Source organism: Durio zibethinus, chromosome 4 (assembly GCF_047325235.1).
Source record: "Durio zibethinus cultivar Kanyao isolate XHJ-2024 chromosome 4, ASM4732523v1, whole genome shotgun sequence".
NCBI lineage: Eukaryota > Viridiplantae > Streptophyta > Magnoliopsida > Malvales > Malvaceae > Durio > Durio zibethinus.
This window is the reverse complement of record NC_143165.1, coordinates 17,000,045-17,072,133: the sequence shown is the minus strand read 5'-3', so window position 1 is coordinate 17,072,133 and position 72,089 is coordinate 17,000,045. Positions and strand designations below refer to the sequence as shown.

Genomic DNA, 72,089 nt, shown 5'->3' with positions numbered 1-72,089 from the left:
AAGAAATTACTATTTAGACTTCTTTAAAATCTCATCATTAGAGATTTTCATTACCACTACTACTACTACTACTATTATTATTATTATTATTATTATTATTATTTGGCATGAAATTATTATGCGTAGAATATAAATTGAATTAAAAAAATGATTTACAATATGAAAAATTAAATTGCATGAAGTTAAATTAAACATAAAAAATTTAAATAACAAAAATTATAATTAATGAAATTTAAGCTGAAATTGAATTTAAATAACATGAAAAGCATGGATATATAATATGAAAGACAAATATACTAATTATTCATTAACTTATATATGGCCTAAGACAAGAAATATGAGAGGTGGGGCTAGAAGTGATGGCTTAGTTTTTAGGCTCTTACCCACCATAAATAATCACTTGGGACCTTGTAGTAATAATAGGCATGAAATAGGCATATGAGAGGTAGGACAAGAAATAAGCATGAAAGCTGTAGCTTTCTCTGGGTATTTATGGTGGGATCTTGTAATAATAATAATAATAACCTAGTTTAATTTTTATTCCTAATAAACAACCATCATGTAGAAGAAATAGGCATGAAAGCTTTAAGCTTTCATCTCGGTATTCATGATGGGACCTTGTAATAATAATAGCGTAGTTTTAAAATTTCTTTTATTCCTCATACACAGCCACCATGCAAAAGAAGGAATAGGCGTGAAAGCTTTCTTCCACCCACTTTTAGTGAAGTTTTGGTTCCCTTTTACATATGCTATTTTCTCTCTGCCATTTACATGCCGGCAAGCATGGAAAACAGATCATCAAAATGGTAAGACATTTTCCCCATTAAAAGTTGACATAATCCTAACCCATGCATTAGAGGATCACGTCTCAAGCACAGGATACCAAGAAAATATGAACAATCAGGCATGAAGATTAGGAAACTATGACCAACCCACTGTGAAGACACCTCTATTATTAATTAATTAAAAATTATTTTTTTAGTGGCCATAGTCGCCATTGCTTTTCCTCAAGATACTGCTCCTTTATAAGAAACCATGAAAAATACAAACTAAAGATACACCAACCATAACACTTATAGCATCAGTACAAAGAAACAAATTTGGAACTGGATTAGCAGCTACATCCACACGTACAAAGCATCAAACCGAAAGTGGACATGGCAGTAAAAATAAAATGGAAACCAATTCAACTAACCTAAGACATTTACATCAAAAGTTGGGTTCAATCTCAACGAAAGTGATTTCCGATTCCCATGAACAAACATACCCGTATGCAGCAAAGGTAAAGCCAACAAACATGTAAAGGAGGAAGCTTTCATAAGCAACAGCTCCCAACAGCCTAGTTCAGAGAAGAAAAATCAGCAACAGGAATGGGAGGATAAAAAAAATAAGATCTAGCTACAGACCATGCGTAGGAAAGAAAAAAGAAAACCAACAAAACAAGCGAAAACAAACCTAGAGTTACTTCATTTTCTTCACATTGTTCCTAAAATCCCTATTTGCTCCGTCTTCAAAGGAACTTTAGTTTTTTCTTTTTAAAAAAGAAACAAAAACACACGGACCACTATTTTTAGCAACTTCATGTTTCTAATATTCCTTTTGCATCGTAAGTTATTCATGCCTATCAACCGTACATGGAAAAACATCAAAACCCCTTTTCTTTTTTCTTTTATGAACCCTATAAAGAAGACATAGAGATTATCTTTCGCGAAAATCGAAGGAACTACCTTTTTTTTGGTTCTATCGACAGTCTTGGCCTTTTCCCTTTTGGCGAGGTCACCACCTTTCCTGGTAGAAAACTCTCCTTTCTCTCTCTCTCTCTCTCTCTCTCTCTCTTTTTTTTTTTTACTTGCAGACCTCCCAAACCAAAAAAAACCTCCTCCGCTTTTGAAAACTTTTCTCTTTTATAGCGAATGGAAGCTTTTTTCCTCAAGGCTTGTCATTTCTCTTCTTCTTCTACTACTCTGCAACTGATTTGTCCAGCCACTAACACTAACCTGGTTGTTTTTGTCTGCTGTAGGTGCCATCCGTTCCTCCTCCTTGCCGCAAAGCAGTTTATTCTTACCTAGTTGTTTCCTGGCGCACACGGGCTTCAGGCTTCACGTGAAGGGAGATAGGATCCTCTCATGCCAAGCTCTCTTATGTTTTCAAGTACCCGTTCACGTGGGCTTTCATGGATACGAGCCATCTCCATTTTCTTTTCTTTTGCTCTAGTCTTCGGGCTTCGTTTTCCTTCTCCTTTTCTTTTCGACTTCGAGCTTCCTGTTTTCATGCAATTAAAATCCATATAGAGACTTTGTTTTGTTTTATTTTTTTTCCCCTTGCAAAGAAAGATAGTTGGACCTTTTAGGTCAAATTTATGGCCTCTGTCTTTAACTTTTTTTTTTTCTTGTTTCGGCCATTATCCATGATCCATTCAGATTCATTTTTTTAGCTTGTAATTAAGGGGTCGCATTATAGGCTCTATTTGGGCTTTCAAATGGGCCATGAATTAGGCTTGTAATTAAGTCTCTAATTGGACTAATTTATGGGCTTGAAATGGGTCCAATTTGGGTTGATTTGGGCTTCACTTTGGAGCTTCATAAAAAGTCTTTAAAAAGGTTATATTATGGGCAACACATTGGGTTTTAAAAGAACTCTTAAATTGGGTTACCTATTGGTCTTTAAATGGGCCTTTAAGATGAATCATATGGACTTAAAAATAGTGATTTAAGCTCACGTGCAAAAGACGAGCTCAAATTAATAGTATTAGATTATTTCAAATAAAATTAGATATTTACAGCTACCTCTCTTTGCATATTTCTAACAATAAAAAATAATGTAAAGACTAAGACAACAATTTTATCTGGATGATGTTTTTGAGAGAAAGAAAACCCTTTTTTTTTTGTTTTATTTTTGTTTTTGTTTTTAATTTTTGTTGTTTTTCTTTTATTTTGGTTTGTTTTACTTATTTTGTATATATATATATATATATATATATTAAGAATTGAAAGGATTTGACTATTTGAAAACAACTTTACAAAAAAATTCCTTTAAACCTAGACTTGATAACTTTTGAAAATACAATGTGAGATCATACCTAGAGGTTTTACAAATCTCAAGATCTTTTAATGCTCCTCTAATTAGAGGCAGCGAAACTTCAAAAATTTAAAATATCTTGTTTAAAAGTCTTTAGAGATTATGCTTGGAGGTCTTACAAATTATAAAATATATGAAAGCTCCTTTAATTAGAGGCTTTGAAACTTTTGAATATTTAAAATTTTTACCTAGAGGTCTTTAAAGATTATACCCGAAAGTTTTACAAATCTTAACACATATGAAAGCTTCTCTAATTAGAGGCCTTAAAACTTTAAAATCTTGTCTGAAAATGGTTCCCCATAAATAGAGGCTTTGGAACTTTAAAATTCTTATTTAAAAATTGCTTCCCCTAAACAGAGGCTTTGAAACTTAAAAAAATCTTGTTTAAAAATTACTCTCCCTAAACAGAGGTTTTGGAACTTTAAAAATCTTATCTGAATGCACTCCTTCAACAAAGGCTTTGGAACTTAAAAAAAATATATTGTAAAATGCTTTGTGACATTATAACAGGAGGGTCTCATGAGTTATGCCTCTTTTGAAATCATTTCCCATACTTTGGTCTTTTCTTTGAAAAGTTTAACCTTAAAAATCCAAAGTTCAAAATTTTTTCTTTGAAAAATATATAGAATGTAATTCATGAATACAATTAATGCAATACATGCGATTTGGGTATTATTAGAAATTAATATGATGTATCCAAATTGTGGTAATAAGATTCTCTAAGTCAATCCTTTCTATTTTTTCATTTTCCATTTGGAAACAACCAATCTCAACCTGGTTTGCATATTCTAGGAACTGATTTCTTGTGAATTGTGATAATGATTTGCCAATATTGATATCTGACACCAATTTTAATGAGTTTTTATCTTGGCTTAATGATTTTGAACGTAAGCACTTTTTCAAATTTTCTCCTTTTTCTTAATCTTTATTTTACCCTTTTCATCCTTGACTTTTGCAAAGTAATGTAAGTCTTTTTACATACGTTATCAATCAATTATCATAATTCAAATTTTCATGGCCAGTGTGATGAATTAACATTTCCTTTATTTATGAGAATAAAAAGTATCAAAAAGTAAGATAACCTAGAAAAATATGAATATTCATTATAGGAAGGTACAAAAATGTGTCAAGTTAAGAATTTCGACAAGTGACACCTTCAAAAGGTTAATGGCACTAAAAATTAAATAAGGGAATCATATTTAGATAGTGAATATTCAAAAAATCATGAACAACATTTCAAAATTCTTTCTTTTAGGACCTATTTTGTCGAGGCGTTTAATATTTTCAAGTTCATTGTACTGGACATTACCCTTTGTACTTAGAAATTGATACTCCTTCCTATCTAAGCCGCCTTTTCAGGTTTTCAACTTAGATCCTTCTTTTGACTCAAATTGTCCTTTTTGAGTTTTTAATTATGACTCTTTCTTCATTTTTATTTTTTTATTTATTTTTTTTTTTCTTTTCTTTCACCCTTTTTTGCCTTCTTTTCAAGCAAAGTATTTTTTCATAGCATCAAATTTATCGAGTTTAGTAAGTCATTTCTATCCATCTCTACCAAGATCAATGTTTCACATGAAAAGTTTTTTTGACTATATATGGACCCTCTCAATTTGACATCCATTTTTTTCGATCATCATGTTGATTCAAAAAAATTTTCTTTAAAACTAATTCTCCTTCACGAAAATGCCTAAATCAAACTTTTTTTCATGTGCTTGCATAATTCTTTTGTGATACAATTGACTATGAAAAAGAGTTGTGAGCCTCTTCTCTTAAATAAGGTTCAATTATTCGTAATAATTTTAGACCCATTTCGCTTCTTCTAAATCCATTTCCATCAAGACTCTCAATGAGAGAATTTCTACCTCGATTGGTAGGACGAACTCCACCCCATATACGAACGAAAAAAAAAGTTACCTTAGTAGATATGCATACTAAAATCTTATAAGTATACAGTGCAAAAGGTAACTTTTTATGCCAATCTTCATAAGTATCAGTTATTTTTTCTATTATCCTCTTGATATTTTTATTGGCATCTTTAACCACCTCATTCATCTTTGAGCAATATAGGGCCAAGTTATGGTGTTTCACTTTAAACTGAGCACATACTTATGCTAATATTTCGTTATTCAGATTGTGAGCATTATTAAATATGATCTTTTCTAAAAGGCCATAATGACATATTATCTCTTTTTTTATAAATTTGCATACCATTGGCCTTGTCATATTAGCATAAGAAGCTGCTTTTACCCATTTTGTGAAGTAGTCAATTACTATAAAGATAAATTGATGCCCATTTGAAACTTTTAGAATAATGGGTTTGATCACATCCATCACCCACATGAAGAACGACTATGGAAGTGTGAAAACATGTAAACGAATCGAAAGAGCATGAATCTTATCTACATAAATCTGGCATTTATGACATTTTCTAGCATAGTTACTGCAACTACTCTCCTTTGTTAACCAATAATAGCTTGCCTTTATAATTTGTCTAGCCATCATGTGACCATTTGCATGTGCTCCATAACTTTCTTCAAGCATTCCTTTAAGTATCTTTTTTGCTTTAGCAATATTCATGTATCTTAATAACATTTGATCCCGACTTCTCTTATATAAAATTTTTTCATTGAAAAAATCTCATAACAAGTCTTCTAATAATTCATTTGTTATTTTTTGAAGCGTGTTCTAGGCATTGTTGGTGTTTGACATATTGCATGATATCATAGTACCAAGGCAGGCCATCAATCTCCTTTTCAACACTTGTACATTCAATCGGATAGGTTGGATCTCAATTTTATCACTCACTTTAAACATTATAGTCAATGTAGCCAGAGCATTAGTCATTTGATTATCTTCTCAAGGTATATGCTAGAATTAAACTTTCTTGAATCGTTTGATCAAATATACTACATACTTTAGTTATCATACCAACTTTAAATCTCTTGTTTCTCATTCACCTCATAATTGATAAATTGCTAAGTTCGAGTCCCTATATGCTTTTAACACTCTAATCTTTTTCTTAATTGCCATTTGCAAGCCCATTAGGCATGCTTCATATTTTGCCACACTGTTGGTTCAATTAAAATCCAACCTCACAGTGCGTGGATAGTAATTTCCATTAGAAGATATCAAAACTGCTCCAATCCTATGCCTTAAAGCATTTGAAGCTCCATCAAAGAGCATTTTCCATGGCTTTTCTATTATTTCACTTTCTTCAATTAAGGAGACAGTCATCAAATCTTTGTCAGAAAAGTTAAACTTCATAAGCTCAAATTCATCAGTTGCATGCTTTGCAAGGAATTCAACTATCACACTTCATTTGCTCGCCTTTTGTGCAACATATATAATATGGTATTCAGAGAGCATGACTTGTCATTTTGCTAACCTCCTTGGCAATGATAGTTTTTCAATGATATACTTGAGAAGGTTTAACCTTGCTATCAGCCACGTAATATGATATAGCATATACTACCTGAGCTTATGGCCTGTTCATGCCAATGCACAACACATTTTCTCCAATTAAAAATACTTGAACTCATATTCGATGAACTTTTTACTAAAGTAATAAACAACTTGTTCTTTCTTATTTGTTTCATCTTGTTGTCCCAAGACACATCCTATGAAATGATCGTGCATAGTGAGATACAAAATTAGTGGTTTCCTTATAACAAGTGGTGCCAATACTGGCAAATTTGACAGGTACTCCTTAATCATTTCAAATGCATGCTAATAGTCTTCATCCCATTTATCGGGGTCATGTTTTTGAAGCATCTTGAAAATTGAGTCACATTTGGAAGTGAGTTGAGAAATAAAATGAAAAATGTAATTCAACCTTAGAAAATCCTTTATTATTATTATTATTATTTATTATTATCTTTTTATGTTTTTAGGGGACATAGGTTCTGGATGGTGAGTATTTTATCCAGATCAATTTCAATACCCATCTCATTAACCACATATCCCACATTTTTCTTGACTTGGTACTAAACGTGCATTTAGCTGGGTTTAGCTTTAGGTGGTACTTTCGTAATCTTTCAAACAATTTCTTGAAATTGTAATGTGATCCTCTCCCTTACAAGATTTTACAATGATGTCATCTATATACACTTTTATTTCATTATACATCATGTCATGAAAAAGGGTTACCATTTCTCTTTGATAAGTAGCTCTTATATTTTTCAATTTGAAAGGCATAGCTTTATAGAAGAACATGTCTTACATGGTAAGAAATGTGGTTTTTTCCATATCAGTAGGGGACATTATAATTTGGTTATAACCTGAAAAATCATACAAAAATAAGAATATGGAGTGCCTAGCAATGTTGTCCATGAAGTGTCAATATAGGGCAAAGAAAAATTATCTTTCGAGTTGGCCCTATTCAGATCTCTATATTCCACACATATTTAAAGTTTTTCATCTTTTTTAGAAATTAAGACTATGTTAGCTATCTATTTAAGGCATTTGACTAATTTTAAACAGCTTGTATCAAATTACTTTTTTACTTCTTCTTAATTTTTAATAGCATGTTCAGCTTCGTACATCTCAACTTCTATTACACTGGCTTGCATTTTGGCTTTAAAGGCAATCGGTGTTTTACAATATCTAAATTAAGTCTTAGCATATCTTGATACGACCATGCAAACACGTCAACAAACTCATGAAGTAATTGCTTTATTTTTCTCTTTCTGTGGGCAAAAGGGATGTGCTCACCTTAACTTGCTTTTTATTTTTCTTATCACCTAAATTGACTACATTTGTAGCTTTCTCATAAGGTTTAATTTGTTTCCTTTTGTATTCCATTAGTTTTAATAAATTAGGGGATAAATTGTGCTTATCCGAACCCTCTTCATTATCAAATTCATCAATATGAATAGGTTTTTCAAAGTCAAATCCTGGATTATCATCATGATTATCCTTGTATTCATTATTTAAAACTTGAAAATAGGTGAAATTGAAAGGATATAGGTATATGTGTAGGAAAAGAAAGGAAAAAGAATTGTAACTTTGAATGAATGAAATAATAGAGGAAATGAAAGTACAAAACATTAATCATTTTATTTAAATGATAAAAGAAAGATAAACCCATACACAAAAGTCCTCCAAATGCTCTTAGGCAGAAGCATTGGAGAAATTAATTCATTATATTACTTTTTGAAAGATTTAAGGATAACTAGTAACTTCATTATTTTTCAATTGTTCAGCTCTTCTCTCAAGGGACATAGATAAACAAGGGGTTTTTTTTTCTTGAATTATTGTCGTTTCATCAACCACAATATGCATATGGAGTTCAGAGAAGGCTTTTTTCATCTTCAGCATAAATTCTTTTTGTGTAACCCCAAATGAATCAAGGTGAATACATTCGCCTGAACGAAATGTATCATAAAGGTAAAGGATAATCATTGTCTTATACTTCGATTCATGTCCTTTAAGATAGGCTAACCTCTATTTTTTTTTTTACAGCTATAGCTTTCATTCTTTCTGCCATAGTGACCTTGAATCCCAATCTAAATCTTTCCCTGTTTTTAAATACCTTTAGTGGTTCCTTGATTCTTTGTAAATTTTTTTTTAGGCTTTATTTAGCACCTCATTCTTTACCAACTATTTGTTTGACAACCATCCTTATTGCACTTAATAAGTGCGCAGTGGGTACCTTTGATCCTTTCCCTACATAAGTTACAATTATATATTCAAAAGATCTAAAAGAGCACTCCAATGACTTTTTCGTAGCTTCAACATATGAAGTAGTCATAGGTTTGGTCACCAACAAGTCTTCTTCCTTAAAAATACAAATTTGTTGATCTTTTTACTATAAATTTTATTTTTTGATGCAAAGATAATAGAATAGGGCTTGCCATATAAATCTATAATCACTCTAACAAACAACTATAAAATGACAGAATGTCCGTGACTTGAATTTTTACAGAAAAGTGCATGACCCTATTTACATTGGTATTTTGATGTCCCCTAATACCTCCATTCAAGACCTATCGAAAGCCCTCATTATCATATGACTAGTCTTCATATATGACATCGTAAGCATGACATTGATTGAAGAGCCATTGTCAATAAAAACTTTATCTAGGATATGGCCTTTGCACATAGTTATGGTATGAAGAGCCTTGGTATTACCTGACCTTTTAGTGGAATGTCATCATCATTGAAAGTTATAAAATTTGAAGCCATAATATTTCCCATAATATAGTCGACATTCTTGATAAAAATGTTATAGTCTACATGCACTTGATTCAACATATTCAGTAAGGCATTCTAATGTGATTCGTACAACAACAATGACAACAAAGAAATTTGAGTGGGCATCTTATTCAACTATTCCACCATGTTATATTTGCTATGTTTAACTAACTTTAGAAACTCATAAGCTTCCTTCTTAATGACAAGTTTTTTGTAATGCTTGTCTCAAGCCACTAAAAGGTAATCTTTTCTCTTTCTTTTAACACCTCTTCTCAATCTTTACTTTTTCTTTTTCGAGCATTTTCTAATAATTCTAGAGTATAACATCTCCTATTATGTGTCATTTCACCCACTTCAATTATATTTGTAGTGCTAGTGGCATTTGGGTTACTTGTAGCTTGACAGTCATTTTCGTAACACTACTTTATCACTTTAGTAAGGGAATGAGCTAAGGACTCGAATTGTTATAAGTCTCACGGGTAAATAAATAAGCTACTTTTTTGCTAAGCTTGGCTTTTCGTTACAAAAAATAGTCATCGATTTTGGCATAAATTTTGGAAACATTTTCCCTGAAGATCCTCATTCTATTGCATTCATCATGGAAAGAAAAATGGTTGCTCTTTTGCCACACTTGATTTTTCATTGAACAAACTTGTCACTAGGTTAGGCACAAACTTAGAGAACATACTCCATGAAAATCTTCCTTCTGTTGTATTCATTAAGTTCTGATAATCTGTTTCATAGAACTCTACTAAGGATAAATCCATCATTGCCTATAGCACTTGACAAAACATGCCGTAATTTTGGATAGAGTGTCCTACTACATTCATGGGAAATACACAAGTTTGAGTTGGATCATAATCTTTATGATAGATCTCTTGGTCTAAAGAAATTAGATGAAGCATGTCAACTTTGACCAAGCTTTCAAACATTTAGCCTATTAAAGTTTTAACCTCATCGATGCTTTTTTTAACACTCCTAACATACCATCATCTAATGCGTTGATTGTTAGCCTGATGTGATTTGGTAAAAAATTTTCATTGACATTCAGTTTTTCATTGGTATCAAAATTTACGTATCACTTCTCAATCAAATTTTGTTCTTTGTACTTAAAAGCTATGCAATTTTTTATAGAATGACCCATAATCCTATCATGATAATTACACTTAGCAATTGGATCATACCACCTAGGGTATGAAAGTTTCAATGGCTCTAAAAGTGCAAACGCAATGAAGTGATTTGCTATTAGCTGAGTGAGTAAATCAGTGTAAGACATGAGAATGGGGTCAATCAGAGTTTTCTCTTGAATGGCTTATGGCCCTTTAGGATTGCTTGTTGAACTATTTAGTTGAATGAGAGGATAAATTACAAGTGCATAAGTGTGAGTAAGCAGGCGAAAGCGAAAGCTTTATTGGATTCTCAGTTATGATACCGATTGATATGGGTATGGATATTAGAAAACGTTATTTATGGTAGGATAATAGGTGGGTAGGTTAGATAGAGTGATATGCGATAAAATTTTTGAGTGGTTGATTCCCATAGGCCACAACATGTGCCTTTCCATATTTTTTCTTAGGTGGCATTACTTTTTTAGAGCTAAAGGTATCACTTGTCTCGATCTTGCCACTCTTGAAAGCATTTTCTATCATTTCATCGAAAATCACCATATTAGCAAAATTATTTGTTGCATTACTAATAAGCTTGTTATAATACGATGCCTTAATAGTACTAACAAAAAGTACTATTATCTCATTTTCAGTTAAAGATGATTGTTTTTATTTAAGCAACAAGATCCTTCTATCTATGGGTGTATTTTTTGAAAGTTTCATTGGCTCTTTTTTCAATATTTTATAGTGATAACCTATCAGAAACCGTGTTCATTGCATGCTTATATTGGCTTAGAAAAGATCTAGCAAGATCTTTTTAAGAATGTATGCAACTTTTATTTTATTGTACATACCATCTAGTCGTAACCCCAGTAAAGCTATCTTGGAAACAGTGAATCAAAAGCTTATCATTTGTTCGTGCAGCCTACCATCTTACAATAAAATATTGTGAGATGAGCTAATAGGCACTTAGTTCTGTCATACTTATTAAAAGAAGTTTTAAACTTTAGCAGAATTAGTATATCAAGGATTAAATTAAGTTTCTTTACATCGATGCTTCTATAGGTATCTTTTTTTTTCACAACTTTTAATCTCTCTTCTAGTAAGTCATATTTATGCTGAATTTCTTTTTTTCCTGACTTTAGTCTACCTTTTAATTTCTCTTACTATCTAGGATTATCTAGATTGGGAACAAAGACTCGATCAATCAGATTACATCTAGGTTTTGCTCAAATTGCCTTTGGTTTTGTTGTTGGTTAGTCAGTAAATTCACATTCACAAAAGGGTAAAGTTGCCCACCTATAGGCAGTGGATACATCATTTGAAGTGCTCGAGCATAGGGCAGTGTAAACCTGAGTGGGTAAAATGGTTTTTCGTTATCATTATTGCTTTCTTAGGGTCAATTTTTCTTTTTTGCAGTAGAGGTTTCAGCGACACCTTTTCTTTGGCCATGCCTCTCATAAACTCTCTTAACACTGTCATTTGCCTTTTCATCTCTTCTTACATTTAAGTCATTCATTCTCGCATATCTTCTTGAGCTTTTTTCATTATTTCTATCCTGGCTGCTTACTCATTTTCCATAATTCTGATTTATGATCGTGTATTGTATAGGTGGTGAACAAATTAGTTTTGAACTTTCAATGATTGAGCTATCCTTAAACTTTTATTACCACAATTTAAAAATTAGAATGTCATATTATTTTTGTGAAAGAAATATCTTTATTTTAATTTTTTAAAAAAACATCATTTTAACGAGATGAAGTATTTAGAAAAAAAAATACATAACTGGATGCATGAATGCATTAAGAGGTATTTACTTCAAGACACATCTTAAACATTAAAACTTTTTATTAATTTTGAATAACTTTTGATTATAGAGAGTCTGTCATTCTAGAAATTTGTAACCATAGAAACATATAATTTACTTTTAATGATCTTTAGCTTTAACCAAAAAGTCTAAAAAACATTGCCTATAACTTCTAGTTGGGTTGATTTTTTGCATCAAAGCATCTGCTCTCTTAGCCATTTCCTTTGTTTTTCTCACTGTCTTACAAATTTGGCTAACCAGATGCTCTATGTATTGTTACCTTTCAAGTTCTCCATTTTCCACGTTATGCCAGCATCCACTTTAATATCTCAAAGGTATCTCCAATCTTCTTCCCTATTGTGCCATTCTTTAATAATTATGGAAATATGGTCTTTAATGGTCTTGTAATTGCTATTCCATCTCTTAAATTACTTGGCATAATGATTCATTCTCTTTTTGTATTTCATAGTACTTTCTCTTTCCATCTTTTATCTGGGCTTTTAATCTTGCATTTTTTTTTTGGCATTTTATCAACCTTACTGAAGCTGTCAAATACAAACCATCCCAATTTTACTGTTATTGAAAAATTTTAATGCCTTTTTTTTTAATTTCCTTAGCTTTGTTCTTCCGAAATTACATCTCTTCTTAAAGTTCAATCATCTCCCTATGCAATCTAGCACCAAGTCGGACACATTTTCCCTTATTCAGTTGGATTCGCATCTTTTTTTTTTTCTTAATGCAAATCCTTCATATCATTTTTAGACATATTTTGATTTTGTATTACCTTTTTTAGTCTACTTTTTCAGGCTTTTACTTCATATTTCAATTGTCCTATCTCTTATCGAAGTCTTAAATTCTCTTTTTTCAATTTCTCTTATTCTGCTTTAAGTTCTTACCTAACAATTTTAGCTTCTGACAATGGTTATTTTACCCATAGGTCAACCTTGTTGAAATGAAAAATTATCTAAAGGGAGCACAATATCTATAGAATGCTTTGCCTTTTAAATCGAGTAATCAGAAGTGACTTTGTCAAGGATAAGTCCTAATCTTACCCTTCAAGTCTTTTTCCATACCTGAATTGACTATTCCACTTGATGAGCCGGCTTCTCTATAAGCAAATTCTATTTAGGCGAGTCCATTGGTTGCAAGACAAATTACTTCGTACCAAATTGCCTTAACACCATTAGTGGAGCATAACTTACCATTCCTTACAATCCCAAGCGTAATAGCCATGGCTTATCTCCACCTCAATATAACATAGGCATATGAGGCATCCATGGTGCTATCTATTTGACTTGATCACTAGTAAACCTTCGAAAGAATGCTACCCACTTTTCTTTGGATTGTAGTGTTAGCCACTGACTCTAATAAAACTATTTGATCGAGGCTTTATTTCAAATATAAGATTTAGAAAAAGCATTTTTTGGCATCTAAAAGGACTTTTTATCCAAACAAATAATAGTTGTGTACTCTCTATAAAACGTCCCCCGTTTGGGTGACAAAAATTTAATGACCTAATAGTCTTGGCTAAGATTGTTGAAATGGGATTAATCATCTAACTTTCAATTTGTTTGAACAAATCAACCACTGCCAGTTCAACCTGAAGTTTTTGGAAAGATCACTATACCGTAAATTGCTAGGACGAATACTACTATGCCTTGATGATCTTCCAAGTGTCTCAAAATGAAACCTTGAAAAAAATGCCAAGGTGAGCCGACACCTTTACCTTTTTCCTTTGTTAATGCATCCATAGCTTCTATTTCATTCCTATCAATTTAGCTATCTTCTTACGGTACCTTAACTTTGATTTTTTTACATACACTTTATCAGGGTGTTGCAATTCTAATCCTAATAAAATCAAATATTCCTTGATGGTTGGTGTCAAATTCTCTTCATTAAATGTGAAACATCTAGCTATTCTAATCAAATGCTCCTTAATCATTACTAAGATAAAAGATGCAATTTGCCTTTACTTTTCACGAAACCTTTCTTTTCTTGCTTCACTTATCTAATTCCATATTGTAGCCAAATCTTCTAAATTATTATGTGTAAGATTTAGATGTATTTTTTTTACAATCCCAACACATAATCGATAGTTAGGTAATCCTCTTCCTTTGATTAGGTTTTCTTAGACCATTCATGCACCTCATTGTATAACTAACGTATGGCAGTTATAGAAGAAAAACATATCTGTAACACTATAGGATCCTTCAAAAGAAATTTTGGTGAAAGATGTCTTAGAACAAATACCTCACTATGTTATTATAGTATGCCAATGTAATTTATTCAAAAGAAATACATAAAGAGAAAAAAATGATAAGTTAGTATATGGAAAAAAAAAGAGAAATGGAAATAATAAATAGTAATAACAGCTTGGAAAATGAAAGAAACAAAGTAAAAGTTTTCTCTTTATATTATTTTTAGAAAAAAGAAAAGAAAACGAGACAGATTTTATTTTATTGTTTTTAAGAAATCAAAACAAATATGAATGCATACATTTATGATTTTCTTTAGAAAAGTATTACAATACAAATGTTCCCTTACTTGCCCTAATTTTTAAGGATAATCTACAAAAGGGTAGGCATGGCTTTATTTAGGATCAACCCTTATGGCTTACTATATGCTTGGTTTGAATTTATTTGCATTTAAAAGTTTCCTAAATTGTTTATCACTAGCATCCACTCGGGATGAGTAAGGCACCCAGATCCTCACCCATTATAAGTCACGAACAAAAGGGTTCAATTTGAGTGAAAATATTTCAACTGCCATTGTGAAAGTTATCACCTCACGAGAGCATAGGTATTTTATTTCTTCCGAAAATGGTTGGAGTTCGAGTATAGAGCTCATGCATGATTTGTATGTCATGTGTAAATGAGAGAATAGAGTATTATAATCCTTATTCTAAGTACCTCATAATAACAATAATAATACATACGAAGCATAAAATAAATGAGCAAAAATAAATAAATAAATGATATGGTTAAAATAAAATACAAAATTTTTTTCTTTAATTATTGTTGTTGTTGTTGTTGTTGTTGTTGTTGTTGTTATTATTATTATTATTATTATTATTACTATTATTATAAAAATAAAATTAAGATTAAAGAAATTAAGGTTAAATACCAATTAAGATCATTAAACTAAAATTAAAGATAACACCTTATTAACCTTTGGCCTAACTCTCTAAAAAAAATTATGTCCTTAGTGGAGTTTATAAGTTGGCATAATAATTTTAGGGACCTTTAGATGAAGTTGAAAAAAAAAAAAGTTGCCACCAATATTTTTTGACTAGGTGTGATTGTCCACATATTAAAACTTTTCTTTCAATAAAATTTTAAAATTAATTAAAATTTATTAAAAAGATAAATTTTAGATTTATAAAAATCAGTTTAGGTTCAAGAGTCGATTACGCATGAGGAAAAGACTAGCACTCCCACAATACCCATTAAAAAATGATATCAATTAATTATGTGTTATCTTTTTATTTTGACATAAAGGTCTTAATTTTGATATTTAAAAATTAATTTTCTTAAATTTTCATTATCATAAAAAACATATTGTTATTTTTAATTGTTTGCTTGAAAAATAAATAAAAACCCTGTATATTGAAAAATCCTTAAAAATATTCTAATACATTGGTAATATTAAGAGGAACTTTCTCACCTAAAAAGTTCTTAAGAATCACTACTTAGAGTTCTCAAGAATCTTATCTTCAACAATTAATATTTATCTTTAATATTTATATTTACTAAGTATATTATAAAAAATTATATCTATAACTTAAAATCAAATAATATTTTCTAAAAATTCATTTCTTATGCTATTTATTTAAAAAATGAAAAATCTTTATTAAAAATTATTCTAAATGCTCCAATGCATTGACAATATTTTTGATAAATTTTCTTACCTAGAGATTCCTAAAGAAATACTCGTCTAAAGTTCTTTTGGATTTCATCATTAGAGACTTCATTTAATTTTATAATTGGTATATATAAAATATGATGCACATGGATTAATTTATGATGCTATTATATTATATGAAAACTCATTTTTAAAAGTGAAAAGTAAACGACAGTTTTTTTTTATTAAGAATCATTCTAAATATTTCAATTCTTCGATAATGTTTTTAAAAAAATTCTTTTTTAAAAATCACTATTCGGACTTCCTAGAGTCCCATTATTGGAAACTCACGATACTTTTAAAATTATATAATGCAAACAATAAGGTAGAATGTGCACATGAAAGTTTTTTTTATTTTATTTAATTATATTTTTTATTACTTGTTATACATATATATTTAAAAGACATATTACTTATTTTTCTTATGTTATATTTTTTCATTATTCATTTAATTTTGTCTTAATCACCTAATTATTCAATAATCATTACTATTAAAAATTTTTAAGGGAACAAAGCAAATAAAATCTTTTTATTGAAAATTTTTTAGATACTCTAATACTTGTGGTATTTTAGGAAGAACTATCTCACCTAGAGATTTTTTAGGAATATCTACTCGGACTTTCTTAAAATCTCATCTTCAAAGATTTCATTTACTTTGTTCCTTTCTTATTTAATTTTTTTTCTAATTCTAATTTTTAATTTCTATTGTTATTTTTATTAATTAATATTTCTTGAAAAGTAAAAATAGTTAATCGTAATATTCAAATATCATTGTATTAATTTCATTATTAAAAGAGTTATTATATATTATTTTATCATCATCTAATATAATTTCAAGAAAATAGATGGATAATAAAAAAACCTTTTGTATCGAATACTTGCCTAAATACTAATTACTTTGATAGTATTTTTTAGAAAAATATTCTGATTGAAGATTTTCATTACTATTATTATTATTGTTATTATTATTATTTGGCATGAAATTATTGTGTATAAATTATAAATTGAATAAAAAATGATTTATAGTATGAAAAATTAAATAACATGAAGTTAAATTAAACATAAAAAGTTTAAATAATAAAGATTATAGTGCATGAAATTTAAGTTTAAATTGAATTTAAATAACATGAAAAACATGAACATACAATATAAATGACAAATGTACTAGTTATTCATTAACCTATATATATGATCTAAGGAAAGAAATATGGGAGGTGGGGCCTTGAAGTGATGGCTTAGTTTTTCGGCTCTACCCACCATAAATGAGCACTCGGGACTTTGTAGTAATAATAGTATCAAATAGGCATATGGGAGGTAGGACAAGAAATAGACACGAAAGCTTTAAGCTTTTCTTAGGTATTCGCGGGGACCTTCTAGTAATAATATCCTAGTTTAATTTTTTTATTCCTTATAAACAACCGCCATGCAAAAGAAATAGTTATAAGTTTCCAAATTTCTCCGATGAACAAGCAACAGGTTACAATAAAAAAGTTAGGCATGGAATGGGCATGAAAGATTTAAGCTTTCTCTTGTTATTCACGGTGGGACTTATAATAATAATAATAGCCTAGTTAAATTTTTTTTTTATTCCTTATACAAAGCCACCATGTAGAAGATAGGGGCGAAAGCTTTCTTCTACCCACTTTTAGTGAAGTTTTGGTTCGCTTTTACTTGTGTTATTTTCTCTCTGCCATTTACATACCAGAAAGAATGGAAAACAGATCATCAAAATAGTAAGACATTTTCCCCATTCAAAGTTGACATAACCCTAACCTATGCGTTAAAGGCTCACGTCTCAAGCACAGGATACCAGGAAAATATAAACAATCAGGCATGAAGATTAGGAAACTATGACCAACCCACCGTGAAGACCCCTCTATTATTATTAATTAAAAATTAATTTTTTAGTGGAGTCCTCTAAAGGCATTGTCGCCATTGCTTTTCCTCAAGATACTGCTCCTTTCTAAGAAACCATGAAAAATGCAAACTAAAGATACACCAACCATAACACTTATAACATCAGTACAAAGAAACAAATTTGGAACTGGATTAGCAGCTACATCCACACGTACAAAGCATCAAACCGAAAGTGGACATGGCAGTAAAAATAAAATGGAAACCAATTCAACTAAACTAAGACATTTACATCAGAACTAACAAACCCGTATGTAGCAAAAGTAAAGCCAGCAAACATGTAAAGGAGAAAGCTTTCATAAGTAACAGTTCCCAATAGTCTAGTGAAAAGAAGAAAAATTGGCAATAGGAATGGGAAGATAAAATACATAAGCACTAGCTACAGACCATGCGCAGGAAAAAAAAACAACAAAACAAGCGAAAACAAACCTAGAGTTTCTTCATTTTCTTCACATTGTTCCTAAAATCTCTACTTGTTCTATCTTCAAAGGAACTTTAGTTTTTTCTTTCTTAAAAAAAAAAAAAAATACAACACATAGGCCACCAGTTCTTAACAACTTCATGTGTCTAACATTCCTTTTACATGACAAGCAATGAACTATTCATGCCTATCAATCGTACGTGGAAAAGCATCAAAACCTTTTTTTTTTTTTTTTTATGAACCCTATAAAGAAAACATGAAGATTATCTTTCCTGAAAATTAAAGGAACTACCTTTTCTTTGGTTCTTCCGACAATCTTGGCCTTCTCCCTGTTGGCAAGGTTACCTCCTTTCCTGTTAAAGCACTCTCCTTTCTCTTCCTCTTTTTTTTTCTTTTTACAGCCTAAGAACTCGCCTCCGACTCTCTCCCCTTTATTTTTTGTTTTTTTTTTTTGAATGGATTCTTGAAGACCTTCTTCTCCTCTTTTTTTTTTTTTTTTTTTTTTTACTTCCAGACCTCCCAAACCAAAAAAAAACCTCATCCGCTTTTGGAAACCTTTCTCTTTTATAGTGAATGGAAGCCTTCTTCCTCAAGACTTGTCATTTGTCTTCTTCTTCTACTACTCTGCAACTGATTTGTCCAGCTAGTAACACTAACCTGGTTGTTTTTGTCTACTGCAGGTGCCATCCGTTCCTCCTCCTGGCGGCAAACCAGCTTATTGTTAGCTGGTTGTTCCTTGGCGCAAACAGGCTTCAGACTTCACGTGAAGAGAGATGGGATCCTTTCATGCGAAGCTCTCTTATGTTTTTCAAGCACCCTTTCATGCGGGTTTTCAAAGACACGAGCCATCTCCATTTTCTTTTCTCTTGCTCTAGTCTACGGACTTTTTTTTTCTTCTCTTTTTTTGTTTCAATTTTTAGCTTCCTTCTTCCTGCAACCAAAGTTCATACAGAACTTTATTTTGTTTTTTTCCTTGTAAAGAAAGATAGTTGGGCTATTTCTCCTTTCCCCAAATTTATGGTCTTTGTTTTTGCCTTTTTTCTTTCTTGTTTAGGCTATTATCCATGATCCATTCGGGTTCATTTTTTCGGCTTGTAATTGGGCTGACTAATGGGCCACATTATGGGCTCCATTTAGGTTTTTAAATGAGCCATGAATTAGGCTTTGTAATTGGGTCTCTAAGTGTATCCACTTGTGGGCTTGAAATAATCTTGGTTTGGGTTGATTTGAATTTCACTTTGGGGCTTAATAAAAGGCTTTTAAAAGGATTGTATTATAGTCAATACATTAGGTTTTAAAAGAGCTGTTAAACTGGGTTGCCTGTTAGTTTTTATGTAATACCTAGCTCAAATGATAATTTGGTTAAATTAATATTAAAGCTTATCAGTTTATTTAAGAGATTTAATTAGTAAAAAAAAAATGACTAAAGTATTATATGAAAAAAAATTGAGCTATCATGAAACAGAAAAAAAATGAAGTTCTTCTTCTCATCTTTCTTAAGATTAGAGAGCATAAAAAATCAAGTACATGATTCAAAATTGAAGATTACAATCGAGTTAATCTCCTAAATGTGAGTATATATCATCTTTTTATTTAAAAAATATATCATATTAATTGTTATTATATGGAGTTAAAGTTTTGAGAAAAAACCATGAAAAATTATGGAATCTTTTATTAATCTTCATGATCTATTTGGGTAAATTACTAGACTTTATTTATTTTATGTTCTTAAATTTATTAATGATTATTGAATGGAGTTTAAAAGCTAAAAGTGAGAATTTGAGTTTTTAAAGATTGAAGAAGAAATTATGTTTTTGGATGAGATACTATGATTTATAATAGTGAATTAAAATGGAATTCTATATTTATGGATAGATTATTGCATGATTATTTTATATCTTGGAAAGCATGTTGAATCTACTTTCTATTGACACAAACATGAGTTGAATTTGAGTTTTCTATGAAGTGTTATCTAATTTTTTACCTAAGGATACATAGGCTGTAAGGCAGCAACATTAGGGTTGAATTACAAAAATTGTCTTAATTTTTATATAAGAATTTATAGATTAAGCCATATATGTTTGGAAAGCTTATTGAGTCTACTTTCCAATGAAAAAAAGCGAAATTGAATTTAGAGTTTCCTGTGAATAAATATGTAATTTTTATTAGAAGGCATACAGGTTATCTAGCAATAGCATATTATATGGATTGCAAAAATGGTTATAATTAATTCACAAGGAATCACGATATGGACCATATATGGTTAGAAAGTTTATTGAGTCTAGTTTCTAATGCATTAAAAAGATTTTGATTTTGAATCGGATATCTCGAGATATGATCATTTTAGTGAAAAAAGCATAGGCTATTAGAATTATTTACTTGAGTTAATTCTTGTTTAACTTAATTGTTTTAGTATAAGTGGTTTCAAATAGGTTGATTAATTACTATTATGTTGAAATTATCTTGAATAGGCCGTTAATTATTTGGAGAGAAAAACTAGGTGGTGAAATTGAAAGGAGGTAAGTAGAACCTCACACACTTTGCTTGTTTTGAATCTATGTATGTATGTATGTTTATAAATGAATGAATGTTTTATTTCATTATTTTTGATATATGAAAATAGAATCAAGCATATGATTATTTTACGTTTCTCTATATAAATGATGGATCATATTTATGGATGAAATGAAAAGAAACTGATTTATGTTTAAAGAACGATTTTATGATAGCCATTTTTTTACATCTTTGAAAAATGGGATCATCAACACCAGAACTAGTTCTACGGCCCTGACTAATGAGTTATAGTAGTTAGCATAGACATGATCATACGGCCCTGCTAACGGGTTATAGTAGTTAGCGTAAGGCCCTGGTTAACGGGTTATAATAGTTAGCAATGATCATGAGGGTGAAATTATCGATACGGCCAATGTCATGGGCTATAGCAATGACCGTAGCTAACAATAAATGCATGATAATGATGATTTATAATGATTTTAAAGATTGATCTATGATTTGTATATAAAGATGATTTACGATGATTTTTAATGATTGATCCATGATTTGGTTTGATTACGATATTTGAATAGTAGCATATTTTGTAATGATTTATAAATTGACATGTTTTTACATTGATTTATGAATTTACGAAATGTTTACTAGAAAGATGATTTTTGAAATGTTTTGACATTATGTTTTGACAAATGTTTTGAATGATTTATATGATATGTATAAAAATGATGCTTGATCCGATAAAGTGTTTGAGTTTATACTTGCTGAGCTATGATTTGCCTATTCCCCATTTTCTTTTCTTTTACAAATGATATCAATGTTAAGTATGATTAGTCTTGTGAAAAACTAGAAGATCAAATGAGAAAGATTACTTGATCATCGGAGAAAATGTTGGCCAATGAGATCTTATGAGATAGTTTTGTATTTTATATGATTTGTATTTGGATATAAAAAAATGTATCATCAGTTGGATTAAAGATATGGATTTTACTTAGTAAATTGTTTTATTGAAGAATTTTAGAAGGATTAAGAAAAAAAGTTTCGTATTGCTTTGGGGTTTACTTCAAGGTAATATAGCCGTATTATGTCTCGGTTTCGGGACGTGACACTTTAAATGGGCCTTTAAGATGGGCCATATAATGGACTTGAAAATAGTGATCTAAGCCTACATACCAAAGACGGGCCTAGATTAACAGTGTTATTTTCGACAAAATTAGATATCTATACTAGCTACCAAAATGCAACAATTTTTGCCATTCCTAATCAGCAACAAGCAAAGCGCTTTCATAAAAGGGCGAAGCATAATAAACAATTTACTTATCGTGCAAGAATTTATGAGAGGTTATAGCAAAGCTACCACCCCCCCCAAGGTGTGCTATTAAAATCGATCTAAAGAAAGCATTCGATTCTTTAAACGGGGACTTTTTAATCTCAGTTCTTGAGGCAATGAGATTTCTAAGGAGGATTTTAGGTTGGATAAAAAGTTGTCTCACCTCACCAATGTTCTCTTTGTCGATCAATGAAGCTTGGTAGGGTATTTTAAAGGGGTAAGAGGATTAAGACAAAAGGATCCTATGTCACTGTACTTATTTATTATTGCTATGAATGTTTTGGCTAGGTTATTGCATAGTGCTGATCATATGGCATTTTTTTCTTATCAGCCCAAACGCAAAATGGTTAACTTGAAACATTTATGTTTTGCTGATGACCTTTTTATTTTCGCAAAAGGGAAACTAGATTATATTGATGGAACTCAAGTCATATTGAAGCTGTTTTATACTTATTCTGGGCTTCAACTAAACAGTGCCAATAGTGAGCTATTTAGAACAAGGATTCCAAGATTGAGCTTAAAGAAATCCTGCATGTCATAAGGTTTAAATTAGGAAAACTTTTTATTAGATCTTGGGGTTTTGTAGGTGTCGGAAGGCTTACTGTGACAGATTGTATGCTGCTACTTGAGAGGATCACAACAAGAATTCATAGCTGTGCAACAAGATATTTGTCCTACACTGGTAGTTTACAGTTGATCCAATCTGTCCTTTTCAATATTCATAACTATTGGTGCAAGCATTTTGTTCTCCCAAAAAAGGTCATCAAAAGGATGAACTAGTATTGTTCAGCATTTTTCTAGAAGGGCTAATCGAGCACAACAAAGGGAGCCCAAGTTAGATGTCAGGCAATATGTAAACCTAAGTCAGAAGTAGGTTTGGGAGTAAGAGATGTTGGTGCGTGAAACCAAGCCTGCATTATGGGCTTCTATAGTCCATCTTTACACAAGTAGGCTTATTATGGATTACATGGATACACAGATATGCTAAAATGGAGAAGCATGTAGGAAATTTCATAAACTCAAAGTCATAGCGAGTGTTTGAAAAAGTTGCTTCAGGTGAGAAGTCTTGCAAGCAGGTTCTTGACACAGACAAAAGCTAGAATAGTTTGGAATAATAAGGGCTCTAGCTATTCAACTACAAGTGTGTGGGAAGAAGTAAGAGAGAGGCAAATGAAAGTAAGCTGGCATAGGCTTGTCTAGTGTAAACTTCACATACGAAAATATGCTGTAATTACCTGGATGGCTATTCTTGACAGGCTCCCAACTAAGGATCAACTGGCTTCTTGGGGAATTCACACTAATAGAGACCGTATACTTTGCAAGCAAGAAACGAAAAGTAGGGATCACATTTTTTTCAGTTGTAAATACTCTAAGAGTGTATGGCAGCAGGTACTGCAACTGTGTAATTTACAAAGAGAAGTTGATAGATGGGAGAATGAACTTCAATAGGCTGTTAGTAGGTTACGAAGGGAAGCTTTGGTCTCAGTCATACTACTGCTGGCATAGAAGGCATACAAATACTAGATTTGGGCAAAAAGGAATGCACACATATACAAGTCAGTGGAGCTCATAGGGGAGCAAATATTGGGGAAAATCAAAGATGTAGTTAGATTACGATTTATAGGAATAAAGAATATAGCTTATGATCATGCTAATCAAGGATTGTGTGAGAGATGAGAGTTAAGTAAGGACTCATTTGTGGTGTAAAAGTTGAACAGTATGTACTTGTTGCTTGATAGCAGTTTACTACTTATTGGATAATGAATAAAAATTACTTAACAAAAAAATGTAAAATGAAATAAAAATGACATTATTTATGTAGTTTGACAAAATGGCTACATCCATAGAGAGGGGGTAGTAGAATCCACTAAAAAAAAATATTAAAATTACAATCCTAATATTTAAAAAGAAAAATACACATACGCACACACATACATATAAAAGATATTGTAAATACAAGATCATTCTCATCGTACGTGATTCACCTATATAATGTGTTGTCTTATGCATTTGTTTTAAACCTTTCATCCCATAGTAATTTACTTTGTTAATTGAATTTTTACTTAACTTAAAGTCAATTTATTTTGATCATTTTATTTTGGCTAATCACTCGTTTAATATAATTTATCAATCAATAATTTAAATATTTAATAAGTAATTTTAATATAATTTTATTTTATAAATTACCAATAAAATATCAAAAGTAAGTATAACTTAAGTGAAACATAAAAAATAATATAAATACACTAAAAGGATAAGAGCTCACCTATAACAATTATGGGCTAACATGGGACGACTAAGCTTGCATGTTGTGCCATGCTAACTATGTGCCAAGTGCGGTTATTGGCCCTTAATGGCCGTGCCATGTCGATCCATAGGTTTAAAGTTTTTTAGCCCAACATGACACATATATGTATTGTGCTTGGCTCAACCCATTTACTTAACAGTGAACCATGGCAAGCATGATCCATACCATGTTGAATTGTGTCGTTTCTTTGATCGCCCACCCATTTTACACCTCTAAATTGAGGGAAGAAATTGAAAATTAATTTTCTTCTTTTAGGAATTTGAAATGATTTTTCAATTTAATCCTCTTTGATTCTAGATTCTAGGAATGAATTTTCATCATCATTACGATTTTAAAATAAACAAAAACAAAAAAATACCATTTAAGAAATAAAGTGAAAAAGGAAGACAAAAAATAGAAAATTTTCGTCGGATGAAAGCTATTCCCCAGATATGAATGTTTTAGCTAAAATAGCTTTGATTCATTAATTTATTTGTTAAAGAAACGTTTCATTTATTGTTTGAAGAACAATAAATACAAAGCTTGAATGGCAAATAAAAATAATATTAAAAGGTAGATTAACACGTGTTGCTGCGGTTCATGATGTATTATTTATATTATGTGATTTGTTTACGACATATTTTGAAAAAAATTTAATTGATAAAGTCTAGTACAAATATATGTTTTTTTAAAAATAAAGTAAGACTCATTCATTAAGCAAAAAGTGCATCAATGGTTAAACTGTTTGTATAAATTCAGGGCATTCCTTAGGCATATACAATCCTTCATGAGTTTGAAATGCATACTTAGCTAACTTATGTGTTGCTTCATTTTCTGAATGTCCTATATGCAACAGAATGCAGATCTTGAATTTTGCAGCTTTGATTTGGTTTCCTTTACAATCAATCCAATGGAAGAAAGGTCTTGGTTAATTGTCTGCATTTTCCTCAACACTATTAAAGCATTGCCTCCTAGAATTATGTCACTAAAACCCATCTCCTTAGCAAACGCCAGTGCCCAAACTGCTGCAGGTGCTTCAGCACTGAACGGATTTGTTATCCTTGGCAGGTCATGATCTATGTGCTTCAATAATCTAACTCTCTGTATCCCTTATTATCTAGCATATTCCTCTCATCTCCCGATCTTTGTCTATAGCACTGTCAAATTTCATTTTGTAAAGTCCACCACCATTGGGTTTCCATCTCTGTTGAACCATCGCTTTCATTCTGGAATGTTGCTGCTGGGCTTAGTTGAACTCCACCATATACTTCTTTGCAAACTCTGCCAATGCATTATATATATGTAATAAATTTTGCAAATAGCTTTAAGAGTTTAATTCATGTTACTATGATAATATAGAAATAATGCTTTAATATAATGGATCTATAAAAGTTTACAACTTTGTATAAAGTATAAAACAACTATTTACTAATTTTCAAATACTGCTGAAATGGCTTCTTTTGGTTGAGTTTCTTACTCTTTCCTTCTCTGGCTATAAATGAAAAACACATTTAGTTTTTGAGCATCTGTTAGGAAATTTGAAGTGTGTAATATATGTTATCTGATTACTTTTGAGCATCGATGAGAGTTCGACGGATTACTTTTGCAATGTCTGTCACATGAAGAAGCTTAGCAAGCCTCGCAAAACGTAAATGATAGGAATGCTTGAGTTAAACTGTCGGAAGTTGCTTGCATAAAGAAAAAGAAAGACTTATGAACAAAGAACCTACCAAAACTTAATTGAAAGGCAGTTGGAAAAAAAATTATAAACATTGAAAAAATCGTTTAATTTATAAATAATCCAAAATCTTTGAATAGTGTTCAAATTTCTTTCTTCCAAGGGACTAGCCATATTGATTAAATTTAAAAAATTCAGATGATATTAACTTCCTGTAACAACAGAAAGGTTTAATCGAAATTATTGAATGTATCCTGCATTAAGGTAGAACAAACAAAAATGGACAACGATGTTAGAACAAATGATTGGAAAGCAGCAAATCTAAACACGTTTATCATATTTTTCATTTGCTTTCAGTTTTTTCAAGCCCTTACTTAAATTCAGTTCTTGCCTTATAACTATGATCCTATAAGAAATCTAATGAAACAACAATACAGTAAACTTAAATCAAATGCAATATAGTTTGGAAACAATTCAATCATTCACTAAGAGCACTGTTGGGGGCATTTAGTGATCACAAGGGTATAATGATCTTTTCTTATGTTAAAAGCCTTCAACAGACAACCAAGGTAATTCCGACACTTGTACCAACTTGACATATCAGGTTGGTCTGACATACTTAGTGCCACTTTAGCTCGACACTGTCCTTATTGTCCCCTGATGGTCTTTCATCGCTTATCTATAAATATGAAAGTTTAGGTACCATTAAAGCAAGTTCATTCTACTCCTTATTCTTTTTACTACTCTCTTTTCGACCTCACCTACTTTGACTTATATATCGGAGCACAAACGCTAAGAACACTCCTTGCCTTTGCCTTCTCTATTGTCATTCCAAGAGTACCCTAAGATTGGTGTTTGGCACAAACATTTGGCGCGTTAGGTAAAGGGCTCTTTTTCCACTCACTAGCTGAGCACGAAATGATGCCACCAAGAAAGAGAACCTTTAAGGAAAGAGAGATGGTTATCTTGACCAGAATAGAAACACATAATAGCGAACACTGGGAACAACTTGCCCCACCACAAACAGGTCTGACCATGAAACAATTTTAGGCCTTGACTAAGTAGATCCAGGCCCTTAAATAGATGTTGCAGACCATAACCCCACCACAAGCTTTGAAAGTGCTTGACCTAATCACCCCTGGCTAAGGAGCCATAGTAAGACAACTAATTTACAAAGAGATGGAATCCTTCTCGGCCTTCAGAGAAGAGGAGAATAACACCCCCGTTCACCATTATGCTAACCATAACTTGACACATGCTACAACTTAAAAATCCAAACAGACCCCGAACCCCAATCAAACAAAAACTTGGAAGCTCAGATACAGGCTATGGAGAAAGAGTAGAAAACAAAAGCAGTGGCATCCGAAGATGAGCTAAAGTTCCTAAAGACCTTGCCCTTCACTAAAGAAATTGACAGAGCCATGCCTTTCAAAGGGTTCAAAATGCCAACTTTAGAAACATACGATAGTATTTTTGACCTTTTCGATCATTTGGAACTTTATAAGACTAACATGATAATGCAGGGTGTAGACAAAGGTCTAATGTGTAAAGGCCTTGCTACCACTCTAAAAGGTGCAATTCGATCTTAATACAGTAGCCTGAAACCGAGGTCAATTACAAAGTTCAAATAGCTCAACCACTTTTTTTTTCTCTTGATTTGTAGGTAACCAAAGAACAAAGAAGAAAATTCTGAGTTTGATGTCAATCCACCAAGGTCGTAATGAAACTTTAAGGAACAATGTCACATGTTTTAATGCGAAAGCTTTATAGGTTAAAGACCTGGAGCAAACGGCCACTATAGCTACCCAAACAAGTGGACTAAATGATAAAGAGTATCACCTAAAGTTAACCTTATTGCTATAGCCACCTAAAACTTTGGCTAACGTCTTATTAATAATTGAAAAATATATAAATGCTGAAGCTATAATGAGAAACATCCGAGGTGAGAGAGGCTTATCTTTTCTTCTTAGTGGCCAAGGTGAAAAAGGCTTATCGCCCCTCATCGATAAAAAAAAAACCAAAGATTTCTATGACCTCCCCCAAGAAGAAGACGATATAAGGCTAAAAGCCCTAGTGGAGAAAAAAATTACACTGCACTGAATACCTCTCAAGTCTGATGTAAATTGAAAGAAATTCTGATCTCAAATGATTGAAGCTAATGAGACAGGACACAAGGAAGGATCCAACCAAAAAATATGCCTTTCATAGAGACATACACCATAGTACTGAAGATTGCATCGGCCTAAAAAATGAGATTAAAGCTCTGATAAGAAAGGGTCAGTTAAGGAGGTTTGTAGAATAGCGAAGATAAAGCTAACTTAAAATAGACTACAAATAAAACCGAAGAGAGCTTACCTAAAGTGGAGAAAGAAAGCCAAAAAATGGAAGAAAAAATATCTAAGAAAATGAGTGGAGACAAGAAAAAGTCTAAACTAATAACAATAGGCCAATTGCTGAAGTGATTAATGTGATCACTAAAGGCAGCTTAACCTTAGCCAAAAGAAAATTCAATCCAAGCATAATCATGGCTGTAGGCACCTCAACAAAGAACAAAAAGACTAAAAAATGTATCGATCTCATTTAAGCTAGAAAACTTGAAAGGAATCTAACACCCATATGATGATACCATAGTGATTAAAGTTGTCGTGTATAATTATGTAGTTAAAATAATCCTATTTGATAACGAGAACTTGATCAACGTTATGTACTACAATACTATAAAAAAAAAAGAATTGGTGAAGATCAGTTATAGTCAATCACTCTACCACTAGTGGGATTTGGGAATGAACATATATCAATGAAAAGAACAATCAAACTATTGATCTCTTTAGGGATAGAACCAAGGACTGTCACCTTAACCATAGAATTTATGGTTGTAGATGTGCCATTAGCTGACAGCATGATATTGGATCAACTTAACTAATCTGTTATGTGGCTCATAGGCTCAACTCCCAATTTAAAAGTAAAATTCCTAACACCTAACAAGGTTAGAGAGGTTAGGGAGATCGGTCCATGGCACGACAGTGTTATATCACAATATTGAAAGGGAGGACTGGGAAGTAGATTGGCAGTTCAATCAAAACAAAAAGTAATGAGGAAAGGTAAACCTTAAAAATAGAAAAAAAGTAAGAAACCATGGGCAAAAACATATAATGTAAGACCAACTTGATAGAAACACACTTTTAAGCCATTTCAAGCTTTTAAACTCCAATAAAAAGAAATCTTTGGTTTTATTTTTTTATTTTTAAAGTCACTTTAAAGATAATTGAGCTCTTAAGTCAGTGTAAATAATTACATGTCATTCGAACTAGGTAATATGTTGGCCAAAATATAGGATAAAATAAAAAATACATACCAATTTCACTGTATATATATTCAACAAGCTACCAATAACATTCTGATTATCACATCAGTATCTATTTTCATAAAAAATGGTCTGATCTAATCGACCAAAAAAAGATAATTCATTAAAGATCAAACTAAAATGAAAACTAACTTGAACTGGTCGAGGATCTCGTAACAATACCATTTTAGGATAATGTCCCCAAAAAATATATGCAAATCAAACTAAACTTCAACATAAAGGTCAGTTAATCTAACTTTTGATAGATTATATTGAACTATTCACCTGGACACCATCCGATATACCTAGAATTGATAACGAGATGATGGTCCATAGGCTGTATACTAATCTCTAAGTAAAACCAGTTCGACAAAAGAATAGAATTTTTACCTCAAAAAGATAAAGGGTTACTAAGGAAGAGGTTAATAGATTATTGTAAGCAGACTTTATAAGGGAGGTCTATTACCCTAAATGGATAGCCAATGTAGTTATGGTTAAAAAGCATAGCGAAAATTAAAGGATATGCATTGACTTTACTAACCTGAATAAAGTATGCCCAAAAGATAGTTTTTTTCTCCTAGTATAGATTGATTGGTGAATGACAGTACCAAGCATGGCCTCTTTAGCTTTATGGATGCCTATTCTGGCTATAACCAAATCAAAATACTAAAAGATGATAAGAAAAAGATATCTTTTATTATCGAGAAAGGTCTTTACTGTTATATGATGATGCCTTTTCAATTGAAAAATGCAAGGGTAACCTACCAAATGCTAGTAAACAAGGTGTTTAAAAATTAGATCAGCCACAATATGAAAGTATATATGCATGACATAACAGTAAAAAATAAGAGCTTGACTGAGCATTTGAAAAATTTTAGCAAGACTTTTAACACCTTAAAAAAGTATAATATAAGGCTTGACTCAAGCAAACATGCCTTAGGGGACACGTCGAGTAAGTTCCTTCGTTACATGATTAATAAAAGGGAGATAAAGGCAAACCCAAAAAGGTTCAGGCAATCCTAAACATGAAGACATCAGCCTCGATAAAAGAAGTACAAAATTTAACTGAAAGAATAGCCACCTTAAGCAGATTCATGTTTAGGTTATTAGAACGATGTCTGCCATTCATGAAAATTTTCAAAAACATTTCTGACTTCAAATGGAACCCTCAATGTTAAAAAACTTTTGAGGTGCTCAAAAATTTCTTATCTTCTCCATTTATCTTATCTAAGCCAAGACCCAATGAAATTTTATACTTATATATAGCCACTATAGACTAAGCCATCAGTTCAATTTTGGTTTAATAAGAAAAAGAGAAGCAAAGATTAGTCTATTTTTTAAGTAAAGTATTGATAGGGCCAGAAATTAACTATAGCAATATAAAAAAATTAACTTATGCAATTATCATTTTGGTCAAAAATCTCAGGCCCTATTTCGAAGCTTATATGATCCATGTACTGACTAATCAACCCCTGAGACAAGTCTTACAAAAGCTAAAAATGTCAAAAAGTTAATCAAATGAGTAGTGAAACTTAGCAAGTTCGACTTATACATACTATTTGGGTTAACCTTAAAATCACAAGTACTAGCAGACTTCATTGTTAAGTTCACCTCGATACACATTGAAAGGTAACCTAAGAAAAAGAATGAAAACCCCGAACAAGGAAAGTTATAAGCTTTTTGTTGATGGATTGACCATAAACCACAGTGGAAGAGCCAATTTCATTCTAATTAGCTTGGAACTATAATATCTCTATGTTCTAATATTTAAGTTCAGGGCATCAAACAATGAGGTGGAATATAAGGCATTAATAGTTGGTTTAAAATTGGCAACCCAGTTAAATATTTAATATATAATAATGTATAGTGACTTTCAATTAGTGGTTGACTAAATCAATAAGGAGTTCAAAGCTAAAAAAAAATGAATTAAAAAAATATTTAGATAAAGTGTTGGCCTTGGTAGCTAATTTAAAAAAGGCCAAGGTAAAGAAAATACTAAGGTTAAAACATTCACTGGCAGATTCCTTATCTAAGTTGGCTTTAAGAATAACAAAAAAAAATCTAAACCAAGTCTTGATAAAGGAACTGGCATACAAAATCATTGAGAAAAAAACTTGTAGGACATATTACAAGAAAAAAAAAACTTGGATGACACCAATCAAAACATATATGACTATGGGAACACTACCCGAAGATAGGATCCAAGCTAAAGAAATGATAAGAAAGGTTTTTCAATGTATGATGATTAAGGAAAAATTATATAAAAAATCCATTAGCCTACCTTATCTAGGATGCGTTAATGAAAAAGAAATAAACTATGTCCTACGAGAAATCTATGAAAGAATATATGAAAACCACCTTAGACCTCAGCCATTAGCCTATAAAGTGCTTAGGCGGGGCTATTATTGGCCTACCATCAGAAAGAATATGATCAAACTAATCGAAATATACGATAAGTGTTAGAGGTTTGCTCATATGCAACATCTTCCCTCGATTGAGCTCACTCTTATCATTAGCTTATGGCCTTTTATGCAATGGAAAATGGATGTCCTCGGACCATTCACCCCATCGATGGATCAAAGAAAGTTTATTTTAGTAGCGGTAGACTATTTCACTAAATGACTCGAAGTTGAGGTCTTAGCCACTACAACAGAGGCCCAAACAGAGAAATTTTTGTTGAAGAATATAGTTTACAGATTTAGTCTATCTTAGTCCATAATAACGGATAATGGCAAGCAATTTGAAAATTCAAGATTTAGGGAATGGTGTTTGAACATCACATCGACCTAAAATTTATATTAGTCATCCACCCTCATTCTAATAAACAAGCTAAAGCGATGAACAAAACAATATTAGAAACCCTGAAAAAGAGACTAGATATAATGAAGGGGAAATGGGTCAATGAATTATCAGGGGTACTGTAAGCCTTGAAGATGACCATTAAGAAGCAAAACTCTATTCCACCTGGCGTTTGGAATAAAGGCTGTGGTACATGTCAAGATTGGCCTTTAGAGCTTAAAAGTTAAATTAGGGTAAAAAAAAATGAAAAAGCACTTAAAGCTGATCTAAACCTCGTCAAAGAATAGAAAGACATAGTCTTAACATGGATAGTAGCTTATCAACAAAAGGTGTCTAGCTATTATAAAAAAAAAAAGGTCCAACGTAAGCTTATTGAAAAAGACAACCTAGTTCTTAGAAAAGTTAAAGCCTTAATAGTAGATGACTAAGGTGGCAAATTAGCCCTAACCGAGGAAGGACCATATATAATTAAAGAGAATGTCCATGATGTGACTTACAAACTATAAGATATGGATGGCAATGTCATCCTAATGACATGGAATACAAATAACTTAAAAGTCTATCATTAATAGCTGGGACTAAATCAAGCTTACACTTGTACTTTGTACTTGAATATATAAATTAAATTACGTTCAATCGATGATGCTTATGGTCACATTAAGCTCATACTCTAACCGATCTAACAAAATTTGACCTGAAACTTAGATGGATTATTAAGTTAATTTAATTTGAATGACCAAGTAAACCTTCAGCCCATTTAACTGGGCTTCACTGAATTAACCTCATCCAAATCAAATAACAAGCTTAGATTGATCTTAAAGAGTTATCACAATTATTATGATTAACTGAGCTTAAACTCATGTGAATAAGAAAAAATAGTAATGAAACTTAATTGAAATTTAACTGAATAAAAATTTATATCTAATTTTCTATTAATACAAAAATTGTTAACAAATGATTCATCAGTAGATTATTCCTATCTAAAGTCATCACAAAAACAGACCTCATACATTAGTATCCTTAAAACAAAAAATTTTAAAAGTTAAAAAAGAATATGTCAACAACAGAAGTAGCAGTAGTATCCTTATCAGTAGAGGCAGCAACAACAACCTCAACCTCCCTAGCCTCATCCACTTCATGTTCAGGCCCTAAAGCTACTTCGAGTTTGCCATCCATGGCCTCATAATCATCTTCATCCTTTTTTTCTTGAGCTAACTTAGAGGAGGACTATATTTGATATTGTTGATATCAATATTAGAGAGATCAAGGTTAAGGTTAAAAAATTTAAACTGCACTTTATTCTTAGCCAAATCAAAGGCACTGAGCATGTTGACCTAGGAAAACTCCACTTTTAGCTAAAAAAATTCGTTGGAAGCTTTGAAGCCTTCAGTAGCTTTTTTTTTCAAATTTTATTTTTCTCTATTTCTGGTATCCAACACAGACCACAACCTCATTATCTCGACTTGAGCATCATTAAGCTTGAGCTCAGCTTGTTCTTTCATAAATCGATGAGGCTTTTTCAACCAAAATGGCTTTCAACTTTATTGTCAACATATCATTTTTTTCTTTGCTCGACTTTTTTCTTAGGGGACGTATTGAGGTTGTACTTGACATTGTCCAAAGCATCTGAGCTCTTCTTATGCTCTTTAGTTAGGATAGCCATATCTTTCTTCCTTAACCAAGTGGGCTATAACAAGGTAGGTGTGGTAGAGGGCTTAGCTGATGTTATCCAAAGGCTAAGGTGAGAGCTTTTATAGGACTACATGGGATAAACTCAGACTTAAGTAAAATAAAGAATAATAAAATAGTTGAGTACTTACCAAGTGGAAAGACCATGATCTTATATAATCTTTTCATCACGTTGACATTTTTGGTGGGGTTATTGGTAAGAATATAATCTAATCTTGTGGAAATCTTCTTCGAGATAGGCCTTAACACCCTCACTTCAAGATTTTTTAAGGTGAAAGAAGATACCTCGACCTCAATTTTTTGGCTAGAGGTATTGTGGTAAGCTTCCCACGAGCTAAGGACTTTGTCTTTCAAACTATTGAGGAGCATTAGGTGGAAGGGTTGATAACCTTGTCCTCCCATTAGATGAAGCCTTAAGTTGAATCTTCTTTTGGGCCTAGGGGAGTGCTAGTACAAGAAAAAGATAAAGCTTTCATTGGTAGACATTTATATAAAATCAAGCTAAAAGTTAGATAAAAACCAGGTTGAATTAAAATTTTACAAGGTTAGCTTACACCTACCCTAGTACTTCATCTCATTTATTACTTCAAAAGAGGTCAATTTGTGGGTATCAATAACGAGCTCTTCATATAAGTGTACCCTATTATTTTGTCCTGATCTATTAGATCTAAGACAAATAGGGCTATTGATGGATTCATAACTATGCTGGGCCCATTTATTATTTTTCATGTTTTAACTTCGTAGCAGCCCCGACCTCGATCTCACATCTTTATTTATTTTTTATTTTTGAAGGCAAGCAAATAGTAGTTTTTAATTCTTTATTGACCTCAGGCAATCAATTAACAATTTTTTATTGGATCAAGCTATTACATAATGCCACATTTTATCATTGGGTACCTTTTAATTTACAAAAAATAACCTGAATAGAAGAAGAATGGGAAGAATGTTCAGATGTTGAGAAAGAATGATAAAACCTACTATGTATTGTATAGAATTAGGAGTGAGCTAAGTGATAGTCAAATTATAAGAATTAAAAGTTAAAACAAATAAAAAATGAAGTGAAAACATCAGACTAACCACGAATGAATCCTAATATACATACAGCCAATGTGGCTATAATCTATCAATGACTCTATCTGAAGAGTTTGGCATTAATATGCTATAACCCTTTTCAGGAAAAAAGAAAGTTATCTTTAAAGTATAGATATGATGAACTAAACACATATGAGGATAGTCTTTAGGATTAGTCTTACTTTTTAGTTCTCTCATGACATCCTTAAGGATTATACTGAGATCACGAATATATACAAGAACTTCAACCAATTTATTTTATTATCTTCTTATTGTTATTTTTCACAGTTATGGTGCTCCATTCTTTTTGTTCCTCCTTAGAACCCTCATCACCATTAAAATCTTTATCGCCATAAAACTCTAACTCCTAAGTAGAAGTAAGATTTTAAAGTTGAACCATGGCTAAAAGCAATACGACATAGGGTGAAAAAGGACAAGGTGGAGACTCTTTAAGAAAAGAAGTAATCTTAACAAGAATTGACTGAGGTGGAATAAAAATGACAACGGAAGCATCAATTGATGGAAAAATAAAAGTAAAAAAAAAATTGATAAGACCGAACCCCAAAATAGGGAATAACCAAAAATGAAAGAAGGTTAGCCATAAAAGATGGATCGACCTAAAAGATAAGGAAAAAATGTGGATTTTGTAGGTTAAAACCTATTTGAGCATACAATTCTTTTGTGCTAAAAACCTTTCTTTTACCTGAGCATTGTCCTTATTTTACTACTGCCATTTTCTATACATGGGTTAAACCAAAAGGCCACATTTGATAATCACGACCTTTGATGAGTGGTGAAATCAAGTCATTGTTGTCTTGCTTGAGTTGACTTCCCTTAGGTTCTACCTTGAAACTCCCAACCACACCAAAACTTAAACTAGAATGCCTAATTGAAAGCATGTAACAAGAAAATAGAGAAAAAATAAATAATAAGAAAAATAACTTTAAAGCCAAAAAGCTTTAATATAAAAAAATTTAGATCAAATTAAAAGCAAAATAAGCCAAAAGGTGAAAAATGAAAGCCTCATTAACCTTTTATATAGCCACACCACAAATTAGATGAACAGTACAAATCACGTTACATGTCAGAGTAAAGATGAGAAGATATTTTTTCATCTTTCCTATATAAATTGTCCCTCTCAAATTATCTCTCTCATTTAATGCCACCAAATCGACCAAACCCTAGGTCAAACCGACCAAATCAGATAAACCATAAGTTAAACTAGCCAGATTGGATGACTCTCTACCACAGACCAGATGCCTAGTTCATCGTTAGAGCTTGTCGTCAAAGTTTAAAGTAGAGACTCAAATCCAAACTCTTGAAATAAACACAAGTCCCATGTTGACCAAATGAATTATAACACTAATCTCAGATCATATCGAATAATTAATACTTCAGCGACCTTCAAGCTAGCTATGCACTCAACCCAAGACATACGTGCAAGATTAAACCTCCACAAGGTAGGACCATGACTCAAGACTAATTGCCTTGCACACAGGATGCATAAATTATATACCTAATAGTCTGATACTCAGACTACTTGATAGGAGATAGAATGTTGGAAGCATTTAGTGGTAAAAAATGTATAGTAATCTTTTTTCATGTTAGAAGCCTTCAGTAGATAACCAATGATAATTTCGATATTTGTGCCAACCTGAAATGTTAAATTGGTCTGACATACTCAATGCCGTATTAGCTTGGCACTGTCATTATTATCCCCTAATGGTTCTCTATCATTTATCTGTAAATACGAAGGCTCAGGCATCATTAAGACTAGTTCATTCTACTGCTAATTCTCTTTACTACTCTCATTCTGACTTCACCTATTATGACTTGTGCATCAGAGTGTAAAGGTAAGGAACACTCCCTACCTTTACCTTTAATTATCCTTCTTTTTTATTTTTCTAAAAGTACCTTAAGATTGAAGCTCGGCACTAAGGGCATTAAATGGTCGTTTGTTTTTGTTTTTGTTTTTAATTTTTTTGCAAATTGAAAAAAAAAAACCATGTTTGATACGTTGTTTTTGTTTTTTGTTTTTGAAAACTAAAAACAAAAATTAAAAATTATTGAAAACAAAAAAAATGTGTTTTTAGTTTTTTGGCAATAATTTGGAACTGATACCATAAAGGCACTTTTTATGAAAATTATAATTAAACCACTACAGTGATACTACAATTATTATATTAATAAAATAATATTTTTATTATATAAATATTATATTAATAATTATAATATAATATATTATTTATTAATATAATATATTATTAATATAATTTATCATAATAATAATAAATTAATAAATAATTTGTTAATAAGTAATATATTATTAATAAATAATATATTATAATAATAAATATTATTTTTAAATAATATTATATTTATTATATAAATAATATTATATTAATAAATAAAAAATGTATTATATTATTAATGTAATATATGATATTATTAATATAGTATTTACTAATATAAAATTAATAGAATATATTAATTATAAATAATATATTAATAATTACTATTATAATATATTAAAATAATATATTAATAAATAATATAATATTATTTTATATTAATATATTAATAAATATTATTATATTATTGATAACAAATGGAGTCTAAAAACTTTAATCACTTTCTCTTACATGTTTTTATTTTCACATATCTAAAAAAAACATTTTATCCAAATATATTTTCAAATTCAATAAATTAAAAATAAAACAAAAATTTCGAAAACATAAAATATAAAACTCACAATAATACTAAACAACCCCAAAATAAACATTCCTCTCATAACAATTGTCTTTGCTATTATTGTAAAAAATCGAAAGTAAAAGTTATGGCAAACAATCAATAACTTTCATTTTGATAGTATACACAATTTTATAACAAACAATTATTAACCAAGTTTTTTTAGAGAAAAAGAAGTTTATTATGTATATTTTACAGAGTAGTGCGAGGTCTTTACCTCAGAATGGCCATACCTACCTCGTTCAGTATTTTTTGGGATAAGTAGAAGTCTTTGACTGCAATTATTTCAAATGGCTTTAGCTTTTCAAAAGATGGATTAAAGACTGAATAACTCTATAAGCAAAATCAAGCACAAAGAAAATGAGTAATTGTGAAGCGCTTGTTTTCTCGGTCAGAATTAAATGGATACAATGGCACGTGGCAAATAAGAAACACATGGTACTAAAATTTTTCATGGTGCATGGAAATATATCAATATGTATATATGCAAGAAAGTACAGTGAATCTATGGCGAGGCAAAAAGCATTCCTGACAAAGCATGTAGAGCAACTGAGTAAAAGTTATTGAAGTAAACAATCTTGAACATAACCAATAGTCAAAATAAAATATGCACCGTCGGAACGATTTTAAGATTGTTAGATAAATTTAAAAATAAATAAAATTATCATCAATATTTTAAGAGAAAAAAATCAACAATAGTCTACAATAGATTTCTAAAATATAATTAATCTCAAAAGCACTGATCCTTTTAATTAAATAAATCACAAAAAAAAAAAAATATTGCGTTACATGTTGTATGTAATTTTTCAAAGTACATAACATGAATACTATTAAAGAGTTTTTTGTTATTAAATTCAATCTTTACTAAATAATTTTGAAAGATAACAACAAACAACATTTTGTGCGAGACTTTTTTACCTGAAGATGAAATCGTAAATGGTTGTAAATTTTGAGAGATGAATCAAAAGTCTAAGATTGAATTGTTTCAATGCCTTTCGAATTTACGCTCTAGGTTTTGTAGCCCACATATTCTGTGAAAGGAAATTGTCAATGAGTTGTTTGGGTTGAACATACACCTAGACTCTAGGATTTTAGGACTTTAATTATGCAGTTGAAAAATCAAACTACAAATCAACATAAATTTAAACAATGAATTAAAAAAGTTAACAAATGAAATGAAACATAAAATTATCTTAAAAGCCGAGACGTGATAATTTTTTAAGTAAATTATAGATTCTAATTAATTTATGTTAGATTTGATAATAATTAATATGAATAAATGATTTATATTGACATAGCATTGTAAATTACAATATTAAAATAGAAATTGAAAATATAATAATAATAATAATAATAAATTTCTATTTTTTTTCCTCTTTTTCGAACTTCATAAAAAAAAGTCTTTTTTATCCAAATGCATTTTACACATATCGTTAATCAACAGTTGAATAGACTTAGAATTTAGATTAGCTTGAGATAGAGCTTGTGAAAGTCTGAGACGTTTTGTTACGACTTACACCATGATTTCACACCAGCAAGTTTGAAATGAGAAACAACTCGGGAAGATAACTTGTGCAGCACGTGAATCATAACTCCAAAACCCAAGCAATTGCATGCGTGTAATAATTTGTTCCCACCAAAGTCCATCCATGACTTGGACCACTGCAAATCATCGGAAGTGCCTGCGTATCCATCTCACTTACGCGCCCCTTCAGCTCTAACTGCCTTCCACCGCCAACTTCCGTCACTCTATCAAGCACCTCGCGATGGTGCAAGACGGGGACCACGCACCAAGATTATGACCTTCCAAAAAAAAAATCAAATCATTGAGCCAGTAAACGACAAGCTCTGGGAAAAAAATTTTTAAATCAAATGAGCTGTCACCACGTGTCGATATCTAAGTGGTGAAATAACGGTCTTCGATCTGGCCACCACAAATTCACCCGTTATTTTGTTTCTCTATTCACTCACCACCACCGCGTCCAACAAACCAAATTTCAGAGACCATAAAATAAAAAACTCTTGTTCTTTGTTGATCAGCTGGTGAACCTTTTACTAAAACTTAGGAAAAAAAACCTCCATTGTTTAACTGAAACAATACGGTTTTGACCTCTACGTTGCTGACTCATCCATATTCCATCCAATCCCAATCTGTTTCTCGTTCCCAAAAAGCTTCCGACCTTTTCTGACGTGGCACGAATATTCTCAACCACATAGGCAATTGTTATCTGCCATGTCAATCACTATCTCTCTTTGATACTATGAATGCATTTCCCACTCCCGCCTTTAAAACCCCACACTAACCTCCTTCACAAACCTCACTTGTCTCTTTTTGTACTCTCCAAAACTCTTGGTACTCTTAAGCATTCAACATCTTTTCTTTTTTTTTTCTTTTAATCCTTTAGATAGATTGGGATCGAAGATAAGTGAGGTTAATTTGGATAGAGGCCATGGAAATTCCGGTTATCAACAGAATAAGCGACTTTGAAGCGGGCATAAGCTCTCTAAACAACCCATCTTTCCTTTCCCAAGTTTATGTGCTTTCCGGGATTGAGAAAATCTACGAAGCCTGTAGTTTTTGGAAGTGGGGAGCTCTGATTCTTGTCCTAGTAGCCTCATTATCTACCATAATCAATAGACTTAAGATTTTGATCATCAGATTCCGGCGACACAATTCTTTACCATCCCAAACTCTTCTTTATGACACAGATATCGACACTGATACAGATTCTTCCTGCTCGTCATCGGACGACAAACGGGAATATGAGAAGCCGTCGACTTCTCAGAACTGGCGACAAGTTGATGAGGATTTTCGAGTTAGAGGCTCGGGTCATCTTATCGACGACCAGTGGCAAAACAGTAATTTCACCCTTCGAAAGAGAAGAAGTAGCGTCGGGGATTTGTTTTCTTGGGCTGAGGAGCTAACCACCGGAAAAAGCGTTGTGAAGCTATGGGACAACCTAGGGTTAGGGCTCGGTTTGGACCTCGATGAAAGCGACACAGTTTTGAACGTGTACGACATTAACAAAGGAACAAACATCATGTCAATTTTTGGCGGAAAGAGCGATTTTCAGGCAGTTTCAGCACCCTCCTCGTCGCCCGCAGTTATCGTATCCGCTGGCGCTGACTCGTCATCTCGACGAGTCGCTGTCAGCGCATGGGACACGCGCCTTCATTGTAGGTTACCGGCTATTCTAGCAGAATGGAGACCCAAAAATTCTGTGGAGAAAATTGCAGCGGTCAATGCCGGCGGCGTAGAGAAGGTTTACATCAGGGATGACGTCATGGGGAAGTTGACGATAGGTGATATGAGGAAGGTGAGCTCGTCGTCAAGGAACTTAACGGAATCTGACGTGGACACATGGTGGGATGTTGACGCCGTCATCGTCTCGGAAGAATCGGTTGCCGATTCAATGTGACTGATTACGCGCTTATTTAGAAATAATAAGACTTGAATAAATGTGAAAAATTGTAGGGGGTGGAAGGGCACCTCTGTAAATGTTCATTTGTCCTGCTTAATTCATGAGTAGTAATATTTGTTACCATTATTTTTTTTTGTTTTGGTGGGGGTTGTAGCTAGGTGATTGCGTATCTTGTGATTAGCATAGCCACTTGCTTGGAATTGGATAAATTCTCAATTCTCACCTCTCAAAACAATGGACGTATGGGGATTATTTGATTCGGTTAGGAATGGAAATCTTTCAAGTAAACCTGGCGAAACAAGCATAACCTCTCTTCGGGAACAAGTCATGTGTATATCATAAGCAAACGTTTTCAACAGTTTTGTTTTTTCTTTTAACAATATAGGGTATGTTTCCGAGTGATTCTTAGGTCAATTGGTAATTAAGAGTTGCGAGTTTGAAAAATTTATAAGCATAATGTCATTTTCAACAGATAAATAATAAGATAAAAAATTTAAAGGTAAATTAAGAACTAAAAAATATATATAAGGTATGATATGAGTAATTCATTAATCATGTTCTCTAATAAATAGAAAAATAAATGTTTAAGAGTAAATTATAAATTTTAAAAAAATAATATAAAATATGTTACGCGTCTTTCGTCAATTATGTAAAAAATTCCACTTTTACTTTTAAAAAAATAATTTTAAGAAAGAGATTTAAATTCCATTTGCTATTTGAATTATGAGAATGAAATGTATACATACATAAATTAGTTAAGATTTAGTAATATTATATATTTAAAATGCAAAAGATAAATTTTAAATTATAAACACATTCATTTCAAATTCATCATTAAATAGACATCCAACAAAAAATAATTATGAAGGTTATATTTATGTATGCATTATCATACAATAATTCACACTAAATTTGAAATCAAAATCCTTTCTTGTAAATCTAAATTTTCAATTGCAACCTTAAAATTGTGTAAGAATTCAATTCAACTATTCTTAACTAATATAAAAAAAGAATAAAAATTATTTTAAAAAAAGAAAGTCAACGAAGAAAGTATAGTAATGTGTTAATATTAATATTTTTTTAGTAGATAAAGGTTACAGCATGGGGTAAGACAAAATGTTGTAAATGCTGATACTTAAATCTCAAATTTATTAAATATTATTTTTTAAAAATAATTATATAAATCAATTGAATTAATTTTTAAATTGAATAATGTTTATATGGATGTTTTCAAAGTCCCTACAATTAGTTATTTCTCAACAGAAAACAAGAATGTTTTAGTACTTTTCAAGTTCTAATTAGAACATACGAGTCAAGCAGGGAAGTTTTATCCATCACATCTATGAAACATATACAGCCAGTAATTTTATTCATTTAGCTGGATTGACAAGGAGATGAATCTGCCCCTTAACTTCTCACCATAAGTACAAAACTAGTAGTATGGGATTAGCAATAATTCAACAAATTAAGAAGCAACATATTTATAGGGTACTTGCATTGCAGTAACGACAAGTTGTTTACCTGGTATTTAATTGAGGGCAGGTAAACAATGACAGAGCTGTTGCCAGGCAGAATAAGCTGTCAATTCTTCATCTACACGTTATACTTAGAAAGGAGTTAAAGCAAACTTCCCTAAGTAATTTTATTTTGTCTTACTTCCAACTAGGGATGGCATCGGGTCGGGTTCGGGGCGGGCTTTGCTCGCCCCAAATCCGACCCGACTTAATGCTTAAAAAATCTGAATTCGATCTTACTCGAAATTTTTTTTGTTTTTTCATATCCGAATCCGAATCCGACCCGACATTATATAAATTGTACCCGACTCGATCCGACCCGAAATTAATAAAATATTATTTTTTAAATATAAATATTTAAAAATATCATTATATAAATATATATAATTAAAAAATTAAAAAATTAATTAAAAAAATTATTTTTATATATATATCGGGTCGGGTAGGGTCGGGTTTACCTAAAACCCAACCCCGACCCGACCCCGACTTTGTCTTCATGTTACTCGACCCGACCTGATTTTCAAAAAAAAAAATCGATCATAAAAAATCGAGTCGGACCGGAACCCGTCGGGTACGGATTTTTTTGCCTTCCCTACTTCCAACCGTCTAAATATTCAAAAATTAATGACTTGGATAATATATAATAAATTTTTATTAAAATTTATTTTTAACGAGTGTCAAATCAGTGAAACTACAAGACACGTTAGCAAATGTTTTTCTTCCTGACGATGGTATGTGCAGGAAATTTCAATGGAGGGGAAGTTTGGATCTTGTGTCTTATGTACTTAGGTTCTTTTTTTATTTCATATATAAGATAAAATGTGATGATTTGATTGAGATAATTAACAATTGATAAAAAATATATGTAAAGTTCGAGAAAGGTTTATATAGATTATTGTGAGCTATATTTAATGATCTTAAATAAGTGTGTGTTACATTTAATATTTTTAGGCAAGTTAGGGGTCAAATATTTAGTTTTAAAGTGATGTTTTGATGAAATGTCAATGGAATGTTGGACGAGCTTTTTTCTTGGCAGGGGGCAAACCAGTTCCTTAAATAGAGATGATGTGGCAACTGATCATGCATTGTCTTGGTGCTCTAATGAGTTGACCATGTTAATCAAGAGTTGATCTTGTTGACCTACATAAATGAGTGTAACAATTTTCTCTAGGTCTGAGGGGGATTATAAAGTGATTGCCTTTAGGTTGTTGTCCAAAGTCCAAAAAGATGAATTTTGGTGAGAAGGCAACCTGAGCTTGGCGAGCAGCTTTTGGTGATGTGTCCCGTTAAGGTGAGGAGGATGCCTTTGGTGAGTTGGCTTATTGGTTAAGGTACAAGGAATAAATAGGTGGGGACTTAAGAAAATTTTGAGGTAAATTTAGTGCTTTATGTTAGATGCACATGGGTGGAGTGCATCCATTAGGGCAGTGCGAGGCACGTGCCAACATTTCTAACTGGTACGACTAGTTAAAAAATGTGGTATAGAGGGATTGGGTAATGTTTAATCGTATTTAATAGATGTAAAAATTTAAAAATAAACTGATTTTTTAAGGAGAATAAGTGTGTTATTTTGAAAGAGGGTAACCGAAGGGTCGAGTTTTTAGTAGAATTAATTTGGACCATTCATGATCAATTGAAATGGTTTAAACTAGTGCCATTTCAAAGGTGTCGTTTAATGCTTGAAATGACTTATATTGATACCATTTCACTCAAGATATTTGGTTGTGTATAAATAGAACACTTAAGAAATTTTAGTCTTCACTTTTGCTACTTGCTTTCAAAATAAAGTTTTCTTGCTTGAGTGTTTTTGTGCCATCTTTCCTATGTTCTTCAAATTTTTTGCAAAAAGGCCATTTGGCTTACGTGATTGCCCCAACACTTGCAAAAAAGAAAGGGAAAAAGGGTAAAGGCAAGGAGATAATGGTAGAAGAGCCTAAGGATTTGGCTTCAAAGACATAGCCACTAGACATGTATCCTTCCCATGCAACTAAGGTGATGTTGGATCTTATTCTGGATTATGTGGCATTCAACCCTAATGATTCTATGTACAAAATATCACAGTTGCCTCTTGGTTTCACCATAAGCCAAGTAGGGAACTTCGAAGTCATGATAGGTTTTTACTTGTGCAAATTCAAGCATGGGTTTCACCTTCCTCTACATTTGTTCCTGCATTTGGTGTTGGCCACCTTTAATATCATAGCATCACAGGTGGTGTCAAGTATGTGGGCCATTTTGATCACTTATCTAATCTACTGCAAATTGTAATGATGGGTGCCTATGGTGAATGTTATCTTGGCACTCTACTACTTGAGGGAAATTAATAGGTGACTTTACTACCTCCATGTGCGAGGGAAATCTTGTATAGTGGAGCTTCTCTTAAACAGTCATCCCACTACGATCAGTATGTGGTGGCATGTGCCAAGATGCCAAGCATGAGGTTTCCTTCCAAGATCAGATGGTTATATGCCAACCCATTAACCATGGAGTCCCTGATCTTGGAGATGATGAAGTTAAGCAAGTCAATGCCTTGAAGGATGCTAGAATTTCCCAATATGAAATGGTCACATGAAAGAATATCAGTGACTACTGTCTGATCACTGATGAGGACCAAGACTTGGCTGTTGCTATCTAATGAGTGTTTATGGAAATGGGCAGAAAAGGTAGAGTAGCTAAGGACAAGAAAGAGGTGGCTTCCCAAGGTAAAAGATTTAAGTGTTCAGTTTTCTTGCAATACAATATGATGCTCCTTTGAGTGAATTATGATATTGTGGTATTGTTGTGTTGTCTAATTTATGCTATTTTGTTGTACTTCTATTATTGTTTTTACAATGAAAAGAGTAGTTGTGAAGGCCACAAAGTTTAAAGCCCACTAAGAGGGTCCAATTGAAATCATAGAGTCAAAACCAAAGGCAGTGCTTGCACTAAAGGTATAATGGGTAGAGAGTTACAAGGGTATTAAGCCTACAAGGGGTGTGGGAAAGAATGAGGGGTTAGGCGTGCTAAACATTGGGGGCCTTTTTAAGGGTAATTGTTGTTTATGTTATTAACTTGTTTTTGCAGATGACTGATTCTAATTGTTATGTTTGTGTTTTACAAAATAAAATATCAAAATTAATTAAATAAAAATATAATTTTAGTGGTATTTTTCATAAAAAAAATGCCATTATATATTGGATCTAGACTAAAAACCCAAAGTTTAGGAAATATTTAGTGACATTTTAGGTAATAAATGCCTCTATTGGAAAGAAAATAATGGATTTTTTAAAAATAAATGCTAATAAAAGGAGAAAATTAGTGGTGTCATAACATATAGATCTGAAAATATATAGCTAGATTTAACAAGAAAAGTCACCACTAATCTTTTATTTATGTGTGATTGGTTACCTAATAAATTTATCCTTTTAAGGAGTTCCTAAGTTTGACTAAGGGTCCGTAAATGAATAAGTTCTAGTCTACTAATTAAAATAAGATTTCAGAGTTTGGTTATATATGGAAAAGATTATAGTAATCCTATGTGCCCATCCAAAGGTCGATATCATTTTATTTTAAATTATCCTAAGATTTTGATTCTATTAGTTTTAAATTTTAATATTGAATATTGAAAATAACTTTTAAAATTCTTCATCAATTTGGTAGAATTCTTAAAAATATTTCCTTACCTCATCTTGTAGAAAAAAAGTTTATTTTTATTTTATTTTTTATTTAAAATATATCTAATTCATCCACCATTTGAACCAAAATTAAAAACATCTTTTCATCTAAAAATTTCCTAGATAATAAACCATTTGCGATTATTAAGAATTTCATCTTCAGAATTTATTTTTATTTTACAAGTTTTATTCTAAATTTTTCATCATGTGAGTCTATTTAAATATTTTTTTAATTTTTTTATCTTTGGAAAAAAAATAATATGACAATTATTTTTTGAAGTTCTATTTAAATTTTTTCACAATTTAGGACAAATTTAAAGAAATTTCTCATATAGAGATTTCTTTAGAAATTTACTATTTGAAATTTTTAAGAATCTTATCATTGGATAATTGTCAAATATTTTTAATTAAAAGTTTTTTATTTGAAAAAGAATACAATTACTTTTATTGAAATTCCATCTAAATTATTTCACAATTTGAGACAAATTTAGAAAAATTTCTTACATAAAGATTTCTTAGGAAATTTGCAATTTGAAATTTTTAAAAATATCATCATTGGGTAATTAGTATTTAATTCTAAAAATTTTATTAAATTATTTAGTTTTTTCTCTTTTTTTGATTGAAAATAAATATTAATTATTATTATTGAAACTTTATCTAAATTATTCCATAATTTGTGATAAATTTAGAAAAAATTTCTTACCTAGAAATTTTATAAAAATTAAACTTTTGCAATTTTTAAAAATTCCATCATGATAATTAGTATTTATTTTCAAAAAAATTTATTTTGTTTTATATTTTTAATTTTTTTCTAATTTTTCTTAAATTTAATTATGCAAAAATACTTTAAAAAACAAATAAACAAATAAAATAAATAAAATAAAATACCAAGTAATTGGCTCGACTCCAGCGGTTTGAAGGCTCGATTGTAGGAAGAAAAGCTGAAACGACTCGAGATGATGGCTTAGCTTGCTCGGCTTGAGACAAAGGCTGAAATGGGTTAAAAAGCTAGTAAACACTATGGGTCGGGTTGGCTCGAATAAAAACACATGAATCTTGGCTGAATTGAACATAAAAAATGTCATTTTGATGGGGTATAAAAAGGCAAAAATCCTTTTTTTTTTCTCAGATTTCTTCTTTTCATTCTCTTTTTTCTTTCCTTTTTCTTTTTCTCTTTCTCTAATAACAACACCGGTTAAATCTTCATCGAATTCTTAAAATTCACATAAAAAATATGGGTTGAATTGTTGAAAGTTCGTTAGTTTTTGAAAAACTAACGTTGAAAACTGGGAATCTCATCGAAAAGTCACTGAAATCTTCAAAAATCATCGAAAAAGTTAACCATAAATTAGGATTTCTAGAAAATTTTTCAACAATTTTTTTTTTTTTTACAAAAATCTCCTAACAAATTTTCATACTATCTGGTCACCTTTCCATGTGTTTTTTTTCTCTGATTTGTGTGTCTACTGATTTTTCTGTTAATCTTTTTATGCCTATTTTTTCTTGTTTTTTGGTGTATTTTAAGGCTAAATGTGAATCTGTATTTATAAGGTTTTGATCTAAAAACCCTAATTCAAAAAAGATTTTGATTCCCTTTAAACTCTTTTTTTAGATTTTAAGTCCAACTCATCCAAACAAACAATTTCATTTAAACTCAACCACTTGATTTCTTTTTCATTTTTTTATTATTTAATTAACAAAAGCAAATAGAACCCCAAATAGATTAGTGTGTCTACAAGTGACTTTTTATAGATAAACACCACTAGTTTTCCCTCAAAATTGAACTCCAATCTTTTTTTCCCAAAATTCTCTACACTCAATTTCTTTTCATTTCCCATGCTTTTTTTCTTCTCTATTCTGTTCGCACCACCATTCAAATGATTTTTCCTTCTTTTCTTTATCCTATTTTGAAGCCTATGACCACCTCTAAGTCGTTGTGGTGGCCTTCAAAGAGAAGCTTTCGATCTTGGAGATCGTTGCCTTCAATGGTCAATCTGATGGAAAGAAGCTATCTCTTTGAAGCTTTACTAGGATTTCGTTTCAATGTGCCTGAAGTCAAGATGGATACTTGTTGACCTCTTTATTTTGTAGATGGTTTATAACCTTCTTGCCCTTGAGCCTCGTTATTGCTTCTTGGTGCTTTTTTCTTTCTTTTTTGAATGAATTTTTACTATGTTGTTTTTTTTTTTTTTTGGTTTAATGGGTTTCAAGGATTTTTTTTTGGGTTTTTTTTATTTTTCTATTTCTTTTTAATGTTTTGTGTTGATGTTGTTATTTGATAAAACAAGGTTTTTATCTAGGTGTTTTTCATTGAATAAATGCTCTATTTCTCTTTTCATTGATGCTTATAATTGACAATTAAAACAAGGAAGAAGATTCCGAAGAATATGGAAGTCCAGTTGTTTTAGCATCAATAATTGCAGATATTATAAAGTCAAGAACTGAGGCACTTTTGAAAAAGACTAAAACTTAAGTTTCTTCTAAGCCAAAATGAGAGCTGAATTTGCATACTGTCCTAACCTAACCATCATTGGTACCTCAGGGTTTGCTTTTAAGGTACATTGTCAATTCATATGAAAAAAAATATCAAACTTAGATTGTTTGAAATCTTGTAATATAATAATTTTATTTATGAATCAAAATTTTATGGTTTGAAAATTTTTTGGCAGACAAAAAACGAGAACTAGAGAGAACACTAATGAGGAAATTCTTTCCACGGTAAAGTCACTAGCTAGTCCTCCCCATCGTATTTTGTTGTTCCTTCAGCAGAGTAGTGTGGAATGGTGCTCATCATTGTGGTTGGATTCAATTTATAAAATTGATCCAACCTTTAGAAGGGCAGTAATTGTGGTCTCCAAGTATGATATGCCTATGAAGTGTAATTTTAACATGATATACCTTTTTCTTAGCGTGTGAAATGTAATTTTATCATGATATGCTTATAATAATTGTTCTTAGCCTTAGTTTTTCTTTTTTTTAATTTTTTTTTTATAAAATTCAGCTTTAATCACAATACTGGAGCAGATGATGAATGCTTCATGTCTGTATCCTCTAATCAAGAATATGTCGATGATGCTGACTGTGACAGGAGTGATTATAGCAAATTAATTAAAATTTCTGTCTAGGATAAGAAAGCGTTAGGTGCAACTTCCACTGGTTAGAATTTGTACATTCACAACGATTCATAGTACTCTTCAGTTTTTGGAGATGAGCCTATGATGCTGTAAATGATTATGGTGAGAGAAGCCAAATCTGGTGTAGAGGTTAGCATCTACCCTTGCCGTCTTTTTTTTTCTTTTTCTTTTTTCACTAAAACTCTACTGGTATTATATGGTTATTATCTTCCCAATCTACAATTAGTGGCATGAGAAACATGAGGGCTTTGTTGATAGACTCTGGATCTAGGTGCACTAGGTTGACTTTTGGGGAAAACTGGTCTCTTCTTGAGTTGGGCTTTTATTCAACCACATGGCTGATCTATTCCTTTCCACAACCCACGTTCGAAGATGTTTTGAACTTGCAGCTAAAGCTAGAGTTAACCCAAAATTTTCAAGTCTTTAATTGGTGTTTTTGCTACTTGAAAAATTGCTGTAAAACAAAGCAAAAGGTAAAAAAGCAATGTTATAATTAATTAGAAAATGGAAAAAACATTAAAACTTTAACACCAATTATAACAATTTTTCTTTATAGTAGAATTATCTATTTTATCACCTAAACAGAATTACATATTTTGCGTATAATCCTTAAAAAAGGAAAATTACTTTCATATTCAAATGAACATTTTGCCCTTCTGCTTCTAAAAGGCAAAATGGAAATAGGAAAAATGCCAATCAAACAACCAATAAAGTTTCTGTAATAGCTTTGAGAGAAAGCACATTTACAATTTTTGCTATTGATCTACTTCATGGCTGCTAGTATTTGCATCCCCGAGTGACCAATGAGAATTATATCACCAAGCCAACAGCAGCGGCCTTCCTTCCCAGACTGTCCGACCTTCATATTGAGACCACCGAGAGGAGCAATTGTGATAAGAGAGTCGGTGGGAGAAGGTGAGAGTAAAATGATCGATAGTGAGAGATTTGGCGTACAGAGATGTAGGACTTGGCTCTACGCTTGTGTGCATTTTGACCTTCAAACTGGCAACCATGTGTGACAAACAGAGAAAAGGTTGGTGTTGGGCTTGGCTCTTTGCATCTTGAGAGTTAGGAATGATGAGAAAAAGTTTAGACGGAAAAATTAATGGTGGATAGTAGATTTTGACTCGATAGGGAATGAAAAATTCAGTGTTGGGACATGGGATTACATTTTATGAGATTATCTCAAAATATAGTTTTATTATGCCTAACTTTCATTTTTTCTATTTGGTCATAGGTGTAAGTTGATAAATATGCTAATTAGCTTTCTTGTCATTTGTAGTAACTAGTAAGACACAATCAAGAAAGAAGAATATATTGTGCTTTCTTTCTTTTCTGTTTTATGTGTAAATCTTAATGTGTGACATTATTACCAATAAAAGATGAAGACAACCAATTACTTTTAAATATTACTTCGGAAGAATTATTAAAGGTGTAGTTATTATCTACCTCATTCTGCATCCAATTGCTGACAGAAAAGGTTTGCACTGCCCTTTTTTTCACTTGCAGATATTCGTAAGATGTTGCATGGAAAGAAAGAAAATTGTATCATTCTTTGGTGTTGCGAAAAAGTGAGAGGAAGATCCTTGAGAAGCTTAGGACTTGTGCTATTGTAGGAGCTCAAACATTTCAAACTGCAAAGAAAACCTTTACAATGAAGATATTGAAGAGACATGAGATGCAACAATTCATTTACCTTGCTTGTTTTTTCCGCACTAAATAGAAGCACTTTGCTTAGGCTATACTTTGATGAAACTGATATTGGAACACAAGACTTTGTTTTTTTCGTTCTTGCATTTATTATGAAAGAAAAACATGAATTTTTTTTTATTCTTGCATTTATCACGAGAGAAACGCATGATTTTTTTTTTCCTTCTCTTTTTGTTTTTTGGTAGGGAGAAAAGATTGTATGAAACAGTCTCTTTCATCGAAATCATAATCCCTTTCATTGAAATCATGTCACATGATCATGTTATTAGAAAAATTAACTATTTATTATACACCATATGTGATATTGAAATGGTGATTATTTATTTCCTTGGTAGCTGTATTTCAGTTTTTTTTTTAATTAATATTACAATTGAAGGCCAAATGTTCATCATCATTTGAAAAAAGAAATGTCATTATTCTAAAATTATATTCTCATGTTTTAAATGTATCTTTTTATAAGTATAAATTATATATATATATATATATATATATGCAAACTTTGTATGAAACTCAATTTTGAGTATAAGTATGGAACTTGGATTTAAGACTATTCTTAGTACTATTTTACATTTGAAACACTAATAAATTTTGTTTCTGGACTTTTAATTTAGGATTGTAACGCTAATGAATTTAAATATTAATTTTTTGCTTTACTCATTTTAATATATTTAAAATTAAGAAATATTTTGGTATCCTAAATAAAAAAAAAATACAAGTAACAACCATTCAAAATGTAAAAAAATAAATAATAATTTGGATGAAATGTTCGTGTTCTTCAGATATTATAAATAAATTAACGTAGCTAATTTTTGAGAATTAAGTTCAAGGATGTTGATGTATTATCTTATATATTTTTTGAAGTTTGATTTGATTCAAGTAAATTAATTTGGTAATTTTAACTAATTAGATATGTAGTACAATTTGGAAGTTAGAAATTCCTGAGAAAATAATTACAAGATGTTAGATATCGAGGGACAGAAAAAATAAGCCTTGCTGGTTACTTGATATAATCTGTCTGTGTGTTGATAATTTGATCTTGTATCTAAAATTGCACGAAATTTAATAGTGATAATTCAATTAATACAGGAGTTTAGTGGCAGATGGGAGTTGATTGTTATTTGATTGCAAGTGGATATATTACAGAAAATATTTGTCCAATTTTCGTAGCATTACCAAAAGACACGAACACCATCTCAAATGATGAATTTCGAAGGTAAATATCCCAAGTGGATGCTGAAGTTTTACATAAAACTGGAATAAATTATGCATTTAAATATTTAAATATTTATAATATTTAGTTTATGAATTTAAATTTTTTTTTAATATTCTTTTATTTAATTGTAGTAGTAAATATTTAAAGAAATAAAAAAGTAGATTTCTCAATTTAGTGGCGCTTGTAGTGAAAAACGTTGCTAAATTTAATGGCGATTTTGAACTCAAACGTCACTAAATTTAAAGGCATTTTTCACTACAAATGCCAATAAGTTAGTGACATTTTTCCCTAAAATATTGTTATTTTCTCCAACACTCTTAGTGGCGTTTGATGTTTTTTGGTAAACGCCGTTAAAACCTATTCTCCTGCAATGTTAATCCAAAAATGCTACTAAATTTAGAAGCATTTTTCACTATAAATGCTGCTAAGTTAGTGGTATTTTTTCTTAACACATCGCTATTTTCTTTGACACTCTTAGCGGTTTTATTGGCAAACATCGTTAAAAACCTATTCCCTTGTAATGCTAGTTATATTATTAATGGTAAAATAAATAATATTATAGTATGACATATTCTTATCTCTCTCTTTCTTTTGATTAGTATTAAGTGCATGGTTTGTGCATAATTTTTTTTTTTCTAATTTGTTCCAAGCTTTGTAGCCCAAAACTTTCTAAATCCTAGAAAAAAAACTCTTTTAGAGCGAGCCAAAATAGGTAGAGTTTGAAAGTATATTTAAGAAAGTGTTTTTGTTAACTTCATTCTTTCTTCAACATCTGTATGAAGGGATGCAATATTTGAGTCAAGTTAAAGAGGAATTCAATCATATAATTGATAATTCAAAAAATTACTTAATTTTTCTTTCTAAGAGATTTTTATTTGAAAAAATTTTAAGAATTTAGACAATGTATAGTTAAAGATACATAGTTATGCATTTGTGAAGGGGTATCTGTTTGTATTAGATCAAGATCATGAACTTTATATCTCAATTGTAAATCCAATAAAGAATATTTTGGGAAGTGATTCAATTGTATCATCTTATAGTAATTTAGAAGACAAATATAGGTAATATGAATATATATTAAATTTTTTTAAAAGGATAAAAAAAGGGGAAGTTAATAAACATGAACTTAAGAACACTCAAGCTATTATTAGCTTTCCATTAAGGGAACTTTCTGTCAACTATTTGCAGTTCCTCTTATGACAAAGAGACTATATGATAAGGATTTTTAACCACTTATGCAGAAAATTACCAATAGGATAAATAGTTGGGGCTCTAAACATTTGTTCTTTGTTGGTTATCTCCAATTGATCTACTTGGTATTATTTATTCTTCAAACTTTTAGGTGTAGCATTTTCTTACTTCTAGAAAAAAAAGTTACACAACTATGTTCTTATTTCTTCTTGAAAGAAAATGATGATAATTTTAGAAAAGCTAAAGTTAGCTGGGAATCTCTTTGTCACCCTAAATCAGAAAGTCGTTTGGACCTTAGAAATATCTCATCTTGGAATTACACTTGCATTTGAAGTAACTTTGGTTGCTCTTCAACCAAGCTAGATCTTTTTGAATGGCATGGCATAATTCCTATGTTCTGAAAAGACAAAGGTTTTGGTAATCTTAGCAATTTTTCTAGTTAGGCCTAGATGAAGCTTTTCAAACTAAAGAGCCTTGCCACATCATGTTAAGAATTTTCCTTGAATCTCTTAATCTTAAATGTAAATTTTGGTGGAGTTATAAGAGTTAAGGGTTTGTATTGAATCCCATATGGGAAGTTTAAAAGAGTTATAAATGACTTCACTCTTATAAATAAGATGCTTTGGTTTTAGTTGGGCTAATCCTAAATAGTTAGACACCAAAAGAATAGTTAAGTGAATAGGCTATTAAAAAGGTGTAATTGAACTTTGGATTAAGTTTTGAGTAAGAAGTTTTTAATGACTTTTTTATTCCAAAAGTCTCATAGTTGTAAAGATTTATTTGTTTGTAGATTGGGTTTAGGGTAGGCACTTTTGGTTAGGCCAAACCAAGTATATTTATGTGTTTTTATTTTTTTTTTTGGGCTTGTTTTATTATTTGTGTGTTAGGATGTTGCACATGTTTGTTTCTAACAAGTGGTATCAAAGTGAGATTTGAGACATGAGAAGAGCCAAACCTAAGGGATTAGGATTCAAAAAGAGTTAGAGTTCGTGAATAGTTTGCATGAAGACAATATGAGTATCTTAAAATGTTTGAAAGCATGTCTAGAATGCTTCAGTTTGATATTCTTTTATTTAATGGAAAGGATAATTTTATGCTTTGGTAAAGTACAATTCAAAATCTACTATTACAATAAAGGTTAGATCAAATGTTAAAGAATAGTAAGCCTATGGGAAATCCAACAGTAATTGGAATAGAATTTAGAAGAAAGATGTTAGTACTATTAAATTAGTCCTCGCCCAAAGATAAAGTATAGTGTGTTGACTATGAGTACTCCAAAGAGTTTGTAGGTAAGCTTAAGGGCATTTATGCATCAAAATTGTTGACTAATAGATTATATTTGAATATGGATTTATTTTCTCTGAAGATAAAAACATGTACGAGTCTCTATGATCACCTGAATAAATTTAATAGGTTAGTTTCTCAATTGCTAGCTATTTCTATTTATGAGTTAAAAAATGAAGAGAATGTTTTAATTTTGTTATCATCTTTGTCCAAGTTCTATAGAATTTTAATTTATACTTTGTTGGTGGGTAAGTTTACTTTGAAGTTGGATAATGTGACTGTTCTATTGCTTGAGAATGAAAGGTTTATAAAAATGAACAATTCATCACCCAGGAAAGGTACTAGCTGTGAAAGATCGAAGAAGGACTTAAGAAAGGGTTGATGATCAATAAAAAGATCTAAGTTAAGACATAGAGATTCTAGTGATATAGAGTGTTATTATTGTGGTAAGAAAAGATATATCCAAATGCATTGTAGGAAGTTAATATGGGAAATGGTTGCTTTCAAAAGGACAAATGATGAGAAGAAATTGAATGAAGAAGATAGTGACACTAATGCTTTTATGTTTGATAATGGTATCTTTTTTACGATTTGTGTAGATGAGACCAAACCTTAAAAGTGATAAAGGGTGGCTTTTAGATTCAACTACTTCTGTCTATGTCTATAATAATAGTAGTTATTTTGTAGTGTTGAAAGAGAATGGAAAGTATGGTGATGTTATGGTTGACAATAATGAAAAGGTGTAGATTCAAGGCATTAAGAATTTCCACCTTAAATCTTTCAATGGTATTGTTAGGATTCTTTGTCATATGAGGTATTTAACTAGTTATAGCTATAATTTGATTGCCTCAGGTGAGTTACTTTCTCATGTGTATACATACTATAAGTGAAATGATTGGTGCAAAGTATACAAGAATGGTAGTATGGTTTTATGAGGGAAAGAGTCAAAAATCACCTATACATGCTTGATGAAGGCTTTGTTGTTAGGAAGATTGAAAATGAAGGCTTTCCAATTCCTATGATGAAGGAGAAGAAAATTGAAAACCATATTAGTTTTATATATACTGTTGAAGTGTTTAGAGTTTCAAGTTAAGGAAAGATTTTTTGAGAATTTGGTTCATGTTAATTTAGTGGAGTTATAAGAGTTGAGAGTTTGCATTGAATCCCACATGGTAAGTTTAGAAATGACTTCACCCTTATAAATAATATACTTTAGTTTTAATCAAATTAATCCCACATAGTTAGACAATAAAAAAATAAGTGAGTGGGCTATTAAAATGATATAATTGAGCTTTGGGTTAAGTTTTGAATAAGGAGTTTTTGGTGACTTTTTTTATTCCAAAAGTCTTTCAGTTGTAAAGATTTACTTATTAACAGATTGGGTTTAAAGTAGCTCACTTTAGGTTAGGCCAAAGTAAGTATATTTATATGATCTTTTTATTTTTTGCTTACTCTGTTGTTTATGTGTTAGGGTGTTGAACAGGTTTGTTCCCAACATATCTCTCATTGATTCTACTGATAATCTAAAAAAGTGAATTACTTTTAAATTAGGTACTTTCAATATAATCGATACTTGAACTAAACATCCAAATTAAAAGGTATGTTGGGATAGGCTTTAGTTTCAGTATAGAATTCCTAAGTATGCCTTGATTACTTGGATGACCATCTTGGATAGATTTTCTACCTCTCACCTATTGTTTGATTATATTTCTCTTAAAAAGTCTAGAGTAAAATTCTACAATGCAATGGGATTAACAAGTTTGTGTTTCAAAGCCAAAATAAAAAATTATTAAAAGTAACCAAAAGTTTACAAAGATCATAAAACAAAAGAGTTGTAAGAACCTAACATGATATACTATCAACATCAAACACTACAAGAACAAAGTCTTTTAGTAAGGATTATGGCTCTCACTAAAAGTTTATATAATCCTCACTTATTCTTTTAGCGAGAGTTAATGTGACTCTCACAGACTCTCGTTGTAAGTTCCCTTGTTAATTATATATGATGAAAGATAAAATGCAATTCTCACTATATCTATCATTTAGTGATGGTTAAAAAGCCCTTACAAATGTAAATAATTAGTGAAGATTAGCTCTAGTCATCACTAAAAGTAAAACTTATAGTGAAGGTGAATTTTGACTCTCACTATATCTTTTGCATTTAGTAAAGGTTTTTATTAACCTTCATTTAAAATTTTTACTTTTAGTGAAGGTTTGTATTGATCCTCATTTAAAATTACTTTTATTGAGAATTGTGACCTTCATTATGATATTTTACATTATTTAGTGAAAAGATTTAAGATCTTCACGAAAAATACTTATGTATTTTTATTTAATTTGTTAATAGATGTGTATATATTTTTTATTTGTAATTCTTACTCCAAACAAAACATCAATAACTAACATTTGTCTAAAAAATTATTGCATAAAACCTAATAAGAATCTATATATATTAATTCCAAACAATATACAAATATCTTTTAGATATATCAATTCTTTTACAATACTCTACAGTTTTTTATCCAAAAAACTTGGACAAGTTAGCAAGACAACCAACCAATATATAGTTAAAATCATTTAATGTTGATCTAATATTCTTCTTTATGAGAAATTCCTTTTCATAGCAATAACTTCTTTGAGTTAAAAATCACTACAAAAGAAAAAACAACATATATAACAAAATGAGAATGAATTGATACTAAAAACATTTATGAGTTTATAGATTATTTCTCGTTAAAAATATTGGTCATACAATTTATAACCAATGAATAATGATGTAAGGAAACAAAGAAGCTATAATTAGACATACACAATGGTATGATAGTGCTCGTGTTTGTATTCATTATTAAAATTTTCCAATGGATATATTATTTGTGGCAAAAAAAAATCATTATACATGCACTGCTATTGATTTCATTAAAATTTAGCCAACTTCTTGTGATGGCATTTTCCTGAAAATATACAATATAATACCTGTATTAGAATGTCAATGATAGGAAGAGTTGAAAGCAACCCATTGTCAATGATGTTTCCAACAATAAGATCTAGAAGTTTTGCCACACTTGAAGCATGCATGCCAAGAAATTCCCTTCCACCTAAAATAATGTAACCTTCAATAATATCAACAACAACCCACAAGCATATTCAGATCAATATAATATTAAAAGAGAGAGAGAGAGAGAGAGAGAGAGAGAGGTAAGTTGCAAACAATCATTTATAATATTAAAAAAGAGCTAGCAATACAAGAAGGAGAGGAAGAGGATAAGGATCTAGACAGAGAGTGAGAGTGGGAGTGAGAGTGAGACCTAGATGGAGAAATAGATCTAGACTAAGAGTTAAACTTGGAGTTTGAACTTGAGTAAGAGCAGAAACGAGACCTAGACCATGACCAAGAATGGAAAAAAGGAACCGGAGCCAGATATGGAGGGTAAGCTAGATGGGTAATGGCCATAGTGATGGTGGTGGTGACAAAGACGGCACTAATGACAATGCTAAATTGGAGGCAAAGAAGAAACCCTAATTCTTATTGGTTGAGTGAAAGAAAATTTTTTTTTCTTTCCTTACAGAAAAAACTGATAATTTTTTTGTATGTTCAATTTTTTGTATTGACAATGAAAAGGATGTGATGAGAGTCACCTTTGAATATTCACTCTCATTAAATTTTTGAATAATGACTATATATATATTTTACTTTGAATGTTAACTTTCAATAAAATCATAAATCATAATAATAACTTTTTATTTTTTATTTTTTAGAATTTTTTGTACTAAATACTTTTTTAAATATTTTTATGAGATTACAATGATTTTCACAAAATTTACAAAATTTTTTATTTAAATTGTTTTATTTTTAAAAAAAGTATATAAAAATTAATAAAAATTTGTTTAGAGAAATTTGAAGTGGCCCTCATTAAATCTATTTATATTCATTTTCAACTTCTATCTCAACTATAGATAAAAAATTTTATACTTGTGAAATAAATTTGTGAGAGTCAAATTTAAATCCTCTAAAAAAAATTAAATTAATGAAGATTATTTGTGATTTTTATAACAAAATGACTTTTAGTAAGGATAAAATATATTGCACACTAAAATTAGCCTCGATAAGGGTTATGAATGGCCCTCGCTGCAAAAAAAAAAAAAAAAAAGAGAATCGACACTTGACTTACATTAAAAATCTCACTACAACACACTTTTCTTGAAGTGAAACAAGAAACCCAAAAGCAGTGATTTAAGAACCTAAAGTCCCAACATTCACAAGACCCAGAAAAAACTAATAATCAATAAAAGACCTATATTACTAAAGAGTTTGAACTTGCACAAAAAATATATGCACCTTATCTTTACCTTGGACTAAAGTGCCATTAAGCCTACAATAGTGGTGTAATCAAGCTAAGTCAAGCTGATATAGTGAAAAGCTTGAGCTCAAGCTCGACTCCCAACTCTCGACTTGAACTCGATCGAGTTTCATTTTTTCTACTCAGCTCAATTCGTGATTGAAATCGAGTTACTCAAACTCGCTCGATTAGGGTCAATTAATATATAAAAATAAGCTCGATTTTTATACATGATAAAAACTTGACTAATATATAAAAATAAGCTCGAGCTCGTGCTTGAGATCGAGATCTGTTGCAACTATTTTTTATCAAACCTAATAAATATTATATTTTTAAGATAATAACAATAATAATAGTAACAACAAAAACAACAACAACAATAATAATAAAAACTTACACAACAACCAAATCCAAGCAAATAAAAATCTCATCAAATGATTCAAATACAACACACAAATAAAAGACATAATGAAACTTAGAAATTAAACTCTTAATTGAAAGAAATTAAACATCCAAGCAAATAAGTCCACAAATAAGTTACAATAAACAAGTTACAACAATACATATGCTGCCTTCACAAATTATGTTTTCAAATGAACATTGGGCTCACATTGTTTTTTAACAAACCTGCACAAAAGAATAATTATAAATCAAACAAATTATAATTAACAACAAGAATAATAGTAGAAGCACCCATGTAAAAAAAGATTGTGATATTATTACAATGATCAATAACTTTAAATTTTTAACATTAACTTTAAATTTTTAACATTAACATCAACATGGATTGTATCTTGTCAATTGCCTTATAATCAAAGCAAAAAAATATAGACAGTGTCTTATCAATTGCCTTAATGTGAGTTTCTGTCACTAGTTAACATATTTTTCTTAAACTATAATGCAAAAAGCTCAATCTAGATTAGCTACCACATATTTTTCTTTAGTAATGTTGTGACAAATTAAAGGTATTTAGTAATAACATTTCATGCCTACATAGAAGATATTAGATATCCTCACTTTAGGGAATTTTGAGTGCAATCTCAATTGATTTCTTCTCTTTCTATATAGATAAAGTAAAGGAAAACAAAAGTTAAAAATTAGATTAAATCAATGATAGTCACCTAATAACAAAATAATAATAAAAAAACTCACTTTGTTATTTTTCTTAACTCCATCAAGATTCTGACACCAATATTCTCCATAAAGTAATGTTTGCACTGTGTTAGGAGCTAAAGAAGTACTATAAATATCAATAACTTTACCTCATGCACTAAAGGTAGCCTCTAAAGCCACTATAGTGATAAGAATAGCAAGTATATCCTAAGCCATCTTGGATAAAATACGGTACTTAAAAGTGCTTGCTTTCCACCATTCCAAAATATCAAACTTAGTGGAATCTCTTTTACAAATAAAATAGCCCTCAACTAGGTATACATTTAGATCAGATTGTTATGATTGAACAGTTTTAATTGATTTTACATAATTTGCAAATTCAGACAAATAAGAAGAAGAAGTTTCTATATTCATACCACTAATACTACTATCATGCACTTGAGTTTCAGCACTATGCTTATTGCTAAATTGATACTCACGAACATATTCTTTATAAATCTCATAAAAAGCATCTCAAACTCTAGCAATATTTTCTCTTGCTTCTCTACCAGGGTACATTCAAGGAAAGCAAAACTCAACCATCTTTATTTTACACCTTCGATCCAAGATAGCTGTTATAACCATTAACAAATTACATTCTACCAAATACTTATCAAATTTACTTTTCATTATGAACCATTGCTTGAACAAATTCATTTTCATCATTCATCCTTTTATCCAATAACACTTTCACACGATAAACTTCATTTACAAATAGGTTTGAAGTTAGATAATCACTTTCAGAGATTATATTTAGTGGCTAAATTAAAAACTTTTAAAATGTCACAAACTTTCTCCACCTTTTCCTAATCTTCATGACTTGGACAACATTCATAATGAGATTCTCGTTCTTTAAGTTTTGGAAACACTTTTTTGAATTTGATTGTAGTTAACATCTCGAATGTTGAATTCCAATGTATTTTATAATCGAGAATGAGTTTCCTATTAGGCAATTGTAACTACTGTACTATATCAAAAAATGAGTTAAGTCTTGTTTCATTCTGATTAATGAAACTGATACTTTCATGAACATCACCAATCACATTTTGAATCTCAGAAAAACCATTTTGAACCATGAGATTTAAGATGTACGACAACACTGAACATGAAATAATTTTCCTCCATAAAACAACCTCTTATTTCTTGAAAATGTGTCTTTAAGAATTCTAATCGCCACATCATTACTTGAAGCATTGTCCACATAAAGTGTAAACATCTTGTTTTCAATTCCCTATTCCTTTAGACACTTAAAAATATAATCGACAATCTCAACACTGCGACGAGAATGAGGTATGTGAACAAAGCTAATAACACGCTTTTGCAATCTTTAATTAGAATCTATAAAGTGTGTTATAAGAACCATGTACTCAATATTTTGATTACTTGATTTCCATAAATCTGTTGTCAAACTAATCTTGTTGATAGTTTTCAACAGTTCCATTAATTTTTTTTTTTTTTTTGCTTTATAAACTTGCATGTAATCCTTCTTAATAGTATTGTATGATATCTTTTCCCATTCAGACATATCATGTTTTTGCATCATGTTAAAAACTTCCTTTTCTATAATTGAAAAAGGATGCTCTTGTATAAGTATCCAATGTACAGCTATCTCTCTCATCTTTATCATATCAAACTTGCCATCTATGAGAGCAGGTAGTATCTATACATCACCACATGTGTCTACTGGTTGGAAGTTGATCATTTGTTGTTGATTCTAAAATTTTTTTTACTTAACATAAGTTATCAAGTACTTCTTAAATTAAGTTGTACTTTTACTTGCATTTATTGCTAGCGTTTTCTTGCAATGGACACACTTTCCTTTTTTAGAACGATAAGAAAGAGTGACTTTTTTGAACTCCAACCAAACAGTAAATGTTTTTTGCCTCTTTTTCTCATTACCTTTCTCACATTCTTTAGGGTCAGCATCACCATATTCTCTATTATTGGTATCAGTGACTGGTGTTTTATCTGTGTTACCATCAATAGCATCTAAAGTTTCATTCATTCAATCATTACCATCATCTAACACAATTCGGCTAGTAAAAGAATTTGTTGTTAGCTAAACTGGTACAAAAGAGACATCTAGTGTGGTTGATGACATGTTTAGTTCTCTATAACAAAAAAAAAAGATAAATCAAAATAATAATTCAATTTTGGGATCAAACAATAATGCTAAACAAGTTGTTAGAAACATGTACGGTAAATTCTTTATGAGAAACATGCCAAACAAGTTGTAAGAAACAAATTATTGAAAGAGTATGGAATTTAGCAGTAAATGATAACCATTTATGGGAAGTGCAAGCAATATACATAGTCTTTGCTATATATGACAATTGATCAAGGATTAGAATATAGTAGGGTGGTAGTAACTATATAAATAAATAAAATCTAAATTAATCTACATATGCAATAACTAAAATAATCGATCAATTTTTGCTTTTTCATATATCTAGAATACAAAGACAAAAAAAAGTTGATAATATTCCAAGAGGATATTCTAGTGACATGTAGGATATGCATATTTTCTATTGATTCAACTCCAATAAAAACTAAAATGGTAATAGCAAATCATATCTCCTACAATAAAAAAAGTCTAATACACAGAAACTTTAATTTTGCAAGTTTTTTTTAAAAATCATGCAGGTTTATTTTGAATTGATTAGAATATGAATTGTCTCACGTGTTGCTGCATATTATGGAATGTGTAGTAGAGACTAATCCAAGCAACTAATGCCATAACAAAGTCTCCACGAGACTTCATTTACAAAACAATTAATTAAAGACAAAAAAAAGTTAATAATATTCCAGGAAGATATTCTAGTGACATGTAGGATATGCATATTTTCTATTGATTCAACTCCATTAAAAAGGTAATAGCAAATCATATCTCCTACAATAAAAAAAGTCTACTACATAAAAACTTTAATTTTGCAAGTTCCTTTTAAAACTTATGCAGGTTTATTTCGAATTGATTAGAATATGATTACCTTGACCAACCTCATGACTACTTCAACTTTGATTACTATGACTACTTCAACCTTATGACTACTACGTGTTCTGATTACCTTAACCAACCTTGTGACTACTTCAACTCTGCCTTACAGCTCAAGAAAAGCTTAAATCCACCATGAATTGTCTCACATGCTACTACATATTATGGAATTTGTAGTAGAGATTAATCCAAGCAACTAATGTCATAACAAAGTCTCCACGGGACTTCATTTACAAAACAGTTAATTAAAGACAAAAAAAAGGTTGATAATATTCCAGGAAAATATTCTAGTGACATGTTAGGATATGCATATTTTCTATTGATTCAGCTCCACTAAAAAGGTAATAGCAAATCATACTTATGTAATAAAAAAAAGTTTACTACACAGAAACTTTAATTTTGCAAGTTTTTTTTAAAACTTATGCAAGTTAATTTCAAATTGATTAGAATATGAATCGTCTCATGTTCTATTGCATATTATGTAATGTGTAGCAGAGTTTAATCCAAGCAACTACTGCCATAACAAAGTCTCATTTACCAATTTGTGCATGAGAAAATGATAGCTCTTATAATGCAGTTTTAGTTGTTGGTGATAGCATTCCAAGCAATCAATTTGCAGCAAATATGATTCAAAAGAAAAAGAAAAAGATTGTTTTAAAATTAGCACCACCTTTTGGGTATGCAGATACTAAAAGTCCTTTCACTACCAACCATCAAGCATCATTTGCTTGGGTCTTGTCGATATCAACAACAAGAAAAAAAAAACCAAATGGAAACAGCAACTAACTATGGCTTTTGGCCCAAACAATGCCCTAGGCTATGAAGGGATCAAAGCAAGAAGGAATGCCTAACAACTTTTTTATTCCTAGGCTGCAATAAGTAGACCAAGAGGTCATTCCCCCCTGTCCTCGAAGATGGGTAATATGTTCTTAAAAAAATGTTTTTCCAATTTGACCTAGTTGGCGAGCAATCACAATTCATGGTAGAGAACAAGATAACAAGTGAGCATACCTTTGTTCTCTTTTTTTCCACCAAGCACGAAAGTTTGACCAAATATTTAGCATATAGTACCAAAATTTTTTTGTCAAAATTTATTTTGGCATAGTCATTGCTTAAAACAGTTAGAGAACTATAAAACAAATAGAGGAAGTGGATTATGCTCAAAGACTTTATCATCATCATGGTTTTGTATGAAATTAAATGGATGACTACATAATCAAACATAAGGAAAAATCATGGCTACAATTGTAAAGTTCACTTACTATGAAAAACCCTTTTGTAGTTATGCAGAAAGGCAGCACGTAGCAGCCTGCTCCAAGTTTAATTTGTCTTGGATTTAAGTTAGCTTTGGTCTAACCTAGCTTCAAAATATTAGAAAATAATGGGATGTGGGAGGAAAGGGTGTCACAAGGGTTTTTTGGTGAGAGATGAGAGAGACGGGGATAAAGAGGGAAAAAAATAGGGAAAGAAGAAAATAAAATTTTAGGGTTTTTTAGATTAAGGTTAAAATAGTAATTTTATGAATAAAATAATAAAAAAATATATAATGGACATAAGCTATTCGAGCCAGGTATTACTATGCTCGAATTCAACTCGTTCGATAAGTTGAACTGCTCGAGCTTAAGCTTGACTCGATAATTATCGAATCGAATTTAAGTTTTAATCGAATCGAATTTAAGTAACTTGCAAGTATTAATGTATCATTTACACTCCTCGCATCCAACAAAGGAAAATTCAATCATAACGCCTCCAACATGCAATAAGTTAGCAATTACTCCCATCAATTGCTAGTAGAGATATTAGAAACATCAAATGATCCATCAACATACTGTACAAACAAAAAGTAACCATCATTCCAATTATACTCCATTCAAAAAAGTCAATGAACCACTATCTTCATGTTTTTTTTTTTTCATTTTCATAAATTTTTTAATCAAAATACTTTCTTCTTGATGGGAAAGATCAAGTTTTTTTTTTCAATTCTCAAGTTTTGATGGCTTCATCATACAAAAAAGTTTACAATTCGAATTTCATATATATCATTCTAAAAAATTATTAGGTAGAAGTACACTCTTTAATCATAAAATGAACCTTCTTCCCACTCCAGTTAATAATTTTTGCTTTTTTTTTTCTTTTAAGAGATCTTCAACTTCTTACAATTTACAAAATAAAAACAAACATAATTAAACACATATTCACCCTCACACTCATTATCTTTAACACACTTAACATCCTTTTGACCATCAACAATAGTACCTAATATCATTAGGTTAGATGAAGAACTAGCCTACACATTCATTAGCATTCAACATTTGTCCATTTCTAATATTACCTAACTCCCCCAATACCTCTTTATCATTAATATCCACACTATAGTTCTTAAAACTAGTGTATGGACTATTGCAATGACTACTCCTCTCATAGTTTCCCTTTGAATCAACCTTAAGACTACTTTGCATTAGTATCACCAAAAGTAGAAGCTACCTCATTTTAAGATTTATTGGATTCCTCACACAACACTTTAGACTGATCAGATAGTCAACTTTTGGACTGTGACAGTTCGAGTCCTTCTCACTAATAATATTTAAGTCCTTTGAACTTTTTGAAACATAAAGTTTTATAATATCCTTAAGATTAATTTTGATAATTAAATAACCATTTTTAAAAGAGACTTGAATATGATCAAATGATAAGCCATAAGAAGATTTAGCTAAAAGTTCTAGTACTTTTTCCACATTATACTATAAGACATTGGTTTTTGTCCAATCAACCTTAACCACATCTACAAAAGAAAATTTACTATTTTGACAACCCTAACACCTAAAGCTTAAAATTCTGTGAATGGGTAGACTCGCATTCATCCTAGAAGTACCATTGGTAATGTAGAATCTAAATTTAAAGCCCCCAACCCAAATTTGATTCAAAGATGTAGCAGACTCTCTACATCACCAATATTCACATATCTTATGAAACCATATCTTTGACCTCTAATGCTTTTTTTTTCCAAATATAAAGAATGGATTCAAATAGTGGCTTTGTCGCGATGTTGCAGTTGCTATTTTCTTTCCAACATATTCCACCATTGTTTTGCACAAATATTAAAGTGTGATTGAAAATTTTGACTATAGTGACATGTAGCGACCCCAAAATATAAATGTAATAGGCAATAGTGGCTATGACAGCGAACTATTGCTGCAACTACCGTATTTCTTTCATATGAAAAACATTTCAAAAAAAAAAGAAATCCTAGGTCTATAACAACTTCATGAAAAATTAGCAAATCTCAAAAGCCAGTAACTTGATATGGAAGAATAGATCCATCCATGACCACTCCATTTTAGATCTTGAAAGACAGAGGAAGCAAAGTGAAGGCATGGGTTCAATTGTTGCATGGCAAGCCGTTTGGGTCAAGGAAAAAGTTACATGGCATTAGTGGAACTTGGAAAAAGGGAGGAGAGAGAGGAGAAATGGGTTATAAGTGTGAGAGGTCTGGTCTTGGTGGATTTTGAGACACAAAGACAGAGGTTTAGCATAGGTGATGGGGTGAGTGAGTTTGAAAGACAAAGGTTTTGCTAATGATTTTGAGATAAAATTTTGAATGTGAGGATGATAAGTGGGAACTTGAAACGTTTGGGCTCAAACCAATCAATCAATCAATGTTTTTTTTTTTCTTTTTTAGCAAAAAATTTTTGGGGGGAAAATTTTAGAGAAAAAAGTATTTTAGCTAAATTGAAAAATTTTGGAAATTTTTTTATGATCCAAATAGAAATTTGGGAGGGAATGGTAAGAGGAAAAGATAACTAATGATATATTTATGTTGCTACTTATTAATATATGTTTTTATATTTTTATATTTAAATTTTATTAATTTTTTTAAAGTTGGGTATTGTTATTATTTTTCTTTTTGTGCTAAATTAATCTTATATGAGTAGAATTATTTTTAACTAATAACAATTGAGAATGCCCTCCATTATTTAATAGTTTATTTGAGTTAATAGCTTCATTATTTAACTTATAGCAATCTTTTCAAAAGTTGAATTTGGAGTTTAGTATAATCGCTCACTTGATTGATATAATTATATTTAATAATTAACATTTAATAGGTTTGTAATTCAAATTTAAACACTTGTATCTCCTTACTTGATCAACCTTTATTGTATAAAAAAATTATATAAAAAAGAACATGTGAATTTATAAATTACTTTAAAAATCATAAAATAAGAGTTTTTATAATCGTAATTATAATTATTGTGTTTTATAGTAAATTGTGTAAAATTGAAAAAAAATTCACGAATGTAATTGTATCCATCTTTATTTGCAACTGTGATAAATACATCAGATCAAAGATACATCTACAACCACAATTTAAATTCTTGATAAAAACACCAACAACGTCAACATGAGATTTGAACTTACCCTAATGATGCTCAACATTCTGTAAAGCAAGAAAATTTGTGAAATGTATATTAACTGTACCATTTTCATACTTGGAATCAATTTTAGAAGGGTAAATTTTTACCTACCCTGGAAGACTATTAGCAAAACTTCAATAATCAAAAAACTGCTAAGAGCTATTGTTCTAAGGAGGTATGACACAAAAGTAACTTCAACTTTCTTAGGTAATAATAGGAAATATGATAGAAAATAGAGTGGACCAAATGAAGTATTCAATTATATACTAGATGATGTGTGTTTTAGGTTAAAGGATCTATTCTAACATGTTATGCAAAAAATGTTGAGCTTGAAGCGATAAACATAACAATGCAAAAATAATATATCATAATAAAATCATAGCAACTGACAACAATCAATAATCAATAACACAAAAAAAATAAAAGCACACCGAGATTTACATGTAAAACCCTCTAGTGTTGAAGAAAAAGTACAGATCACCAAAAAAATCTTTATTATCAAATAATCGATATACAAAGTTCTCCTTTAGTTAAAACTAGAGCAAATCAATTAAAAAAACAATTGAAGAAATTTTATAAAATAGGTAACTCAACAAATACACTCTGGAATTATTTCTAGAGATTTTCAAACCTGATATCTATCGTTCAAAATGTATAGCACTGAATCATGAACTTGTTGACAAAATTTTAACTTAATTGAATATAGATTGACTTCTATTCAACTAATAACTTTCCTTTTCCATTTTCTCTTTATCTCTTTTGGTCTTTTTTCCTTTTTTGGTGCTACACCACTTATTCTGACTCCAAAATAGCCTTTACTTTTTTTTATTATATAAAGTTGTCCTTGGGTAGCATAAAACACAAGGCTCATGGCCTTTAGTTTGTAAGAATATGTGAAAATAGGGCTAGACCTCATGTTTTCAACAATCTCCCTCTCTAGTCCCATTAAAAGAAGATCCATCACTATAGTAGTCTCATTTTGAATTTACCTTGGCCAAGTAACCCATTTTGGCTAAGTTACTGTAGAGCTCAAGCTTTTTCTTGAAAAGTATCTTGGTCAATATATTTGTTGCATTCTCATCAATATGCTTTGTTCTAGCATAGTATATGGCATTCTTACTCAAACCTAAAGCAGTTTAACTATCACAAAATACCATATATTCTTTTTGATTCAACATAAATTTAAGAAGAAAATGTTTCATCCAAAGCATTTCTTTACTTACTTTGGTTGTTGCAATATACTCAACCTCTATAATTGATAAGCTAACACACTTTTATAACTTAAATTGTTAAGACATAACTCAGTTTACAAAAGTAAACAAATACCTTAAAGTAGATTTTCTATTAACAATATCATCTGTTATGTCAGCATGAGTAAACCCTTCTAGAACTGATTATATAGTTTCATAACTCAAGCACATTTTTTAAATTTCTCTCAAATAAATGAAAATCCATTTGATTACTTCCCAGTGAGCCTTATCCAGATTAGAAAAAAATTTGCTCACTACACTAACTACATAAGCAATGTCAAGTCATGTGTAAACTATAAGATACATCAATGAACCAACTATAAAAGAATAAGAAATACTAGACATAGCTAGTTGCTCTTCCTCAGTCACTGGATAAGATTTCTTACTCAAATGAAAATAGTTGGCAAGTGGAGTGCTAATCGATTTAGTATGCTGCATGTTAAATATATTAAATACCCATTTAACATATTTTTTTATGATAATCATAACTTTTTAGCTCTCTTATCTCGAATAATATCTATATCAAGAATTTAGTTTACTGGATCTAAATCTTTTATTTCAAAAGACTTAGACAATTGTTCTTTCAACTTGTGAACCACACCAACATTTTATCCATAATCAACATATCATCAACATATAATAAGAGAATAATGAAGTTACAATTAGGAAATTTTTTAACATATACACAAGGATTTGCTACCATTCTTTTATTGCTATGACTCACCATAAAAGAATCAAACTTTTTATACCATTATTGTAGAGCTTGTTTCAAGCTATATAAGTTTTTTTTCAATTTGTAAACTAAGTGCTCTTTCTCTTTTACTTCAAAATCTTTAGGCTGATCCATATAAATCTCTTCTTGCCAGTCACTATGTAAGAATATAATCTTAACATTAAGTTGCTCAAGCTTAAGATTCAAACTAGCTACTAACCTTAACATTACTTGAATGGAACTTATCTTCATAACTGAAGAAAAGATCTCATCAAAATTGATACCACATTTATGAGAAAAACCTTTCATCACAAATTAAGCTTTGTACCTCACTAATCTTTTTTTAGCTTGAGCACCCATTTATTCTTTAATGGCCTCATCCTTTTTGAAAGTTTAACAAGATCTTATATATCATTTTTTTGAAATGACTCATTTTTTTATTACTTTTAACCAATGCTCTTTATTTAGAGTATTCTACACATCTTAGAAGCTTTTTAGCTATCTTTCACTGGTAATTAAAATAAAATATGAACTTGGATACCTGATTGATGATAGATGATGCTCTCTGGTAGATCTTCTAGGTTGAAACTCTATGCTACCTAATGCTGAGGGTAGCTCTCCTTACTCAAGACTTTCTAATAGAGAGGATTGCTCACCCTACTCAACATTTTTAAGTAAAAAGGATTGTTCCTTTTGCTCAAAACTGATTGTATTTGGCTCATCATTAACTGTGGCTAGCTTATTCGTATGTCTAAGTTTTATCTCTTTCTCATTTTCACCATCTATGACTTTTTTGTTGGAACCCTTATTGGTATTGAAACATCACATTCAATAGTAATCCATGTAGTCTTCTCATTTTTTTCAAGTTCTGATTTGGTTTCTTTTTCATAAAAGACCACATCTATGTTTCTGACTATCTTTCTCTTCACGAGATCCATACTCAGTGGCCAAATTTCTTATCACCATACCCTACAAACACACTCTATATGGCTTTACTATTAAGCTTTGAGCTTTACTTTTTTGACATATGTATGAATGCTTTACACTTAATAACTTTCAAGTGAAAGTATAAAGCATTTTTCTCTGTCTATAATTTATTTGAAATATCAAAGCCCAAAGGAGCTAATAGTGATCTATTAAGCAAATAGTAAGCTGTGTTGACTGCTTCACTCTAAAATAGTTTTGTTAATTTTGCCATCCTCAACATACATTTGACTTTTTGCACAATGGTATGGTTTATCCTTTTAGCTACACATTATGTTACGATGTTTCAGGTTCGATCATTCCATGCTTGATCCTATACTTTGAATAATATTTTTCAAAGTCTTTAGATGTGTATTCTTTATCATTATTAGTTCGAATACACTTCAATGGCAACCTTATAATCCTTTCCACTATGGTATGAAAGTTTTGAAAATACTATAGTACTTGGCTTCTGTTTTCAATAGATACACCCAAGTCTTATGTGAAACATCATTAAACAAAATACCTTTTATCACTCAATGACTCAACCTCAATGGGACCACATACGTCAAAATGAATCAATTTTGATTTTTTTTCTTTTATCTGAGAATGTTTATGGAAAGAAATTCAATGATGCTTGCCAAGTAAATAATGATTACATGAATCAAAATATATCTTTGGTTAAAGAAATGAGTGACCATTTTGCCAAAATCTGTAACTTGTTTTCACTCAAGTGTGCCAACTTTTTATGCCATATATTTGTTAAAGTATCATCCTTAACGACATTTATTTAGTGCCATTCAATTGTATCTATGTCTTGTATATTATGCAACATAATTTTTTCCTTGCAATTATCATAGTCCTTTAAGAAACTTTCATTGCTCATTCTTTTGTTGACTCTCATATCTTTCTTTGTCAAAGGCATTAATTGCAACTAAGTTCATTCTCATATCCAGAATGTGTCTAATATCTCTCAAAGTCAATATATAGCCCGTACTAGTTTGTACAATAATATTATCAATCCCAACAATCTGTAACACACTCTTGTTTCCTATCTAGGTGTAACCAAAGTCTCTTATTTTATAGGTTATAACTAACTCTTTTTGAGGAACACAATGATATGTTGCTTCTGTGAAAACTATCCATTTAATGCCAAGATCACTAACATGATTACAATCACTATGTGTACAAATCAAAATAACCGAATCACTATCCAAATTCACTACTACAACATTGTTATCATCTAAACTTTTAGCTTTCTTATCTTTCCACTCTTGCTTCA

The 72,089-nt window shown here is 30.8% G+C and overlaps 1 protein-coding gene across 1 annotated transcript; it reads left to right on the top strand.

The window, feature by feature from the left end:
• The first annotated feature begins 39,584 nt into the window (after positions 1-39,584).
• Positions 39,585-41,419, top strand: LOC111317384 (uncharacterized). The gene has a single exon (XM_022919813.2). It carries the CDS (start codon positions 40,322-40,324, stop codon positions 41,288-41,290), a length of 969 nt encoding a protein of 322 aa, XP_022775548.2. The 5' UTR covers positions 39,585-40,321; the 3' UTR covers positions 41,291-41,419.
• The last annotated feature ends 30,670 nt before the right edge of the window (positions 41,420-72,089 follow it).

Excerpts from the sequence above, each read along its gene's own strand:
- LOC111317384 (XM_022919813.2), top strand. The coding sequence starts at position 40,322 with ATGGAAATTCCGGTTATCAACAGAATAAGCGACTTTGAAGCGGGCATA.